This window comes from Cnephaeus nilssonii (assembly GCF_951640355.1).
Source record: "Cnephaeus nilssonii genome assembly, chromosome: 23".
NCBI lineage: Eukaryota > Metazoa > Chordata > Mammalia > Chiroptera > Vespertilionidae > Cnephaeus > Cnephaeus nilssonii.
The window spans coordinates 6372632-6444502 of NC_137094.1; the positions used below are offsets into that span (position 1 = coordinate 6372632).

At 44.5% G+C, this 71871-nt stretch overlaps 2 protein-coding genes across 2 annotated transcripts; one reads left to right on the forward strand and one right to left on the reverse strand.

Annotated features, from left to right (window-relative positions):
- Positions 1-3782: 3782 nt before the first annotated feature.
- ADSS2 (adenylosuccinate synthase 2) lies at positions 3783-39781 on the forward strand. Its single transcript, XM_079763619.1, has 13 exons — positions 3783-4069; positions 17002-17104; positions 18113-18181; positions 20527-20577; positions 26143-26209; positions 26480-26587; positions 27606-27687; positions 30301-30427; positions 31587-31741; positions 32964-33088; positions 34621-34718; positions 37204-37353; positions 38646-39781. The coding sequence occupies exons 1-13, from the start codon at positions 3887-3889 to the stop codon at positions 38696-38698; spliced, it is 1371 nt and encodes a 456-aa protein (XP_079619745.1). The 5' UTR covers positions 3783-3886; the 3' UTR covers positions 38699-39781.
- A 2027-nt stretch (positions 39782-41808) lies between these two features.
- On the reverse strand, positions 41809-56516 carry SPMIP3 (sperm microtubule inner protein 3; the record flags this gene model as incomplete). Its single annotated transcript, XM_079763758.1, has 5 exons — positions 41809-42020; positions 44560-44790; positions 46009-46018; positions 46535-46613; positions 56461-56516. The coding sequence occupies 5 exons, from the start codon at positions 56514-56516 to the stop codon at positions 41929-41931; spliced, it is 468 nt and encodes a 155-aa protein (XP_079619884.1). The 3' UTR covers positions 41809-41928.
- Between the last annotated feature and the right edge of the window lie 15355 nt (positions 56517-71871).

Sequence of the window (71871 nt, forward strand, 5' to 3'; positions counted from 1 at the left end):
GGTGGCCGGGGACTCGGAGGCGCTGGGATGGGGACCCCTGCTAAGGCCCCGGGAGCCCCGTCCTCCACTGGCGCCTCTACCTCCACAGAGCCGAGCCGCAGCAGCTCAGACAGGACAGCAGCAGCGCCACTCCCCCGGCGGACATGGCGCCCGGACGCTCCGCGCAACCGCGCCGCCTCGCGGGTCCCGCCCGCCCGCCGGCAAGTGCGCGTGCGCGTGCGCGTGCGCGTGCGCGTCAGCGACCCGGCGCCGGCAGGGGATGCTTCAGTGGGAAGCCTAAACCAGGGTGGGGAGAGGTCGGGAGGAGGAGGGGAGACGGGGAGAAAATGGGAGGAATCTGTCATACTACCAACAAGAACAAATAAAATAAAATCTAAGCCAGGTTTTAGGAAAGGCAGAGCCATGCTTTTTTTTTGGAGTGGAAGAGCAAAACCGCTTCGGAAAACCCGGGGGGAAGGAAGATAAAACTTTCCAGTCGGTGCATCTTTTAGACCCAACCTTCCTTGCCTGTTTGTAAGCATTGCATAACAAACACGCACCTGGCAGTGCATAACAGGTGCAGGCACACTCTATAAATGTCTTTTAAATGGAACAGAAATGAGCAGTGACAGGTGCTTATTGAGCACCCACTGTATGCCCAACGCTGTCTCGTGCACTTGAGTAAAAAATAAATTAAAAAAATAGAGCGTTCTGGTTTACAAAGGGGCTTGTAATCTTGTGGTAAAAACAAGACGAACACTGACATTTATCACGCAATAGTATAATTCACCTGTTTACTTGTCGGTAGACCAAATAATCTGCATCCTGCAGGGCTGCAATTGTATCTTTATGCCTCCTTACGTTAAGGTGACCAGATTTTAACATTGGTAAAGCGGGACACCATTGACCGGAGGGGGGGTGGGGTGTCTTTTTAAAAATATATATATTTTATTGATTTTTTACAGAGAGGAAGGGAGAGGGATAGAGAGTTAGAAACATCAATGAGAGAGAAACATCGATCAGCTGCCTCTTGCACACCTCCTACTGGGGATGTGCCCACAACCAAGGTACATGCCCTTGACCGGAATTGAACCTGGGACCCTTGAGTCCGCAGGCCGACGCTCTATCCACTGAGCCAAACCGGTTTCGGCCCAGGGGCGGGGGTGGGGGAGTTCTTGATTAAAAATTTGGTTTATATTGTAATCGCTTTTGGTTTTTTTAATAAAAGGAAATTCACTTCTTAGATCATCGTTGAATTTGCATCCTCTTTTCTTACTTATTATGTTAAAAATCTAAAAAAAATAATTTAAAATTATATTATAAATTATTATATACATATTGCTTAAAAACACAGTAAGCACGTACATAATTACATGAACATATTTTAATGTTAGTTTATAAATTAAATTAATTTGATTGTTATAAAGTAACTATATTTTAAAAATTATTTTAATCCTATATTTCTTTCTAAATAATAACAATACTAACTTGTATTATTTTTCCTCTGAATTTGCCGTAACGTAAGTTGTAAGTGTCACTTTCAAGGCCGGCGCTAGACATTTTGCCGCCACTATAAAATATAAATAATACGAGTACTGTCTGCTAAATTCAAGAAAATTTATGTATTTATGAAATAAATAAATAAGTTACTTACCTAAATTATCTGAATAGCTGATTTGTAATGACATCACTTGTTTAACTAGCTTACTAGCACGCAGTTCGATGTGTATCGTCTGAGAGACAGTTACAAAATGTTTTCGTCATTGCCAATCCCAAAAAATGCCATTGTTCATTAAGTCCAAACAATGGTGGTCGAATTCTAACAACTGATCAACAATGCGAACTTTGATAAGCAGTTCTCGATAATCAGTTCTCAACAATTATTTGTTATTATTAAAGTTTAACATTATAAAATTAACAAAAATAATATAAAACTTATATCCTGGCTAAATAGCCGCATGGCTGCTGAAAACTTTATATTCCCTTCCCATTCTCCCGCCGTTCCCTAGCTTGTCATGCATTCTTTCCAAAATCGGGACTTTTTTAAAACGCCGTGGGACGCGGGACAAATTGTTAAAAATCGGGACTGTCCCGCCAAAAGCGGGACGTCTGGTCACCTTACCTTACGTCGTTAGGGCCTCATGCCAGAGCAACTGTGGCCTTGAAACACTACCTAAACTTATTGTAGGTTCTCAGTGTTTACTGACTTAACAAATCTTAGAATAAAAATTATAAAATATGCTCTGGGAACCATTAGAGAATATGATTGCATACATATGATTTGGGACACACACACATATAATCTTTTAATTTATTTTATTTGGGAGACACTACATTTAATGTGATTCTATGCACACCTTTTCCCCAAAGCAACTTCATTTATTTATAAATATCTTTTTATTGATTTCAGAGAGGGAGAGGGAGAGAGAGAGAGATAGAAACATAAATGATGAGAAAGAATCATTGATCAGCTACCTCCTGCAAGCCCCACACTGAGGATCATTGAGCCCGCAACCCAGGCGTGTGTCCTAACCAGGAATCAAACCCTGACCTCCTGGTTCATAGGTCGATGCTCAACCCCTGAGCCACGCCTGCTGGGCACAGGCAACTTTATATCAGAATTCTATGTCATAGTTAATTTGTGTTGCAGGTGGAAGATAATCCGCAGGAGACATACTCTGGAATCTAGGGACACCTGAAACACTAATAGGAGTGGAATATACACAAAGGGGCTGGGCTGTGGACTCAGGCTGCTTAGATAGCAATTGAGCTCTCAGTAGAACAAGTTAACTTTTAAATCCTGTAAAATAAGGATAAGACAGTATTACCTACCTCGTAAGGTTGTAGGAATTAAAAGAGCTAAGTGCATCACAGTATCTGGCATATACTATCTGACATCGGTAATACACTCCTCCTCCCCGAGCCTGTGTTACTAAAGTGTAAAATGAGAAGGGCTAGGACCCTGCTTGATCCCCAGATTTTCAGGTCTAACATTCTCCACCTTACTGCTTTTCTTTTGAGTTGGCCCTATTCGCTCCCTGTTCCTATCTCTGTTCTTACCCCTAGTCCTTAATTTCCAATTCGAAAACTTTTCTTTCCCATTCCACCCCATTTGTATGATGAAATTCCGCCCTTTTTGTTCTGCACGCAATCTCATCCCTTAATAAAAACAAGTCATTAAAAAATAATTGGTTTCCCTCACTGTGCAACCCGCTTCAATGCCTGCCGCCTTCGGGCAGAAGTTCAAGGCCACAGTTGCTCTGGCATGAGGCACTGTGAGAGACTCAGGGGGTCGGGCGTGCCATAAATTAAAAAATATGAATAAATTAAAAAATAATTTAAAATTGAACGTTTTCAGAGACTGAAACCTATGCAAGGCAGGCACTCTGATACCAGACTACTACACTTCAGCTCGGAGCGTTGCATGCCGGGAGTTGTAGTCCGACGCTGGAGCACGCGCCTCCGTGCCCTCCAGTTTGAAAAGCTGGAGACAGCGAGGGGAGGCGGGGCGTTGAGGCTGGCGCGCGCTCTAAGCCCCGCCCCTGCCGCTTCCGTTCTCGGGTTTGCTGTGGGGGCGGGGGGGGGAATGGCGCGCCCGGCCCTGAAAGGGGCGTGGCTTCGGTTCCGGGTGGCGGCGGTTGCGGCCATCAGGGCCTCTCCCTCCAGGCGGGGCTGCCGCGGCCGGCCAGAGCGGGGCAGTCATGGTCCCCCCTTGAGCGGGCCGCGGCGGGGAGCGGGGTGGGGCCTGGCTGGAGGGGGCGGCCCGGCGGGGGCGGGGCCGGGGCCGGGGCGGGGCCGCCGCTGGCTGCCGCTTCCTCTGCATGTGGCTCCGGGCGGCAGAGCAGTTCCGTTCGCGCACTCCCCGCCGCCCGCCTCTCCCCCGGGCTCTCCTCGCGTCACCGGAGCCATGGCGTTGGCCGAGACCCACCCGGCAGCATCCTCCCTGCCCAACGGCGACTGCGGCCGCCCCAGGGCGCGGCCCGGAGGGAACCGGGTGACGGTGGTGCTCGGCGCGCAGTGGGGCGACGAAGGCAAAGGGAAGGTGGTGGATCTGCTGGCGCAGGACGCGGACATCGTGTGCCGCTGCCAGGTGAGGCGGCCGGGCTCCGAGACGGGGGGAAGCCGGGCCCGGGAGGTCGGGCCCAGAACCTGGATCCTCTCTCCAAAACCAGGTGTCACCTTGAGCTCCCCTCCTCTTGCTGTGAGCTGCGGGCGACCTGGAGAAATGGCGGGAGGTCAGAGACCCCTGACCTGGGGGGGGGGGGGGTCTTGGGTTGCGGGGTTTGGGGTGGCTCTGGAGGAAAATGCGGTTTGACGGGGGTGGGGGGGTGGGGAGCCGTCGAGAGATGCGCGATGCCAGGCGGGGGGAGCAGGTTTCGGGCTGGGGACCAGCTCTCAGCCCAGGACTGGGGGCCGGCGCGGGGATGGATGCGGGTTGGAGGAGCTGCCGCCCGAGGCCTGCTCCTGGCTCTCCCGGCGGAGGCACTGGCCGGCATCCTCCTTCCCATCACCCACCCACCCACCCACTCGGGAATCAGGTGGGAGTGGATTGTTCCGAAATGCCCCGGAATCCAGACCCACCATGGCCCCCACCTGCAGGGCCCCGAGCTAGCAGACCGTGGCCTCCTCGCGTCCACTTTGTTGACAGGGGAGCCGCCGCGGGGCTGTGGACGGGGTGATGGCCCCGTGGTTGGGCGCCGTCCTCTGGGTGTTAGTATGAAGGGGAGGTTGTTTTCACTTGTGGGTCCCCGAGGACGGAATCCCGGCTCTTTTCCGAGTGACGCAAGGAGATAACAGGATGTCAGCGCTGGTATTTAGAAATATTGACATCGTTACACTGACATTGAAAGTGAACTTTGGGGAAATAGAACGGTCCTAATGCACTTCCTCCTGAGAGACACGTGGTTTTCGGTGTCAGCTTTCTTCCTATTTGTCGTTTGCTCCGAAGCAGCCTAGAGGCTAAGGCCTTTGTGAAGGCTCCTGTTACTATTACCACTTTCAAAATTCGGGAGAGTTGAGCAATAGCCCATTTCAAAACAAATGGTAATTGTTATGTTTGAAGTCTGTTTCGTTCGCAGAATATTTCTTCCTCATGAACATACATGGCACAGTATGATGATGCCATGTTGTATATGTTCTGACAAGTTAGTAGGCCCCCTTCCTTGATTGGAAGCTCTCCACCGAAAATTGAATAAATACCATGTGAGCATGCAGAAACAAGGAAGGAAAAAGCTAAATACAATCATTCTAACTTATCTGGTGGTTTTTGTTTTGTTTTGTGTGTTTTTAAAAATATGTATTTTTATTGATTTCAGATAGGAAGGGAGAGAGAGATAGAAACATCAATGATGAGAGGGAATCATTGATCAGCTGCCTCCTGCATGCCCCCTACTGGGGATCCAGCCTGCAACCCCGGGAATCGAACCTGGGACCCTTTAGTCTGCAGGTTGACACTCTATCCCCTGAGCCAAACTAGCTAGGGCTGTTTTGTGTTGTTTTTTTTTTTTTGCATGCAGAAATCCACCCTGGCTGTTCCTCAGCTAAGATAGTTGCCCAGCTGGCTCTTAGTATTCTCGCTAGCACCACCATCACCTCTCCTTCCGTTCTGCTCCTCCAGCCCTCCGGCAACACATGTACCTTCTTACTAACACTCCCGAAGGTGTGTTGGCATTGAACTTCTGCCTCACGCTGCCTTGGAGTTGCTCCAGAGCCCAGCCTTCGCTTCCTTTTGTCTTCAGACCAGATCTGGCCATGCTGTTGGGAAAGAAGTATGGGGATACATACCTTGCTGGGTAGAAAGAGGGAGCCCGCCTGGCCTGTTTGCTCCTGCACGCACTCCTGGCCATCTTCCTATCTGGAAATAGTTGTGCTCAGGTTGAGCTACATTATGGAGCTGGAAAGAAGGTTTTGGGAGTGGTATCATTATAACCTTTATTAGAGAAGATCTCCCGTTTTAATAGTAGCATTAGTTTGTAGATGGGTTACGGTGAAAGTAGGCTTGAAGGAGGTCCTAGACCAGTCTGCTCTGCTGTCCTGGGAAGGTCTGGAGGGAAGTGATTGACAAGGAGCCAAGTGTGGCTTTCCAATGTGAGCTGCAGTCAGAGGAGAAACAGGTGAGCTGACTTGTTAGGCAGGCTTGCCTCACTTGTAAACTTTTGACTTACTACCTTCCTTCTATAAACCTCAAATCTTTATATTCTTACAGTGTCTTTTAAGAGCTCATATGTTGAGCTTGGATTGCCTTGTTTGATGATTCAAGTTTTGTGGATTGTTGAAAATATGTACTTTGTTAGAATTTAATATTTTTGTGTGTGATATTCATCCCATAAACTCAACTTTTGTACAGATTGTTTCTTCAGAAGAGGTATGTACATAATGTATCCATGTCTCAACAATGGAACCATAAAATAAGGAATTTCTTTCAATATAAAATACAGTTTGTAAAAGAAGAACTGGCCCAGCCAGTGTGGCTCAGTGGTTGAGCATTGATCTGTGAACCAGGTCATGGTTCAGTTCCCAGTCAGGGCACAAGCCTGGGTTGTGGGCTCCATCCCTAGTGGCGGGGTGTGCAGGAGGCAGCCCGTTCGTCAGTGATTCTCATCATTAATGTTTTTATCTCTCTCTCCTTTTCTGAAATCAATAAAAATATATTTTAAAAAAACTATGTTTTTCTTTTTGGAAAGAATAGATGCAAAGCCAGTGGCATTTTTATCACCATAGCACTTAAGGCCTGTATTTCAGATGCAGGATTTATAAGGAATTGTTTATAACTTGGTAGATACTCTTGATATATGCACCCCTATGTTCATTGCAGCATTACGCACAGTGGCCAGGGGTCCTTCCCTAGGTGTTGGGATAAAGAAGATGTGGTCCGTCTATACTGTGGAATACTACTCAGCCATAAGAAAAGATGAAATACTTCCATTTGTGACAACATGATGGACCTTGAGAATATTATGCTAAGTGAAATAAGTCAGAAAAAGCTAAGAACCATACGATTTCACTCAAATGTGGGACATCAAACTGAAACTCATAGGCAGACAGACAACAGCATGGTGATGACTGAGGGGGAGGGGTGGGGAGGTGGTAAAGGGTAAAGGGGGCCAAATACTAGTATATGGTGACAGAAGATGATTTGACTTTGGGTGGTAGGGGAAAAAGCTGAAAAGGGCAGAGATTGCGTCTACATGGAGCATATACACTGAGTGGCCAGATTATGATGATCTCTGAACGCATAATAATCTGGCCACTCAGTGTATATCCTTCCTATATAATAAAAGGCTAATATGCAAATTGTCCCTTCGACCAGCAGGCAGGCCCGCCAGCCGCCTATGTCCCCTCCCCCTGGCCAGACTGGCCGGACCCCACCCATACTGAGTGGCCAGATTATTATGTGTTCAGACATCATAATAATCTGGCCACTAAGTGTAGTCTAGTGCAGTGGTCACCAACTGGTGGTCCGTGGACCACTGGTGGTCCGTGAGGTCCGAAAGGTTGGCAACTGCTGGTCTAGTGGACAACTTACGGAAACCAGTATTGCCAGGGTGGGCATGGAGAAGGTTGCTACTGCAGGTTTTCCCAAGGGTCAAAGTAAGGGAATAGGACGGCCTCTTTCTGGCGGCACAAAAGTAGTTTTGTTAGGAAGCTTATTACCGCTGCTCCACCTAAGTAGACTATACCATAATTCCTTCATGTTGTGTAGAAACCACAGAGAAAATTTTAACTATTGTAGTTCATACCAGGCCTTAAGCAAGGGCTTGTTTATTGTTTTTGGAGAAAGCAAGCTTCGTAGTCCTGGATACATCATGTCCTGGACAGACATGACGTTGCCTGTGATCAGGATCAGCCGGAACATTTTTCCCTTTGTGTTTCCCCCCAGGGCTAAAAAGTTAATATAAAGGGAAAATATTAACTAAAATTAATTATAAAGGGACAGTGTATCCTGTCACTTGGTTATATAAAAAAGCTTGCCATAAACAAACACTCAATGGAAAAACTGTTAATTTGTAGCTAGAGGCTAGTAGGCTGAAGGCTCTGAAACCAGCTATTAAAAGGTGGTAACTGAGTAGAAAAGACATACCAGCAGCAAACAGACTTTCTCCTGGAAATACGCAGAACAATTGAAAAAGAGAACAACTTAAGTGTTATTGAGTGCCTTGACTGGCTACTGCTAAAATGACTTTCCCAAACCCCGGCCCATTATTTCGGAGATGGTAGAGAATTAGCATTTAAGGAAAACCATTCTTCCAGGTTTATAATTGCTATTTCTGTGTCTCCTATCAGGGTTGCCTTTTATACACATAGTTTATAGTATTTCCCAAGTACATAAGGGTATACCAGTTGTTGTTTTTGTATACTTGGTTAAAACTTGCTTTCTTGGATTACTGTGCCTTCCCTACTAGGATGTACTTTTCTCAAAAAGAAGACTTGTTTCCTGTTTGTTTTCTTCCAGGGCACCCAGTACTGTGTGAGGCAGAGAGGAAGTAAACACTCAACATTTGTTGGGTGACTGGATCACCCCAATCATTAGTTTCACCCTGTCCTGTAAATTATTATTATTATTTTTTTATTAAATATATATTTTATTGATTTTTTACAGAGAGGAAGAGAGAGGAATAGAGAGTTAGAAACATCGATGATAGAGAAACATCGATCAGCTGCCTTTTGCACATCCCCTACTGGGGATGTGCCCGCAACCAAGGTACATGCCCTTGACCGGAATCGAACCTGGGACCCTTGAGTCCGCAGGCGGACGCTCTATCCACTGAGCCAAACCGGTTTCGGCGTGTAAATTATTTTAACACTCCCTGGACAATCTCACTGACTATTAGAATGAGTTTAAGGTGGAATCACCAGCATTTTTTGGATGAACTTAGTATTTGAACAAGTATTTTTTTACATGGTACCATTATGTTCAAAGGCTTTAATAGTTTATATTAAAGTCTCCTCTCTTATATCAATGAGAAAATAGGTAACTGATACTTCTTTCTAGAGTATTTTCCTCAGCGTATACCAGTTGAATGCTGTGCAATTCTAGTAAATAGTTTTTCTCTGCTGAGGGCAGAAGACCTTCAAGTTTGGTCAATGTGGATGTTCTAAGTTGTTTGCTATTTAAGCCTATTTTAATATACCATCATGTCTACTTTAAAAAAATTAAACACACACACACACACACACACACACACACACACACATATCTTTATTGATTTCAGAGAGGAAAGGAGAGGGAGAGAGAGATAGAAACATCAGTGATGAGAGAGAATCACTGATTGGCTGCCTCCTGCACGTCCCCTACTGGGATCAAGCCCGAAACCCAGGCATGTGCCCTTGACTGGAATTGAACCCGGGACCCTTCAGTCCACAGGCTGAAGCTCTAGCCACTGAGCCAAACCAGCTAGGGCCATCTCTACTTTTAAGGCATAACATTTTAAATTGTATGGGATCATCTCAGTGGTGTCTAACCAATATTATTTGTTTTTTAAATTTTGGTGGGAATGGGTGGGTTACTTGGATAGTTTCAAGTATCTCTAGGAAAAACTGTTGCCTAGAACAAATCTAGAATGAACTGGTAAACTGATAGATACTTAATAGCTTACTCACTGTAACTGGATACAAAGGTAGTTGTATTACCCTTTGGGGACTATGTCAGATTTTGACACTAAATATTAGAGTGGATGTAATACAAACACTAAATATCAGTGTGGATTGTTAGAATTTATCAGTGGGAAAAGGGACATTGAGGTATTCAGTATTGCCTGGTCAAGGCAATTGAAAAGAACAGCAAATGGAGGACAGTTCCCATGACTATGCTGGCTTCAAGATGGGATGGTACTTTACATTGAACCAACCTTTAATTATATTTAATTCAGTGTGATACAATTCTCCTTTCAAAATTTTTAAAATGGGGTTTTTGTCTCTTATCAAACTTTTAAAAACCTTTTTAAAGGATTTTATTTGTGAGAGAAAACTTTTTTGATTGACACTTATATTCATAAATGGAATGAGTAGGTGAGTTTTTATCAAGCATTTACAAAGTTGCACGGCACCATTGGTTTAGGCAGTTGTTGGTTGTATGTCTGATCCTCCTACCCATGACCTTGATCATCTCTGACCCTGGTTCAGTAAGTGTTTAAATCAGTTTGGTACCTAGAGTCTCAAGCTTCTTAATTAGGATCTTAAGGTGCCTCTTTCCACTTTCATTGTGAGAAATGGTTTTATAATGGTAATTTAAGGCCTAGCATACAGGTACCTGCGAATTTTACCACGTGTGACATTTGCCTGTGTATGTAACTGTGAGGTGAAGGAGATAGCCGCAGCCTTTAAAAGATAATGAGCAGTGCACTTGGATGTCTTTGCTGAAAAGAAATTCAGATACCCTGTGTTTGTTTTCCTATCTAGTGTGTCTGGTTACTGTTGAATAGTTTAATTTGATCAACTTACTGGTAGTAACTTAATCTGCTCTACTTTGAAATCAAAAGCTAATTGCAATTATATGAATGTTTTCACAAAAGAGAAGTCATCCTTAGAATTACTTTGTTGCTGTGGGTTGACAAGTCTTTTAGCTTTGGCAACAGTGAAATGTTTAATCTGAAAGAGACACAGGTCTTACAGTTTTTACTAAGAAAGCAGCTCAGTGACTCGAAAGATGGTTGGGTTCCCAGGAAGCTTGAAGACTAGGCACGAAATAGGAACCTTTTTTTGGTTGCTGGAGTAGTTCAAAGGCATGGGGTTTGAGGCATTGCTGCTCTCTGTTATGATCCACAGTGGTTTATAGGACAAACTCTGACTTCTTTTTTTTATGTCCACTATTGGAGGCCCAATGCACAAAATTCGTGCAAGAGTAGGCCTTCCTTCCCTCCGGCAGGCACCTGGGACCAGTCTTCCCTCCCAGGCTTGACTTCATCCGGAAGGTCGTCTGGAAGGATGTCCGGTCTAATTAGCATATTACGCTTTTATTATTATAGATATATATTTTATAGTATATGTGCTGTCGAAGCAAGTACCAACATTGGATATATTTTATTGCCCTTTGGATTGCATGTTCCTTTTTAAAAAAATATTCTTTCAGTTTTATTTTGTATTGGTTTCAGGTGTACAGCTTAGTACTTAGATAATTGTATACATTACATAGTGTTACCCTTGATATTTCTAGTATTCCAACTGGCACCAGACATAGTGATTGCGGTATTGTTTGTTGACTGTGTTTCCTATACTTTACGCACATCCCCATGACTATTTTGTAACTACCAATTTGTGTTTCTTTTTTATTATTATTATTTTTTTAAATATATATTTTATTGATTTTTTTACAGAGAGGAAGGGAGAGGGATAGAGAGTTAGAAACATCAGTGAGAGAGATAGAGAGGAAGTCAGTTGGGGAGTGATTTGGGGAGGAGAAAGACCTAATAGCAAACTAATTTAAGGATTAGGAGGCACTTTTGCAGACTAAGGTTATTTCATTCCTTTCCAAACTTTTTTTTTTTTTTTTTTTTAAATCTCCCCTGGACCTTTGGAGCTTCTTAGTTAGAAACTTCACATAACAACACTTCTGGATCTCAACTTCTGTTCCGCAGTTGGGCTTGACAACCTCTGGTTCTTTGGAGCCATCAAAATTAATTCCAAAAACACTGTCTTCTGACTTCTGTAAGCTTCAAATCAAATGGGGAAGCAAAAGCATGGCTGGGGACAGTACAGAAAGCACCCCTGTATTCTGCAGTACCATGAGTTTTGTTCTGAACAGCATAAGTGTTAAAGTTTAGAAGTTAATCATTTTTATATGTATTTATCTTTAGTGAAAGATGCGAACTTAAAGAGCCAGCTGTCTACATACTCTGTCGAAATGAGTTTGTTTTGTCAGTCATTTGGATTTTTTGTTTGCAAACAATGGAAAGAGCCGGGTCTTAAGCAAAATGGGGTTTGTCTGAAAGAAGAGTGGGATGGCCCCGCCTCAGAGTAGCCCCAAAGGCAGCTCTGGGGTCAAAGGTCGGGACTGGCAGCCTTTCTCTTGAGGATGTGCCCTTAGGTGACTGGCGTCTCTAACTCCTAAGTGCCTTCTTCTCTACTCAAATCAAATGCCCAAGAGAGCGGAGCTGGATTGGCCCCGGCTGGGGTCAGGTTTCCCTGCTGGATCTAATGGCTCGGCCAGAGGGGTGATTTGCAAAGTAAGAGTAAAGGTGGGAAAAAGGGGGACTGAACCTCAGAGCCATTGAGGCCCTCCTTGTATAACAGTTAACTGAACATTTTCTGTGTTGTTTTTAAATTTAGTTAAATCATAGAAAACACAGCCTTGATTAAAAAAGTGTTTGTTAAATGCTACATGAGGGACTGGGATCATAGTGCTTTGGGAATTTAGCAAAGCAGCAAGAGATAGTTACAAGTAACTATTAGTATGAATATATGATTAAGTACTATATCTGGGGCTTGATTCACCACGTTTGGCTTGGGGAAATTTTGGAATGCGTAAGGAATACTGCATCTCTGTTAAAAACAGAACAAAAAATACTGATCTCCTATCATTTACATAGTATTATGTGGCCAGTGCTAATTAAGGAGAATCGTTAGACATGATTAAATGAATATATCCTTGCTACATATGCCGGTGCACACTTCATAGAGCTGCCCGTATAAGAAGCAGTTCCATCACAAACGTGGGAACGTACATGCAGTTCAGAGCAGCTGCCCTTGTAATTCTTGGTGGGCTTGTTACCTGATAATATATGTAGATTCCCTTGTCAGGAGCTCCTGTGAGCAGCTCACACTCAGCTCCTGTGTAGATCCCTTGTCAGGAGCTCCTGTGAGCAGCTCACACTCAGCTCCTGTGTAGATACCTTGTCAGGAGCTCCTGTGAGCAGCTCACACTCGGCTCCTGTGTAGATCCCTTGTCAGGAGCTCCTGTGAGCAGCTCACACTCAGCTCCTGTGTAGATACCTTGTCAGGAGCTCCTGTGAGCAGCTCACACTCGGCTCCTGTGTAGATACCTTGTCAGGAGCTCCTGTGAGCAGCTCACACTCGGCTCCTGTGTAGATACCTTGTCAGGAGCTCCTGTGAGCAGCTCACACTCGGCTCCTGTGTAGATACCTTGTCAGGAGCTCCTGTGAGCAGCTCACACTCAGCTCCTGTGTAGATACCTTGTCAGGAGCTCCTGTGAGCAGCTCACACTCAGCTCCTCTGAGCACCTTTTCTGCACAGCCTGTGCCTCATGCTTAGAAGCTACCACACCCACCGTCCCCATAGGGCTCTGTGACCACGGAGACTTATCTGACCAGCCCAACACTTTCTCCCCTAGCTCCTTACTAGGATAATCGGGTAAATGTAACCACATTTTCATACTCAAGCAGAATTTGAATGAGATTAAGACTCTATAGTTATTCTTAATAAGACATGGGTTATTGAAAACTGTTGGTTAATGTTTGAGTGAGCAAGCTGTTAATTAAAATGTGATTTCAAGCCGTGTGCAGCTGAACTTTTCCAGCCTAAACCGTCACCTGTAAACTTGGGAGAACTTAAAGAATTAAACCAGTTTATCCCTCTAAAGTCATCTGTCACACCAATCCCAACCTCCTCAAACACACATTTCAGCCATCATCTCTCCACTATGGTTGTTGCCATCAGTACTGCCTGTTTTTGTACAATATTATCTCAGAGAGTAGGTTTTGGTTGTGCAACAAGACCACTGTGCACCACCGAATTAGTCACTGTTTCACCAAATGATTGTATTAATATCTGTAAAAATGATTTGTGTAAAGTAGTAGGCTTACTTTTAAGGTCTACTCCAAAAATTATAGAGTAGTTTGTTTTTTATATGAAGCAAATGATAGGTTATTTAAAAAGCTAGTTTTAATTTAAATAATAATGCTTCATTGATTGTCTCAAAGTTACTAATACTTTATAACAATTTAGTAAGCATTTATTAAATTTAGTGATTTATAGTAATTTAGAATTAAATAATTGTAATAGCAAATTAGCATTTTTCTGGGCTCTAAAGAAAAACTGAACAGACCAATATGTCCTTTTGGTATGTAATACTTGTTTTAGGAGTCTTCTATCAGTATTGGTGATAAACTTACACAAGTGTGAAATAATAAAGTATGTACTGGGAAGTGTATTGTAACATTATTCAAAATGACAAAAGATTGCAAACAACCCGAATGCCTCTGTTATGAGACAAATTTAATGAATTATGTGTCCATATAAAAAGGAATACAGTACAGTGCAGCTGTTAAAAGAATGAGACTGCCGGGGTGATATCCAGCATTTAGAAAGGTTCAGGAATCTGGAGAAGGCGCTGCGGCGTAAATTAATAAAGAGACTAGAAATATAAATTTGTAATCCATGGGGGAGCCAGAGGAACTTAGCTGTAGGAACCAAGTTCCCTGAGTCTCTGGACCCCTCGCTCTTTATTAACACAAATTGCCCTAAGCTAAGCAGGTATACATATCAAAGGCTAAGGTTTAGTATACAGAGGCATTGTCAGTTTTGGGGGAACTGCGTTCAGCTGTTCAGGTGTTTGGCCAGCAGGAGGCAATAACATGTAGATTAAAATGCCCTCAGCTGTCTGGTAACAGGCAATAATATATGCAGATCTTCAGGTTGGGGAATTGCCTTCGGCCATTCCAGTAGGCAATAATATGTATTCAGCCCTGCTGAAGCCTCAAGGTTCCATCAACCTTTTGATGAAACTTCTTGCATTTATTACCTGCTGGAATTAGCCTCTAGCATGAGATAGTTCTGTTTGCAAAGTTATGGAATTAGCTCTAAGATTGCTCTAAAAAAAAGCAAGCTGCCCAGGTGTATATAGTTTGCTCACATTTGTAAACATGGAATAAAACAATCTTCTTCTATATATATAAAAGGCTAATATGCAAAGTGGTCCCTTGTGAGTTCGACAGGGAGAGCAGGAGTTTGATAGCTTGCTATGACATGCGCTGACCACCAGGGGGGCGGTGTGGAACATGGCGGGCCACCAGCGGCAGCAGCGGGGCGCTGAGGGAGTAAGGGAAGGAGGAGACGATGAGGCAGGGAGGGAAGAGGTGGGGGGAACTGCATGGTGGCGGTGCGTGGGCAACGAGGGAAGGAGGAGGTGGGGAACCTGATGGGCCCTGAACGCCAGCCAAGCGTAGGGACCCTACCTGTGCACGCATTTCGTGCACCGGGCCTCTAGTACGTAAATATGGTTGTATATGCAAAATTACCTCTGGGAGGACACAAAACCTGTGGTACCTGGTTGCCTTGTCCAGGGAACCAGGGCAGGGTCGGGTTGGAATACTGCTCATCCTCTGTGCCTTTGTATCCTATGCAGATGTTTCCTATTAAAAATAAATAGTAAGAAGTATTCACCTGTGCCCTTGGTGGTATCCAGTGCAGGAGGTATTGCTTAACACTCCTGCTTCTGTCTTCCTGTGTCTTGCCTCCCACCTGTCATCTTGTAGACTATAGGTCACCACTGTCAAGTCGTTTGTTTGTTTTTAAACATACATGACACACAGTAGCCTTCAAACAGGGATTCTTTGCTTTGTACAGTGCAAAACAGTGTAAATGGGCATTTGCTTTTTTTGAAGGACCATTTTTCTGAATTCATGATTGGTAAGGATTTAGTAAAATGTAAATAACATTCATTTTGGCAAAAATTGTCTTGCGATCAAGTTAGACTAGTCATTCTCTGGAGATACTATTTTGATGGGTATTTTTAAAAATGTCCCACGAAAATGTCAAACTTTTTGTTGCAAATATATTCCTAGTATGTGGTTTACTTTAGAATTAAAAAAAAATTGTATAGAAGTTTAAAACTAATTAATTGATTTGTGTTTTCTCCCATTTTTAAACTTAGAAATTAGAAAATGTATCTGGTCACTTAATATTGTCTGCTTTGTGCCTAATTTTTATCATTTGACTTCAAATTTTGCTTTAATTGTCTGTTTAGTCTTGAGCTTCACAGAGGGGAAATTTCACCCTGGGTTGGCAGTATGATTCCCAGCTTTAGAGAGTCTTTGACCTAGTGTATTGCGTTATCCAGAGATGAGTAGATCCCAGGGATCTGTTACTAACCAAACTCACAAGACTGATTTATAAATTTAAAAGTTTGAGTCTCAGGATAGCCAATATTTGAGGTAGTTACTTGGGAGATTTGCTAGTTGATAAGTCCATGTAAGAATACAAATGTCAGGTTAGGAAATTGTTTGACACTCTTAAGACCATGGGAATTATATGAATACTAGAGGCCTGGTGCACAAATTTTGTGCACTCGGAGGGGCAGGGGCTCCTCAGCCAGGCCTGTGCCCTCTCGGCAGTCCGGGAGCCCTCGGGGGATATCCGACTGACAGCTTAGGCCCGTTCCCCACAGTGAGTGGGCCTAAGCCTCAAGTGAGTGGGCCTAAGCCGTCAGTCGGACATCCTTAGTGCTGCTGGGAGGTGGGAGAGGCTCCCGCCACCACTGCTGTGCTTGCCAGCTGTGAGCCCGGCTTCTGGCTGAGCAGTGCTCCTCCTTTGGAAGTGCACTGACCACCAGGGGGCAGCTCCTGCATTGAGCATCTGCCCCCTGGTGGTCAGTGCATGTCATAGTGACCGGTCATTCTGCCGTTTGGTCGATTTGTATATTAGCCTTTTATTATATAGGATTTATATCAAGTGAGGCTAACTGGATGGATTACCCTTTTCTATTTTAGGGATTTTTATTTTGGAATATCATGGATAATTAATTAGATTACTACGTGTCCTACATAGTGAGTGCCCAAAACAATAAAAACGAATTGTCCCCTGTGGTCTTTTCTTTTCTTTTTAAATCTTTTTAGAGGGCATGTCTTACCATCTTCCAGAAACCTGAATTCTCCAGTTTTCAGAAGTGAGGAATGGAGAGAGGATAGTGAAACTATTATAAAGCCTCCAAAGAATTAGTATTTGTGACAAATGCTTGGGTTTCCTTAAGTGATAGTGACATTTTAGCAGGAAATCATTAATTACCTTTGGAAGGAGACATATTACTTGTCATATTTATTGTCAGGTTCAATTTCCCATCATATGTTTCAGGGAGGAAATAATGCCGGCCACACAGTTGTTGTAGATTCCGTGGAGTATGATTTTCATCTTTTACCCAGTGGAATAATTAATCCAAATGTTACTGCATTCATTGGTAAGTATAGAATGAATCCCTTGAGAATTTCCCCCCCTAATTCCTAATAGTGTTCATTTTTCATTATCAAACTGATTTCATCCTTCATTAATTAAATGATTAATCTTGACCTTGGTATCTTCCGGAACAGGGGTCTTCAAACTTTTTAAACAGGGGGCCAGTTCACTGTCCCTCAGACCGTTGGAAGGCCAGACTATAGTTTGAAAAAAACTATCAACAAATTCCTATGCACACTGCACATATCTTATTTTGAAGTAAAAAAACAAAATGGCAAAAACACCCGCATGTGTGTGGCCCGCGGGCCGTAGTTTGAGGACGCCTGTTCTGGAAATATACCTAATTTTGGCTATTTTACAATTCCTTTTAGATCTTTTAGCACTAATACTTTTTGAAATGATTGCTTTGCACTTAACTGTGTTCATTGGTAATCTTAATTCTATAAAGAACTACTAGGTCATGTGATCATTTTTTCAAACATGACACAATAAGGCAAACAAGTCTATGTTTTATAAATTGATTCTGAGCCCTTAGAACATATAGTGCAATCTGGTATGTTCTAGTTTTTTATTTTTAAAAATGCTAATTACAACCCACTAAATTGATGTTATTAACAGTAATAGTGTGATTCCCAATTTGAAAGACATTGATCTAGAGTCTACTGTGATTTGGTTTAATTTGCCTAAAGCTACATAACTAGTTTCTTTCAAAATAACAGTTTCACTTTGTTTCAAAGAAATTGTAAATTATATTGAGTGTAATTTTAGTGTTTTTTTATTCTGTGTTTATGTTCTTTTGTGTACTTACATTATACTACTGTCTAAAACTTGGAACCATTTCTGTGATAACACTTTGATAAATCAGAATGTCCTGTAAAGTCAAGTCCCTCAATGTCCTATGTTCTAGATAAAGGGTAATTGTAGATGTCTCTATTTTAATATCATTATGTATTTCTATATTAATAAAGTATAGATGTTTAAGGTTGGGATTAATTTGTTTGTTTTCCTTTAGGAAATGGTGTGGTAATTCATCTACCGGGATTATTTGAGGAAGCAGAAAAAAATGTTAAAAAAGGAAAAGGTATGAAAGAATGAGTCTGCCTTGTTTAGTAACCAGTTAGTATTATTATTATTTTTGGTAAAATTTTATTCGGATCTCATGCCAGCCACTTAACATTTATTTATTTTTATTTTTTATATTTTTAAAATATATTTTTGTTGATTTCAGAGAGGAAGGGAGAGGGAAAGAGGAGAGAGAGAAACATCAATGATGAGAGAGAATCACTGATTGGCTTCCTCCTGCACACCCCACACTGGGGCTTGAACCTGCAACCTGGGCATATGGCCTGACCAGGAATTGAACCGTGATCTCCTGGTTCATAGGTCAATGCTCAACCACTGAGCCATGCCGGCTAAGCCAGGCACTTCACATTTTTGTCTTATACTTTAAAATTGCAGGTTATTGAGGACAAGTTGTTTAATGTCAGTCGTTAAAATTTTATCAATTCTAATCCGTATTTAATCAAAAGACAAACATAATAAGGTCATTGTGTAAGTCTTGGTTATTTTACAAATTAAACTTTATCTTTAGGGAGCTAAAACTACTTACTGTATCTTGTTGGCAAAGCTCTAGGAAATTTATGAGTTCATCTTGTCGTTTATACTCAGGTTAGCATATCCTTCTGCACAAACCAGAGATGAGTTTAGGGCAGTGAGGGAGCCACCGAAGGGCACTGCGCACACTGCCGGCCTTGTTTCCTGACTTGGAGCTTCGTGGTTGCCACCACCCAGGGGTAAAGGATGGCTGTCAGGTCCCTCCCTCCAAATGAGAGAAATGCTCCTCTGTGCTATGGATCTGTCTATCTCCTTGAAAAAATCTTGATTTCCTGCCTTTCCTAATCCCTTTTGGACTTTTAGAAGTCAACTTGACTACCTTGCTAGGGTTTGAGGAATTTGGCAATGCAAATAATACACAATTGAGGGAAATCATTAGTGAGTTTCTCTTTCGCTTGGCTCGAATTTAAAATACCCAGTTCTACTACATCACTCCAGTTCATTGTTCAGGCTTAAAAGTAACAGTCTGTCCTCCAGTGTTTCAGACAACTCAGTCTGGCTCCGCAGAACCCTGTCTCGCTGCCCTCCCTGCGGTGTTAGCCTTTGTATTGGGGCCAGCTCTTTAATTGGCCAGCCTGAGGTTCCCGTGCTGCGCTCTGCTTGCCTCCGTCCTCTGAAAGCTTCGCCCTACTTTCTTTTCCCTCTGGCCTGTCTAATCCAGCTGAATCCACTGTACTGTGTTTCTTTGTAATACATGTTTTGTAATACTCCTTAAGCTAACTTCAGAGTGCATATTTTCCTGTCAAAACCAGCTGTAGCGGGGAAGGTTTCCTATTATGACTTATAGCACATTATCAAGAAGTCCTTCTCTCTAATCTATAAGGAATAATTTTAAAATATTATCAAAATGAACAATTTTTAATATCGAACATGAGTTTTGAAAATGTTGGGAGTATAGTGGCTTATCCTTAAAACGTAGATAGCTTACAAAGGTGTACTGTCCTTAAAAAATATATTTATTGCCCAGCCAATGTGGCTCAGTGGTGAGTGTCACTATGAACCAGGAAGTCACGGTTTGATTCCTGGTCAGGGCACATGCCTGGGTTGTAGGCTCGATCCCCAGTGTGGGTCGTGCAGGAGGCAATCGATCAATGGTTCTCTCTCATCCTTAATGTTTCTCTCTCTCTCTCTCTCTCTCTCTCTCTCTCTCTCTCTCTCTCTCCCTTCCTCTCTGAAATAAAAATGTTAAAAAATATTTATTTACCTTCATTTACCTACTCATTCAACCATTTTTTTGAACATTTATTGGATGACTGGCCCATGTTATGAAACCTCCTGGTCCCTGCTCGCAGGCATTCACAGTTGGATGGGGAGGTATATTTACAGCTCAGTGTACTAAGTAGAGTAATTGTAATACTTTGAAGGGATTAGTGAGAACATTTTATTATTTTGTTTAATCACATGTTTTATAATTGTCTTGGGAAAGGGTGCCATTCCCAAGATTAGCAACTCCCTTTACTTGAAATTCTCCCCCTATTCTACAACTACCTCCTCTTCCCCCAACTCCTACAATATGTCATTTTTTTACCATTTGCTGTTTGGGTTCCTAGAAGTGTTTTATGTGGATAGAGCTGGCTGTGTTTGGAGCTTTTATGAGCAAAACATTTAGAAAGAATGTGTGAATGAGTTTGTATATATAATGAATGACAGGTGAGAAAATTCTCGTTAAACATGTTTCCTATGCAGGAGAAAAGCTATGAAAGTGATTACTTCAGTGAAAAACACTTTTAAACACTGTTTCTAAAGAAATTAAGATGAAAGAATTTTTATACAAAATGTTCAGTTAAATGTATTTTCCCCCCTTCCTTGTAGGTCTGGAAGGCTGGGAAAAAAGGCTTATCATCTCTGACAGAGCTCATATTGGTAAGGGGGACGTAAGCATAATGCATTTATTTTTAACTATCGTTTTCCCAGAAACTTATCACACAAAAGCATTCTGTAACCAACTTTGTCTTTAATTGGGTGGTTTGTAATAATTGGGTTCCAAATACATAAAGTCTTATTAATTTTTTCTTCTTTTTTGTTTTTTATAAGGGTTAGGCTAAAATTTACCTGTTTCTGAAGGAAAAATTAGCTAGTCAAATGAATAATATAAGCAATATTTCACGAGACTGTCTAACTCTACAAAAAAATATGGCATATCAGAATATCGAGAGCATTTATTTCCACACATTAATACTCATGTAAAAGTACGTCTACCATCTGGCAAATCGAGTGACTCTTTGTGTCTCAAATGTAATAATGCTGCTTTTTAAATGATTCAGCCTTTATTCAGACTAGCCTTTTCTTCCATTACTTAGAGCAAACTGGATTCTAAAATTAATTCAGCCACCACCGATAAATTTGAGGTTTGTTTCCCTATCATCCTACTGCTGAAGTGATAGAATTGTTTATTAACGGTGACATGATTAAGAGATAATACCCAGGAAAGAGAAAGAAGAACTATAAGCCATGTAAGAAACTTATGAGTGATTGAACTCTTAAATTCTACCTAAATATGTAGTTCTCCTGAGGCAGTTGCTGCTCTAGTTTGAACATTGACCTTCATTTAAGAGGCAGCCCCATCAAAGTTCTTAGTATCAGCCAAGAAAGCAAATTAAAACCCTTTTGGACGGAAGCAATGAAGCTGTAAATCTGTCATTTTTGTTGGCTATCGTAAGCTTCTGGTTTAAAAAAATCATACTCTCAGCTGTCACTTATATAAAACATATTCTTTTGGTTATTAGCTTATCTTAGTAATTTTGTTTTATACTTTCATATGTCATCACTATAGTGCTTTAATATAGAAAGCAATGTAGTGTTATTAATATTTTTTTATACTGACAGTCTCTTAGGTAATGAAAAATGTATTTTTGTTCATTACTTTATACTATTTTTATCTGCTCACACTCACTCATTATTACCTTGTACGTATTCTGATATCATGAATATTTTATTACATCATCGTTAACTTCTTCCCGCTTCATGGGTTTTACGTTAGCGTTTTGTGTTCATTGCCTCTGTCCTGTGCACAAAGGGAGGTTCTGTGTTGGAAGATGGAAGCCACTGCTTATCTTCAGATCTTCCTCATGGTCCCCTGGCAGCTGCCTGTGGAATTCAGTGTCTGAACCTGGGCGCCACCATTTCGGATTGCACAATAGGATGATTCCTAGTGTGTGCCCTTTGAGTAAATTATAACCTTAACGTACGTAACCAGATAGTTCGGCCCTGGGTAGACATACAAGCATGCTGGTGATGTCACCGTGTGAGGAGTGACTTGTATCCCTGCCTGGATTCTCCTCCTTCCTTCCTCGTGACAAATGTTCTGGGTGTGTCACATGACAGTTTGTATCCTGGGGTGTACAGCGCATGGCTAAGCAAGTTACTTAACTACTTTAGACTACAAAAAACAAAGACAGTAGTAATGCAAAGGGACCAAAGGACCAGGATAATTAGAAAGTAATGTGGTTTAAATGTGAATTAATTTTATATTTTTATTATATTTCTTTAGTAATGATTTTTTCTTTTTTATAAATTTACGTCCTTAAAGGAAAGGTTTCCTGGTAGAGGAGGAAAGTTCAGACTAAAATTTAGATGTTAGTAATAATCTAACCTAATAATAGAGGAATATGCAAATTTGTCCGGATCAGCAGGCTGGGTTCCCACCCTCTGCTCAGGCAGCTGCAAGGCCCAGGGTAGGATAGGATATGATAGGAGTGTATAAGAAAGGAGAGGGGGAAGAAGGCAGGCCAGCATGCATACAGGCCAGGAGGAGAAACAGAAATACAGAAAGGGAACAAGAAAAAGACAAGGGAATGGAAAAGGGAAGAAAACTGCACATGGAAGGGGGTGGTGACCACGGGAGGGCAGAGCAGGTGCATCTGGTGAGGGGCAGGGTGCAGGAGGCACAGAGTGGGGAGCCCTGCCCAGATGCAGGAGGAGGGTGTTGGAGGCCGTTGGCAGGGAGACACCCACAGGTCCAGGACGAAGTGGAGGACAGTCCAAGGCCTTCTGGGTGGAGCCGCTCCTGCTTTGCAGCAGCAGTGCCTGGGCCATATGGGCCTCAGCCACCCTTGCTGGGCCAGGCATCCCAGGCAAGGAATGGGAGCAGGACAGTGGCGGGGAGGCCAGGGAAGGGAGGGCAGTGATCACCTACCTGACCAGGGCTGAGCCCAGGGCTTGGGGTTAACACCTCCCCCACCCCACAAAAGAAGCTTTAAGAAGGGAGGGAGGGAGTAAAGAACTTTATAAAGGAGTCAATGCAGAGCAGAGTTAAAGAAGGAAAGAGGATGTATGAGTGAATTGTAGGAGCTATAATGAAAATTAAGTATAGTTGTGTACTGGGGACAGAATTTAAAAGTAGGAGTCAGACAAGAAAAAAGATAAATGATAGTGAATAATTAGGCAGGTAGATAGATATTAAAACAGTGGAAGTAAGTAGAGAAGAATGTGGATGAGAAAGAGGGAGGAAATAAAAGTTTTAAAGGGGACCCAGTAGAAGCTTAAAAGGAGAATGGGAATAAGGAAGAAATGGGGGAGCGAGTAAAGCAGGTCAGAGGGAGGAAGTGAAGAAAAAAATTAAGGTGGGAAGGAAGGAAAAGGAGAGGGAGAGCAGGGGTAAAGATAAAGGAAAGAAGGAATGTAGGGAGGGAGGGAAAGTAGGAGAAAGATGGGAAGAAGGATGATGGAACAGAAGTATGAAATGAGGAGGAAAGAAAAGTTTATAAATGATGAGTCAGTAGGAAAAAGTGTTACATAAAGGAGAGAGAAAAATTGTGTGAGAGGGAGAAGCCAATAAGGAAGTCAAATACAATTGTATGTGAAGGGGATAAGATTTTTTTAAAAAGTCAATAGGGGTGACCAGCAGGTGAGGGCAGTTAGGGGTGACCAGGCTGGCAGGGCAGGGCAGTTAGGGGGATCAGATAGGCAGGTGAGCGGTTAGGAGCCAGAAGTACCGGATCGGGCCTAAACTAGCAGTTGGACATCTCCCGAGGGCTCCCAGATTGGAGAGGGTGCAGGTCGGGCTGAGGGACACCCCCCTTGCACAAATTTTGTGCACTGGGCCTCTAGTATGTGTAATAATACAGGGTGGGGCAAAGTAGGTTTACAGTTGTCCGTATGGAAAATAATACAATAATAGATAATAATACAGGAATAAACTACGTGTTTCGTGTACTCACAACTGTAAACCTTCTTTTGCCCCACCCTGTATATGTATTCTTTAACATGTGTTATTTTAGCCTGTCTGCTGTGGCTTAACCCTTTGCACTCGCTTGCTTTTTTCTCGATTCCTTTATTCTAATGCTAACGGTGTCGAGTCACACTTGACATCTGAGTGCAAAAGGTTAGTGGTTGAATGTCGACTTAAGAACCAGGAGGTTATGGCTCGATTCCCAGTCAGGGCACAGGACTGGGTTTTGTGCTTGATCCCCAGTGGGGGGCATGCAGGAGGCAGCCACTCAATGATTCTCTCTCATCATTGATGTTTCTGTCTCCCTCTCCCTCTCCCTTCCTCTCTGAAATCAATAAAAATGTATTAAAAATAATAAATAAATTGCTCACTTTATTTTTTGTTTTCTTTTGTAATTCTTTTATTATAGTTAGTATATGATATTATATTGTTTCAGATGTACACATAGTGATTCAACATCTTTATAACTTATGAAGTGATCACCATGACAAATCTAATAACCCTCTGTCACCGTATAGTTATTACAATACTAGAGGCCCAGTGCATGAAATTCATGCACTCAGGGGTCCCTCTCCCAGTCTGGGAGCACTCAGGGGATGTCCTCAGTGCTGCCACGGAGGCAGGAGAGGCTCCCGTCACCACCACTGCACTCGCCGGGCTTCTGGCTGATCGTCACTCCCCTGTGGGAGCGCACTGACCACCAGGGGGCAGCTCCTGCATTGAGCGTCTGCCCCCTGGTGGTCAGTGCATGTCATAGCAACCAGTTGTTCTGCCATTCGGATGATTTGCATATTACCCTTTTATTATATAAGATTGTGACTATATTCTCTATGCAGTACATCATGTCCCTGTGACTTCCTTTTATAACTGGAAATTTGCACCTCCTAATCTCCGTTACCTTTTCACCTATCCCCTCTGCCAGCCATCAGTTTGGTCTCTGTGTATATGAGTCTCTTTCTGTTTTGTTTGGCTTGCTTGCTTGTTTTGACCTTCAGATTCCACATATAAATGCAGTCATATGATATTTATCTTTCACTGCCTGACTTATTTCACTTAGAATAATACACTCTAGGTCCAGTCATGTTGTTGCATTTGGTAAGATTTTATTCTTTTTTATGGCTGAGTCATATTCCATTGCATACATATACCACATCCTCTTTATCCATTCATCTGTTGATAGGCACCTAGGTTGCTTCTGTATCTTCGCTGTTATAAATAATGCTTCAATGAACATAGGGTGCATATATCATTTTGAATTAGTATTTTTGATTTTTTCAGATAAATGCCCAGAAGTAGAATTGCTGGGTCATATGGTAGTTCTGTGTTTAATTTTTTGAGGAAGCTTTGTACTGATTTTCATAGTGGCTGCACCAATTTACATTCCCTCCAGCTGGGCAGGTCCCCTTATCTCCACATCCTCACCAGCACTTGGTATTTGTTGTCTTTTTGATGATAGTCATTCTAACAGGTGTGAGGTGATAGCTCCTGTGGCTTTGATTTGCATTTTCCTGATGATTAGTGATGCTAAACATCTTTTCATATGTCTATTGGCCACTTGTGTCTTCTTTAGAGAAATATCTATTCAGGTCTTCTGCCCAGTGTTTAATCAGATTGTTTATTTTTCTGCTGTTGAGTTGTAGGAGTTCTTTATGTATTTTTCTTTTATTTGCTTTTAAAAAAATTTTTAGCCTCTATATATTTTAGATGTTAAACCTTTATCAGATATATCATTTTTTCAGCAATAGAAAACCATTGAATTGTTTGTGTCTTGGAAAGCTAGCTTTGGCTACATAAAAATTTTGAATTAGCGGTGTCCCAGAGGAAATAGGCACACTCACTAAGAGGCCACAGTTTTGGTGAAAGATGAGGGAGGATTGGGACTAGTGAGGGAGAGGGAGATGTCAAAATAATCCCTAGATTTCTGGAGTCCAGAGCTTGAAGAAAAGAAGATACCTTAGTAAACGGAGCTTCATAGAATTATTGGGTAGGGTGTTCCAAAATAACCCTCTTCATTGTTTAAATCGTATAGATGGCAATAAATAGGGATGGACGATCAGACATATTTTTATATTAACATACCCGCTGGCGTTGGAACCTTCACTCCCACCATTATTGTTGCTTCTTAAAATGGACCTCATTTCTCATAATGAAGTTCGACTGAAGGGATTTATAGCTTCGGTCATTTAAAATACAATATGGTTTGCTTTCCTGTGTCATCTTTGTTTCAACAAAACTGCTCTTGTTTTGTTTCCCTGCAGTGTTTGATTTTCATCAAGCAGCTGATGGCATCCAGGAACAGCAGAGACAAGAACAAGCAGGAAAGAAGTATGGGTTTTTTTTCTTTGTTTTTTTGTTTTTGGTGTAGTTGAAGCATATCCACACCCTTATGCTTAAATTCTAGGCCAACCGTGCAGGTTCCCTTTAAGCTTTTATATAATATAAATGTAGGTTGGAGAAAAATAGTTTAGATTTCAGAGAAAATCAATAGGGTAGTGAAAAGAAACTTACAGGAAACAGCATAAACAGAAAACAGTCCGTCTGGCCATAAGAATTGCCTCTTGTCTAACTTAAAGCTTGTTTTGGTTTATTTTGAAGTTTGGGTACCACCAAAAAGGGCATTGGCCCAGTTTATTCTTCCAAAGCTGCTCGGAGTGGACTCAGGATGTGCGACCTCGTTTCTGATTTCGATGGCTTCTCTGAGAGGTAACTGACTCGTGTTTCACAATGCAAAGAGCAAATGGAATGTGAGAATTTTTAAAACTCAGATTGCAGACTGGTAAAATCAGTATTCTACTTGACTAGTGGTTGGCATGTTTGTTTTATTTAGAGTATTAAAGTTATTTTTATGCATTTTCATTGGTCCTTAATTTCAAATGAACTTTATAAAAAGTAACATGATGCTATCATAGCAGCACTCCCAAGAAGACAAAAGCAAAATTATGTTTAAGGAAAGCCAGATGGTGATTCCGTGATGGGGGGTTAGTTGGTTGCATTTAATGATAGGTGACATCAAAGGCATCATGGGTTCTATCCATTTCCAGACAGTGGTTTGTCTGCACTGTCAATGCACCTCCACCGGGGATATTAGAGGCTGATTGATAATGTCTGCCTCCATCTCTTTTAAAAGCGTCATGTAGACCATCCCTTTTGTTTTTTTTTTGTTTTTTTTATTATTTTTTATTTATTTATTTATTTATTTTATTTATTTATTTTATTTATTTACTTTAAAAAATATTTTTATTGATTTCAGAGAGGGAGAAAAAGATAGAAACATCAGTGATGAGAGAGAAACATTGATTGGCTGCCTCCTGCATGACCCCCGCTGGGGATCGAGCCCACAACCTGGGCATGTGCCCTAACCAGGAATTGAACCTTGACCTCCTGATTCATAGGTCGATGCTCAACCGCTCAGCCACACTGGCTGGGACATCGCTTTTGTTTTAAACACAGTATAATGTAATTAATTCAGATATAAGTCTTATAGTTATAGATTTCAGTTATTTTCCCCCTACATATACCTAAACTTGAGTGAAAAATATTTTGAGTGTATCATTTATTCATAATGACTAATTTCCTTTATTAGATTTTATTTTTCAGAACGTAACTTCATTTTGGGGATTAATTTGTTAGATCACTCATCGACAGAAACCATTTGAATAAAATGATATTACTCAGAATATTTGAAAGAGAGCTAATGTCTTCATTTTTCTTTATTTCTCAGGTTCAAAGTTCTGGCAAACCAGTACAAATCTATATACCCCACTTTGGAAATAGACATCGAAGGTGAATTACAAAAACTCAAGGTAATGCTTTCTGACCTTTTTAATGTCCTTTTAAAAACCTGTTTGCCAAATTGGCATCTAGAGCTTTCATTCATTCAGGCTTTGTGTTAGGAACTGGAAATATAAGGATGAAGAATACATGGAGACTTAGAAGTTATACATAAAATAGTTTATAGTGTAGTAAGTGCCACACAGGTATGTGTGAAGTATTATAGATAAGAACTGGGAAAGCAAAGTGTTTGACCTTTTTAAATCTAAAAGCATGCAGGCCTAAAAGGAGTGGTATGTTTGAATAACTTCATATGACATGAAACAAAATATTGAGTGGGGAGCAGGGAATAGGAGTAAACTACCTGAAAATAAAGTTAAACAGGTAGGAACCAAATCGTAGGTCTTTTTTTTTTTTTTTAAATATATTTTTATTGATTTCAGAGAGGAAGGGAGAGGGATAGAGAGATAGAAACATCAATGATGAGAGAGAATCATTGATTGGCTGCCTTCTGCACACCCCCTATTGGGGGGATCGAGCCCACAACCCCAGCATGTGCCCTTGGCCAGAATTGAACCTGGGACCCTTGAGTCCACAGGCCGACACTCTATCTACTGAGCAAAACCAGCTAAGGCCCAAATCGTAGGTCTTATATTGGTCTTATGTGGCTTTGGCCAAGGACTTAAACAGGAGATAAGCTTTTATTTTGGAGATAATGAAAAACTACTGAATAATTTTGCGCTGAATAAAGACGATTTCTATTATATAAAATCACTCATAGCAATGTGGAGGCTAATGAACAAAGGGACAAGTGAGACAGCTTTGGAAGCTAACAGCTCATTTAGAAGTGATAACAGACAGCGACAGTCTCTTCAGAGACAAATAAGGTAATTGGCCAACGATTAGGCCCAGTTGGCAGCTATGAGTTGTCCGTGGTGCCTGAATTAGTCAGTAGTCAAGTCTCCTATCTGCTCCACCCTCCATTCCTCCACCATTTTTGGTGAATTTCAAGCTGCTTCCCATGTATCTGACTGCTATTCCTTCTCTTCTATAATTAAGTATAAATATCCATTCCAGAACTGGATAGAAGCTTGCCAACTTCATGTGCCATTCTAAAACGGTTGCAGACCTTAGATCTCTCCCCTTACTAAAGTCCTAAAAAATAAAAGACCTCCAAGGAGCAATCTAAATTGGATTTCAGTGTATTGATGGTTGCTTACACTAGATCGCCATTTTCTTTTCATTCTGCCATGCAACAATTGTTTTAACACGTTAAGCACCCAGCCTGTTTTGTCTTCCGAACGGAAAGAATAGTGTCAGTCACCGGTGACTGACATGATGCTTATGTATTATTAGCAACTTGGAAATATTTATGTACTAAAGTATGGATATGGCTTTTCAGTTCTATTTTATACACGTTCCATGTGAATGAAAAGTAGATGAATAATAATGAACAGAATTGGGTAAGGAGGTTCTTCATAGGTAATATATGTTGAACCAGGTCTTTAAGGAACAAGGGATGTGATGATGGATTGGTCATTTTAGGCATTAAAAAAAGGACTAAAACAGGAATAAGCATGAGATTGGAGACTAGAGCCAAGAGGGGACCATGGTTTCATCAGTGGGTAGAGCACACTTTGGTGAATTCATGAATGGAAGTTGGAACTTCCATACTAGTCTGGCGAAATGTTTAAACATAATTGAAACTAGGTTTTATTGCAGTTATGCTTTATACCATAGGCAGTGGGGCAACTCTTGTTTATACTACATTTTTAATTGAATTCTAAAATTAAGCAGTATTATTCATGTAAATATGTTTTGAGCAAGTTTTATAATGCTCACGTGTAAAATAGTACTGGATATTGTCTACTAGTAATACCACTGAGATATTGTACTGTAATGGAATCCAATGGAAGAAGAACATTAGCAATCAATTATTGATGTTCGCATGCTTGGCAGTGTCACTGGTGGCCCTCACCACATTTTGAGAATCACATTTTGAGATGCAAGTTTTAAAACTCATGGTTACATGGCTTACAGATTATTAAATACTTCACACAATATAAAATCGTAATGTAATACACTCAGTTGTTTTCATTTTCCTGAAAGCTGGTTTATGAAGTGTGAGTACTTGGCTGCTCGGAGGCTGTCACCTTATTTGCAGTGAGGTTAGCCTTTGAATGCCATTGTATCTCTGCTGCTGTTGAGCTAGTGTCTCTCTCCTGGTCCTGGGAGTCAGCATGAGAGACCAGAGGTAACCCCAGTGCTGCGGTAGGGTGGGCACCATCACCTGCCCCTTTCTGCTTGGCCTTTGTCAGGTTCCACTGTCGTCAAGTCAAGGAATTAAAAAAAAAAAATAGATTTTATTGCTTTTTTACAGAGAGGGGAGAGGGATAGAGAGTTAGAAACATCGATGAGAGAGAAACATTGATCAGTTGTCTCCTGCACACCCCCCACTGGGGATGTGCCTGCAACCAAGGTACATGCCCTTGACCGGAATCGAACCTGGTACCCTTCAGTCCGCAGGCCGACGCTCTATCCACTGAGCCAAACCGGTTAGGGCAAGTCAAGGAATTTTGACTCGGATTGGTTATATTGTAAATTTATTAGTGTACATTGAAATTGGTTTTTGTCTTTGTATATAGGGTTATATGGAAAGAATTAAACCAATGGTGAGAGACGGAGTGTATTTTCTCTATGAGGCCCTCCATGGACCGCCAAAGAAAATCTTGGTAGAAGGTGCGAATGCAGCACTTCTGGATATCGATTTTGGTAAGTGAGCTATGACTTAGGGGGAGCAAGACTGAGCCCTAAAGTGCTTAAGATATAAATAATTCATGTTAGCATTAAGGGGTTTTAAAACAAGGCTGTTAGCTTGTATACATGTTCAGGAGTGGTGGAAGTTTATCATCTTATGCTAGTCTTTTTTTTTTTAAGGATTATTGTGGAAAACACAATACATAGATTAAGTTTTGTTGTTTATTAGAAAAGTCAAATTAATATTTGGGTCAGTAAGTTTGAAATTCTGTAAACTGAATTTATTATTTGGTTCATGGTTCAATTCCAGACCTCACTTCCGTAGGACTGTATGATGATCAAATAAATGCTTTGAAGCCGTGGTCGGCAAACTGCGGCTCACGAGCCACATGCGGCCCCTTGAGTGTGGCTCTTCCACAAAATACCACGGCCTGGGCGAGTCTATTTTGAAGAAGTGGCGTTAGAAGAAGTTTACGTTTAAAAAATTTGGCTCTCAAAAGAAATTTCAATCGTTGTACTGTTGATATTTGGCTCTGTTGACTAATGAGCTTGCCGGCCACTGGCCTATCCAATCTGGAAAGAAAACAGATTGTCTAATTAGCATAGTGAATAATTTTAAGTATGAAGAGGATCTTGGGTTTGGGGCATACCACTCTTCGCTTACTCTTGTCATTTCTGGGATTATTCCTGGACTAGACATCAAAAGGTAGGAAAATGCTAAAATACCATACAGTTTTTCTACTGTTGTCACTGCAGGTTGCTGCTGTACCCTATTTAATAAAGGGAGTAAAATAAATTTGTTTTAAACTAAAAGGCGAGTGTCCAAGTATATCGATTATAAGTCTACATGGCAGATTAACACCAGGGTTTTGGCATTACATTATTTAGCAGTCCATTAGGTGAGTATCTACCCTCCAGAGCTGAGTAAGCGCAAGTATCACAGAGCCACTCCAGTGTACGCGCTGCAGGCAAAGCTCTGACCACCTATGCTTTTATCTCATTACAGACAGAAGGAATCAGGACCAAAACACTGAGGCTTTGGGAGGGTGGTTACAGTTAGATTCAAGTCTGTCAAAGACCTAGACTATAATCCAGTGCAGAATCTTCATAGTAATTCTGTTTTAAAAGAATTTGTATGTATGTGTGTATATTTAATATTTGTTTCTGTTTTTAGGAACTTACCCTTTTGTGACCTCCTCAAACTGTACAGTTGGAGGTGTTTGTACTGGATTGGGTATGCCCCCTCAAAATGTTGGAGAAGTGTATGGGGTTGTGAAAGCTTACACAACTAGAGTTGGTATCGGTGCCTTTCCTACAGAGCAAGACAACGTAAGCCTTTTTCTCAGGGAATCTAATTCGAAAGTTTTAAAAGAAAAATTCATGCTTTTTTTCCCTTAATGAATTCTTATTTTCCATGCATTTCACTTAATTTGCAAGACTGATTAGAGCAACATTATAAAAAATGTATGCACACATTTATCGTTAGTGGCAGCACAAAAGGAGGGATTGGAGGGTACTTAAAGGTCATTGTCATTGCAAGGCTGAAGGAAGGCGGGTTTATGAAGGGCATTGAGATAGTGGAGGCAGAAGAAGTTGTTAAAAATGACAACTGCCTTTCACCAAAAGCTCATTAGGAAACAAGGGTGAGGAAAGTGATCTCTGGACATTGTCTCCTCATAGCCAACACTTGCATGGGGGTGACCTGGGACAGGCACTGTGTAAGTGCTCTATACCTATAAGCTCTTTGGACCCTCATAATACCTCCTTCCCCATTGTACACAGTAGGAAACTGGCTTTAAACAGAAAGGTGTAAATTATGGAATAGAGAGATCAGATGGGAAAGGTAGGTTGTAGGAAGTGTAACTTAGATCTTTGAGCATTGTTTTCAACCTTAATTCTCTTCAAAAGAGCATTGTGACATCAACAAGTACTTACTAGATGCAAGTTTGCCTTATGGTTTTCAGGAAAATCATCAAGCTATAGTTGTTCTTTGGACAATTGGCTTGTTGTTTTAAAATATATTTTTATTGATTTCAGAGAGGAAGGGAGAGGGAGAGAGAGATAGAAACATCAATGATGAGAGAGAATCATTGATGGGCTGCCTCCTGCAAGCCCCCCATTGGGGATCGAGCCTACAACCCAGGCATGTGCCCTTGACCGGAATCAAATCCCGGACCCTTCAGTCTGCAGGCTGACGCTCTATCCACTAAGCCAAACCAGCTAGGGCTTGGCTTGTTTTAATATACCAATGCAGCATTTATATTTTTTGTATATTAACCTAAATTTTGGGAAGTGATCTATATGACATCATAAAAAAATATTGGTTTTAAAATAAGGTGAAAAATGAAGCCAAAATTGGATCTATTCCAAATAATGCCTCCTTCACATAAAATCCATCATCTCTGTAGAATTCTGTCTTCAACTTAGTTATTTTCTGGAAGATATTTATCTCAAAGAGACTCTAACTTGTTGTTATCTGATCTTAAGTATAATTGTTCTAGATCGACAGCATTGGTGTCCTAATTATAAAGTTCTATTTTCTGTCCCCTAGGAAATCGGTGAATTATTACAGACACAGGGTGGAGAGGTTGGTGTGACTACTGGAAGGAAAAGAAGATGTGGCTGGTTGGATCTCGTTTTGCTTAAATATGCTCATATGATTAACGGATTTACTGCGTGAGTTTTCTTAGAAACATTTATTTCAGGAAATAATAGGATAATTCATGACCACAGGTTAAATTTTCGAAATGCAAACTTGAGGCAGTACTCCAATACAAAAAATTCTCTCTTTAACCTCTGAAATTTTAGTTCAAGGTAGAAGTGGACCAACATATAGGAGAAGGGAAGCAAGAGAGGGACCCCAGGTGATCTTCCTAGACGTCCAAGGTTGGAAGGAAAGAATCATAATACTCTTACATTCGTATGAGTATGGAGGGAAGTGCAGGTGGGTAGGTGAGTAGATAGATAAGGAGTGCAAGGGTGGAGTATGTATACATAGGTGAGGACATACAACAGTGATTTTGTGCATGGGCTTGATTGAAGTCTGACTTTTGGATTTAAACCTCAGATCTGTGCATTGTGCTGTGTGACCTTGGGCACGTTATTCCTTCTGTGCCTTTTTTATTTTTCTTTTCTTTTTTTTATATTTTATTGATTTCTTTACAGAGAGGAAGGGAGAGAGATAGAGTTAGATGAGAGAGAAACATCGATCAGCTGCCTCCTGCACACCCCCTACTGGGGATGTGCCCACAACCAAGGTACATGTCCTTGACTGGAATCGAACCTGGGACCCTTCAGTCCGAAGGCTGATGCTCTATCCACTGAGCCAAACCGGCCAGGGCCTGTTTTTCTTTTTAATCATCTAGATAATAGTATTGCTTGCCCAAACCTAGTGTTGTATCTAATTTCCACAAATTTCCCCTTAAAGCTCTGTTTTCCAGTCATTTTTTGGGGAGATGTTGATGTATCACGAAGAGTCCTTGATGTGTTTTCCTCAGTCTCTGACAGGATCTGACCGGAAGGGTGGAGGGGACTGCACCCAGAGTGAGGGGATGAGGGTTGCTGGCACAGGTGTGAATGTGCATGCATCTTGTGGTCAGCCCTGTGGAACAGTGAGATCCGCTGTCCCACGGCCACAGAATGTGTCCCGGACCCCAGGCTGCCGGCCCACAAATATGTGTTGATCATAAGAAAGTTAAACAAGAGGGTGTGGGTGAATCAGTGAAAATCTGTTTTCATTATTAGAAGAGTAACTTACTAGTAGATTAATTAATTCATTTTTTTATTGTGAGGCGAATTTATCAGTATGTTGTCCTGTTGTGTTTTATGTGTATCATGCTTTAAAACAAATTCCTAATCAGTTTTCAGAATTGCTTTGGAGCTTTTAGCTTTTTTTTAAAAAAATATGTTTTTATTGATTTCAGAGAGGAAGAGAGAGATAGAAACATCAGTGATGGAAAAATCATTGATTGGCTGCCTTTTGCATATTTCTTTCACTCTGGGGATCGAGCCTGCAACCTGGGCATGTGACCTGACTGGGAATCAAACCCTGACCTTCTGGTTCTTGGGTGGACGCTCAGCCACTGAGCCACGCTGGCTGGGTGGAGCTTTTTAGCTTTGTATGAATTTTCCTTTACTCCCTCATCATGTTAGATGTTAGAGCCTTTAAGAATTTGCTGTTTTAACATTGTCTTTTCTTCCAAAATTAGGTTGGCACTTACCAAATTGGATATTTTGGACATGTTTACAGAAATTAAAGTTGGAGTTGCTTACAAGTTAGATGGTGAAATTATACCTCATTTCCCAGGTATTTTTTTTAGGCTGTGTATAAAGAATATTTTTAGGTGAATATATTAGAGCAATTTCATAAAGCTTTTCTGTATGATTTATGATATATAGCCACATGGTTATTATGTCCTTGTGAACAGTGCAAGTATATTCACTTAGTATTGGCATTTGTTGCATAGTTGCTATGCATTTGGGTGCTGGATTGCTGCAAGCAAAATAAAACATAGGAATGAAGAAACATGTTATTTCTGAGCCCAGCTATGCTACCCCTGAATCTCACCTTTCTTAATCGATGTAGGCATTCCTCCATCCCTTGCGAAATGTGGGGTAGGAGAAAAGAGCCCTGCTTGTCAGGATAGGCAGGTCCTTACTACTTTAAGCCACCTTGTCCTTCAAGCCACACAAAGGATTTTCTCTAACCGCTAATCTGTGTCTAAAGTGGATGGATGTAGGGAGACTTTCTACGTGAGGAAAGGTGTTTTCTCAGATATACCTTTAGTTAAATGATTTCCTCAGTTACTCAGGAAGCTCTGGAAATGTTTCCAGCTTCCGGAAGTAGGAACTGGTAATTTGTTTAGCCATCCTGTAAGACTGGGGATATGCTAAACGAAGGAATATTGACTAGCTCAGTGAAGCTTGGTGGGCTGTAGGTTTTGTGACTTGCTAATGGCCATTCAGTGGGAATTGAGGCTAGCTGCAAGTTCTTTGAAACGTGTGACGTCATTGTCTTATCAGTCCGACCTCTGTGCCATCTACAGTTTGGTTTCTCTAGGCTATTTTTTCCCTTGATTCTGAATCACTGTTTCTATGTCTGAATATATTTAAGAGACTCAGATTCTGTTATCTTCCTCTGAAGCGTATTGGCTCTTGTTTTAGGGTACAATTAAATTACTGGCTGAACATCTTGAACTTATTTAGCCTGGTTTTATGCTTTGTTAGTGCAGTTATGTGAAGAGCCCAAGAAGTAGTAGGCCATTCTGCAGGCCACCAGCAAATCTAGGGATTCAGGGTTTTTCCGTGCATCCGCTCAGGTGTCCCATCCAAAGTCTCAGGTCCCACTTTCCCCCAAACAAGGGCCCTGGCCTTGTCACAGCAGGTTGGCTGGATTGGAGAACTCACCTTTCTCTGGAGCTCTGCTGTCTGTGTGACCGAGGCCCGAGCCTGAGCCTCAGCTCTCCTGCCCTCTGCTGTAGGAGATGAGATTCTCTTTAGAATCTGCTGCCGGAGGTCCTGCCTTTCACACTTGCCTGAAGCTGATGAAAGACTGAATCTTTCATTGTCTTTCTCCAGTTCATGAATGGCGTTCATCGAGAGCCATCCGATCCACTGTTCCCATGTGCTTATTTCTCAGTGCTTCAGATATTGCCAGCGCTGTACTTTGCACCAGCAGGGCATCCCCAGTCACCTCCTATGAACGTTTTAATAACTGCAACATGCCAGAGACTATCCGTGCTCTGCCCGACACCACTGATGGGCCTCCCTGCCAGCCAGCTGGCCATGATCCAGCTCCAGGACCCCGTTTTAGAGCCTTCTTCCTCACTCCACTCCTGGCACCAACTGTCTTACCTTGCATTCCTTGGGAAACAGACTTGATATAGAGATTTGCGTGCGGGTGGTTTATTCATAAGTGCTCTGAGCAACAGTGTCTGGGAGAGAGTGAGAGAAGCAGGCTTAGGCAGAGGGAGAAGTTGAACTGCAAAGTAGCTACATAAAAAGCCCTCAGCTGGTCCCATGGATGACCCTTCAGAGTTGTCCCAAATTAAGGTAAGTGGCCTGGTCCTGGACATCCTCGCACAGGAAGCCATTGGGAAGCGGGCTGCTCCAGACAGGCAGCTCGCTTTGGTGGAGGGCATCCCAGGGGCCATCCTGACCAGGCGCTGTGCGCAGGCAGTACCCCCACAGCTGAGGGGATGCCTGTGTCCGTCCTGCAGGGGCAATCTGAACATGGGTCGGCATCCCCGTACGGTCTCTGGTCGAAAGAGCTGGTCTGGCTTTAGTCCATTTTCAGCTTCTCCTAGGCCAGTGGTCGGCAAACTGCGGCTCACGAGCCACATGCAGCTTGCAAGCCGCGGTTTGCCGCTCTGTTGACTAATGAGTTTGCCGACCACTGTCCTAGGGGATGCAGAGACAGTAGTTTGGTGAGAGTGAAGGAGGTTCCGCCTAAGCTTTGGCACACAGTCACAGAAGCAGGAGATTTCCCAGGTGAGAACAAGGGTAGCCTTCTCTCCGGGAGCCTGCAGACATTCCACAGATCATGGTGCTGAAACCAATAATCCATCTGCTTACAGTGCATAATCCTGTGTTGCTATAGAAATATGTTTGATTATAAAACTCCACCCCAGGTGCATCGTTTTTCCTTTCTAAACTCTGAAAATTTCTAATTGCAAAACGCATCTGGCTTCAAAGATTTTAATAAGAGATTGTGAAACTATGAGATAGCAAAAAGTTGTTGGACAATAGGCAGTGTACAGCATGAACTAATATACTTGCTCTTTAACTTGCAGCAAACCAAGAGATCTTAAATAAAGTTGAAGTTCAATATAAGACTCTTCCAGGATGGAACACAGACATATCAAATGCAAGGACGTTTAAAGAGCTGCCTGTTAACGCACAAAATTACGTTCGATTTATTGAAGATGAGCTTCAGATTCCAGGTAAATAGAAACAGTTTATGAACAACTGTCTTTGCTTTCTCTCCTTTTGACTGGACTGTCTACCTTTGAAATAGGATAAAAGATTATTATTCATAGAGCACTTGTGATTTGCATAGATGCCCAGGAAGAAATTAAATAATTTTATTCTTTAGAGTTAATATAATCATCTTTCTCTATCCTTCATGTGCCTGAAGATAATAGATTCCTCTCACCATTTTTGACCCTGTCTTAATTCTGTTAGTCTGCTTTTCACCCTATGACATTGATTCTTGTTTCCTTCTCCCTCTTAAATCACCTCCTTTTGTGTCTTCATTACCACCAAAAATAGTGTGTGATTTTTTTTCATTTGGAGTTAGCCCACCATTGAGAATTGGAGGAGTTTCCTGACTAGACATTAGAAAATAATAGGTACAGAAGATAGGAACTCTAGTTTGAAAAAATGTAAGAGAAGAATAAAGAATAAAAAAATGTCAGCTGGCCAGAGGATTAGGCATAACCAGGTTATGGCTGTGACTAGCTGTGTGAAGTCTTTGTTTTAACACATTGCTTTTTCCCTTTTATTTGCACTGATGAGGATCTGAGAGACAGAAAGTGAAGTGGGAGGGAGGTATCCTCCGTATAATCTATTCTGATTTTTCATCTCAAACATGAATTATGTTTTCCATATTGCTACCTGCCCCTTCTAGATTGTCAAATTCAGTCATCTCACCCTTTAGTCAACATTGTTTGAAATATAAACAATGAATTTAACAATGATTCTGTAAAATTCATAAGATTTGCCCAGGAGGTGCAAATGATTAGAGATGCCCAATGGCTGGTACAGTAGGCAATTCCTAAGGCTGTGCAAGTTAACACAGTGTTCTCTTCCGGAAAGTTCTACTTTTATGAGATATAAAAGGCACTGTGACACTTCAGTATCATCTTAGCATCATCCATTCATCAAAGGGGCTTATCTTGTCTAGTTATTAGGAACTTAATCAAAGGTTCTTTAGGTCTCTGCTGGTTTGGGCCAATATTTTTTATCCTAATTATTAGGAATTGAGGAATTGTAAACATTGTGCATTAAAACAGGAACTGGTAAAGCAAACTACTCTGTGCTGGATCTCACCTGCACATTCTAATGGTTTAGAAATTGGCACCATCTGCTACAGAATAGAACTAAAGGGAACGAAAGGCACCTAGGGCAAAGTTATGTGGTGACAATGAGAAAAGGCGGGGGGAGTCTCTTATCCCAAAGATTCAACATTATAAACTAATTAATACAATTCTTCTACTTTATTTTCCTCTCTCAGTTAAGTGGATTGGTGTGGGGAAGTCCAGAGAGTCTATGATTCAACTCTTCTAAGGATTTCCAATTACACAAGAAACACTCCTTGAGAAGGGGGCAAAGGACTTTCTTAACTATGTCATTATGATCTACAAACTTCAAGAATAAAGACATTGACGTGCGTTGTAAGCCCTATAGTTGTTTCCAGTCTTTAAGATGGATGGCTGGTGTGGAGGTAAGCTTCGGCATATTCCAGTGTCAACTTCCTTGGCTGGCACAATTGCCGAAATCATCTGTTGCTCCTGCTGCTCATGGTGCCACATTTTCTTTCATGTTTAGTAATAGTATAATCCATGTTGTTTGAAACCCAAAATAGAATGACTTTCAATGTAGTTTTTCTTTATTATCGTCCTTGTGTGTTCATAGGTTTTACCTCTATTAAATGGTAAGAACAATTAATGCAGTTTTGCACAAATATTTTTACATTCTGATTTTTCAGTTCTGTCATTGTAACCTTTGCTGTTAGAAAAAAGGATAAGAGAGGAGTTCTGTAAACTTTTGTAATGCTATGAATTCTGTTTAAATTGTGAACTGTTTATTTTCTGCTAAGACCATTGCGAATTTGAGCTTTGGCGGGGGGAGGGTGATATATTCATGGGTCCTTTAATTTGTACAGAACACAAAACTTATTTCTCTCTATAAATTATTTAATACATTGAACAAATGTTCAAAGAGATAAGGTGTTCGCTAATACAGTACTTTTAATGTTAAAAAAATAGTCATTAAAAGATCTATTGTGATATTTGGTGAATATTTTCTTTAATATCAGATATTAAATCTGAAATGAATTGGTTTCCTGTTTTATCTTACCATTATTTTTAAATCTGTGCATTGTTTTTTCAACATTGTGCCTGCCAGTATGCCTACAAAATCATCTGTGAGTGTCCAAATGAACCCAAATTGTTGGTCATGCCTTTATTTCTCTTTTCTTGGGAAAAAAATAAAAAATAAAAAAGAGGTGTTATTTTAACAATTAGGCTTAACATATTGTGTTGTAGATTATCCTTCAGTGAACTATCTTGAATGTTAAATTAGGTGCCACTTAAATTTATTTTATTATTCCATCAATAGCTGATTAAAAAGAACCAGATATTTCTAGTATACTTGTATTGTGTTTTTGTTCCGGCAAGAGAAGTAGTGGTAATACTAGTGTATATAAGAAGGAGCTTTATCCCTGCTGTGTGGGGGGATAAGGTGGGGAAAGAGCAAGAACAGAATCTTTGAAAACATTTAAATACATTTTATCTTCACCACATTTATTTTTTATTAATACTTAGTTTAAGAAAAATATTAAAATAAGATCAGCCTTGTTGGATTTAATAAAAAGGATAGTACAGGTGATCTTACAAAGCCCACTACTGATCAGTAATGATCTTTATATAAAATAATAATTTATACTTGGTACATAATAACTAATGTTTACTTATTTTAATGGAAGTTGACTTGGCTTTTATTTCTTCTTGCTTTTTCATCTTCCTACTTGGATTTTAAATTAGATTAGCTGCCCAGAGATGTAAGCTCCATTAGAAGCAAGCATGTTTTTTGTTTGTTTAAATATATTTTTATTGATTTCAGAGAGGACAGGAGAAGGAGAGATAGAAATAACAAATATGAGAATCATTGATCGGCTGCCTCCTGCACGGAATAGAGCCCGCAACCCGGGCATGTGCCCTGACTGGGAGTCAAACCGTGACCACCTGGTCCACAGGACAACACTCAACCACTGAGCCACACCGGCTGGGCAGAAGTAAGCATGTTAAAGTCCACATTCTTATCTGGCTGCAAACATTGCTGTATTGAAACATTTTCAGCAATGGTCCAGAAGCAGATGGAAATAACCCATTCTTTGAGCGAGGAGTGTACTAAATTTTTACCCAAAAAGTGTAACTCATTTTTTTTTTTTTTCCAAATCCAGTGACCCTTGGTTGGCTCTTTACAACTAAGACTGAGACAATGCAAAGCTATATGAATCTGTTCTTGGGGGAAGCTTTTGACTGGTAGACTTCACTTAGGGGTATTGAGTTGGGAACCAACTAGTATGATGGGGAGTCTCAGGGGCTAGAAGGTAGGAGTCGTTTCTTTGGGATTTAATTGCTTAGAGAAGAACCTCTAGCTTTTGGCCTAGGGACTTGATGCCTAGTTGTCAACTTTCTCCCAAGGATAGGAGTGGTAACTCTTATTTTAAACACTAGAGGCCTGATGCACAAAATTCATGCAAGAGTAGATCTTCCTTCCCCCAGCTGCCGGCACCGGCTTCCCTCTGGCACCCAGGACGTGGGCTTCCCTCGCAGCCCCTGCTTTGTCCAGAAGGTCGTCTGGAAGGACATCCGGTCTAATTAGCATATTTTGCTTTTATTATTATATATATGTTTATTGATTTCAAAGAGGAAGGGAGAGGGAGAGAAAGATAGAAACATCAATGATGAGAGAGAATCATTGGCTGCCTCCTGCACGCCCCCTACTGGGGATCGAGCCTGCAACCGGGACATTTGCCCTTGGCTGGAGTGGAACCTGAGGTCCTCAGTCCACAGGCCGACGCTCTATCTACTGAGCCAAACCGGCTAGGGCAGGAGTGGTAACTCTGTACACATATTTTCAGTAAGTTCTCTCCCCCTCTTCTCCCCTCGTCTCACGTCTCACTCCAGTCCTGTGCCTTACCTGGGTTTCTGCATCCCGAGCACCTCCAGGGCCTCCCTCCTTGGCCACATCCCCAGTTCTTTTTTCGCTCTCTCAGTGATGCAGTTATCGAGTGGATGCGATTATGTTCCTACCTGGCCCCACGTAGAACCACTGGACTAAATGTAAGACAGCTTACCAGCACCAGCCACAAGACTGGTAGTGGGGCTGGGTGTTGATTCCTTTGCCCTGGGATGACCAACTTAATCTGGAAAGAACTTGCAACATGTGAATATTTTAGGATTCTAACCATTGGAAACACACGGAAATTAAAAGTAGTTCTGCCCGGCCAGCGTGGCTCAGTGGTTGAGCTTCAGCCTATAAACCAGGAGGTCACGGTTCAATTCCCGATCAGGGCACCTGCCCAGGGGGCGTGCAGGAGGCCGTCAATCAATGATTCTCTCTCATCATTGGTGTTTCTCTCTCTCCTCTCCTTTCCTCTCTGAAATCAATAAAAATGTATTAAAAAGAAAAAGTAGGTCTGTTATGGTTTTAGTCTAAAAGAGTCACCTAAAAACGCCAAATATTGTTGTTTTCAAACGCCATAGCCATTTTGGTTTAAAGCTTTTATTTCAGCGCCACCTCTCTTCACGACAGTAGAACTCTGGCAGTGAGTTGATTGGTCGACGATTCGATGAAACTGTGCCTAATTTCCGGTCCCAATCTGGAATTTAAAACAAATTATTTACTTTAGGACTACTCACTCCTAAATTTTAACTCACTGTCATTTCAACAGCAATTGTATACAATAACAAAACTTATGGGATTTAGACAAAGGAATATGTTTAAAAGCTATGTGAAAAAGGACTTAGTCAAAGGGTTATTTTTATTTTATTTTTTAATATACTTTTATTGATTTCAGAGATGAAAGGAGAAGGGAGAGAAAGATAGAAACATCAATGAGAGAGAATCACTGATCGGCTGCCTCCTGCACGCCCCCCTTTTGGGGATTGAGCCGGCAACCCAGGCATGTGCCCTTGACCGGAATCGAACCAGCGTCTGCAGGCTGACGTTCTATCCACTGAGCCAAACCAGCTATGGCCAAAGGATTATTTATGTGGCTTAATAATAAATATATGCCCACAGTGAATGCTATCAGTTCATAATACTGAGTTATACAAAAATGTAATGAAAATAAATCACAAATTTGCATTTTGACTTCCTAATTCTAGATTTCCCCCAAACCTTTTAAACTTTCCATTATAAATGGGCCACTTTCTTTGTATCAAACTGCGAAGACAGCAATCATTGCATCTACGCTCAATGAATCAAAGACCAGAGTGTGGCTGAGTGTCGTCTGAGTGTCGTCGACCTGTGAACCAAGAGGTTACTGGTTCGATTCCCAGTCAGGGCACATACCGGGTTGCAGGCTCAATCCCCAGTAGGGGGCGTGCAGGAGGCAGCCGATAGATGTTTGTCTCTCATCAGTGTTGCTATCTCACTCTCACTCTGCCTTCCTCTCTCTCTAAAAATCAATAAAAAAACATTAAAAAAAAAAAGTTGAAACGATACTTCATATGTACAGTGCTATGCTCTGGATTAGGTGTTTTGCTTACATTAACACATATTCACAGTAACCCTCAAAGGCCCACTGATACTACCATCATCTCAAATAGATTAATTAATGTGCCCAAATTTACAGGACTTGGAAGAGAAGTACCCTATTTGACCCAGGATTATCAGGCCGATAAGTCCCTAAATCTTTTCACACTTCTATTCCACCTCCCATAGCACTTCAACGACATTTAAACAAACAAACATTTCTTGCTATTAAGAACAAATAACATTTCATTAGCCCAGAGAGTACAACTAGAATTGCCATCCCTGGAGGATTTTTAAAATCTAATTTAAGTGTGATCCTGTATGTAATTCGTAACCATTTCACTTCTCAAGGCTTGCTATGGAGTTGAACAGCAACTCTTGACCTTGAAGATTACCAAGTATTCCAGGGACATATATCAAAGTAGTTTAGAAGCGGGAGCCTTAGAGATCCTCATTGTAGAAGTTACAGTGGAGCTGAATTATACACAGTCAGCCAGGCAAATCCAACAGTAAATGTTCTCAGGACACACGACAAACTTCTGGGGGCTTCCTGGTGACATTCCATTTAGTGAATATATATGCCCACAGTGAATGCTATCCAACCTGAAATACTAGCATCTGATACAGATCTGGGGGTGGAAGGAACATGGGAAATGATTTTTTAAAATGTTCACACCATTTGACAAAGTGATATTACAGTTCGTATGGATTGGAGTGGTGCTTTCTTTGAAAGTCATCATCCTACCTAATAATAGACAAATATGCAAATTGACCACACCTTTGCTATGCCCAAGCCACGCCCACCAGCCAAGCCACGCCCAGGGTGAGTATGCAAATTACCCCACCAAGATGGCGGTTAATTTGCATATCAAGACAGCGTAGAAAGAAGCCAAGAGCTGCAGAAGGGAGCAAAGCTGCGGAGAAGCAAGCAAGCGGGGCGGAGGAGAAGGGAGGAGCGCAGGCGGGGCGGGGGGAGAAAGAAGGAGAGCAGGCAGGTTGGCAGAGAATGGAGGAAAGCAGGTGGGCTGGCGGAGAAGGCGGGGCAGAGGAGAAGGGAGGAAAGCAGGCGGGATGGGATAGAGTGTAGCAGGAAGCCCTATTGCAGGAATCTTCCTGCAATGGGAACGCTAGTTGAAAAATAAAATGAAGCTGAGCTGGTGTGGTTCAGTGGTTGAACATCAACTCATGAACCAAGAGGTCACTGGTTCAATTCCCAATCAGGGCACATGCCTGGGTTGCAGTCCCTAGTAGGGGGCCTGCAGGAGACAGCAGATCAATGATTCTCTCTCATCCTTGATGTTTCTATCTCTCTTTCCTTCTCCCTGCCTCTCTGAAATCAATAAAAAAATATATATATATTGAGAATGAGTAGAGTTCCACAACAATATGTGAGGAGTGATCAGACTTGAGCTGCCTCCTCTCAAGGACATTTGGATATCTTCATTCCTGAAGTCTCTACAGGGAGCTAGGAAAGGAGGAAGATGCCCTTGGTCCGACCTCACCATTCTTCCTGCACCGGGACACACACCTCCCCCTCCCCCTTCTCCTCTCCCCAACTTGGCTGGTCCCAGACGTGCTGAGACGGCAAGCCCGTGGGAGTTGTTCCTCTGCGGCCCAGGCGGGGTTGGTCTCAGAGAGTAAGAGCAGTTGGCTTGACTTACCAATCGTGTAAAATGGCAGAGAATAGTCTTTTTGGTACGCGGTTTCTTTGTACCATGGTTCGGCAGGCTTGGAGTGTCTTCGAAAACAAATATATCGGATGAGAGTTTGTTGGTCTAGTTGAGGCTGACACTGATGTTTCCCCTCGGGTGGCATGGCCAAGTCTATGAGAGATCTAAATGAAAATAGTAACAGCTTGCTGAACACCCAGTCGGAGAAAAGCGTTCCATTTTCTCATCAGCTGAAATCCATTCCCTGGAAGTAGCCAGGAGGCCACCAAGACAGTGTTGGCCAGACTTCATCGATCAAGGCCAGCCCTAGCCAAGCTCTCAGCAGATGGCTCAGGGGTTCCAGTCCCCTTTCCCTCCCTTTGCAGCCCTCTCCCAGTTTCGGGTCACAGAAGGCAACCTGCTTCTCTTTTCCTTTGTATTCTTAAAATATATATATATTATTTCAGAGAAGAAGGGAGAGGGAGAGAGGGATAGAAACATCAATGATGAGAGACAATCATTGATTGGCCACTTCCTGCACGACCCACACTGGGGATGGCGTCTGCAACCTGGGCGTGTGCCCTAAACAGAAATTGAACCATGACCTCCTGGTTCATAGCTCGATGCTCGACCACTGAGCCACACTAGTTAGGCTTCCTTCTTATTCTTATTCTTATCTAGAAACTTAATAAAATAATTGATTGACATTTGCACTAGGTTTCCCCCTTGGTTTTTCAGAGTCAAGTATGTATTTGAGTTGGAGCCAAGGGCTTTGAACTGGGAATCAGAAAATGTGGATAGATTCCAGTCTCAGCTTTTATGCTAACCAACTGCACTTCAAGCAAGACAGGCCCCTTCTCTGGGCTGCATCCTCCTCGTCTAATTGGGTCGGATTGACCTCTAAAACTACTTCTGGTGCCATCTATTCAGTCCAGACTCTGTGCTGCTGTATGGATGCCAGGGTGCCCTTGTCTGTGCATGGAGGATAACCAGGAGTTGATTATATCAAAGGCAATTAAGAGAAAAAGAGAAATTTGTAAAATATGCCAGATGACCTCAGAGTAATAGCAATCATATTTTCAGTGCCTACTATGCCCTGGGATTTTATATCAATTATTTTGCTTAACAGATAAGAAAATAGACTCGGAGATGCAATGAAAATTGCCCAAGATCAAACATTTCATAAAGTTACTCAAATTGCTGCTTTTAACTCCCATGGTTTCCAGCCTCTACAAACTAGAACGCAACATCAAAGTACCTTTTTTGTTGTTATTAAAATTATATCCACAGAGGCAGAAACCATTCGGGTCAAATTTGTAATTTTACTGAGAAGGGAACAGACTCAGGAAAAGTTAAATTATTTGACTAAGTTGAAACTCTAAACTCATGGTGATTACATTTCTTAGATAATTTAGTAAAGATCCTTATTTATTGCTGACTATAAAAGTAATATATGCTCACTAGAGAAAATCTGGAAAATAAAATATAAAACACAAACACCATTCATCTCACCACTCATAAATAACTGTTGTTAACAGTTTGGTGTATTTCCTTCTAAACGTTTTCTATTCATCAAATAATAATTATTATTATTGTTCTCATACTCATTTTTGTTATTACAAAACTAGAGGCCCATTGCACGAAGATTCGTGCAAGAATAGGCCTTCCTTCCCCTGGCTTCACTCCCGGCCGCCCAGGAGCCTGCAAGTCCTCGCTCCCGGCCAGAGTGCCGCTTCTGTGGCTCCCTCCATCCCCCCACCCTCCCCCTCATAGCACCCTCCCCTTCGCACCTGCGTATGCAAATTAACTCTCCATAGTTGTTGGATTAATTTGCATACTCACTCCTGATTGGCTGTTGGGCATTGCAGAGGTATGGTCAATTCGCATATTTCTCTTTTATTCGTGTAGATGTGATTCCTGTTTAAGAAAATGTGTCATTCTAACTTTAGTGTAATTGTTAGGTGTCTCACCTGGGACAGCTCCTTACAGTGGAAACAACATGGATTCGTGCCAGCTGCCCAGGGAGGTAGCCAAGGACATCCTTTCCTTGATGAGCAATGAGTGGGCTGGTGGAGAAAGTGAGGGGTGAGAAAAAGGCAATTACTACGATCAGTTCTTTAGAGAGGAATGCCAGCTGTGATGTAATTCAAGAAGATATTCAGTCTTTGCCTCTATTTCCTGGCACAGAACTTCTTGGACTCCTCCTCCCCCAACTTTTAATTAATTAGTTAATTATTTTTTATTTCAAGACTGTATTTTAATTACAGTTGACATTAAATATTATGTTGGTTTCAGGTGCATAGCATATAATTCATAAAGTGATCCCCCCGATAAGTCTAGTACCCACCTGGCACCACACATAATTATTGAAATATTATTGACTACCTTCCCAGTGCTATACCCACTTGGACTTTCTTGATGGGAGTGTCTTTTTTACCCAGTTTTCAGGTTCAGGTTTCAGGAATCATAAGGAAATATTTGACGTGTCAGTTTCAAAATATCAGGAAAAAAATGCAATGGTATTTAAAACCAGTGGGGCAAATGTTGATCATAGTTGAAAAGTGGGAATTAGAAAATGGGGGTTTCTTATATGATCTTCTCTACTTAAAATAAATAAATACACACACACACACACACACACACACACATATATATATGTGTGTGTGTGTGTGTGTGTGTGTGTGTGTGTATTTCAGAGAGGAAGGCAGAGGGAGAGGGAGAGAGAGATAGAGATAGAAACATCAATGATGAGAGATGCACACCCCACACTGGGAATCAAGCCTGCAACCTGGGCATGTGCCCTGACTGGGAATTTAGCTGTGACCTCCTAGTTCATAGGTTACGCTCAACCACTGAGCCATGCAGGCCGAGCTTATTTTCTCTATTTTTGATATATTTACAAACTTGCACAACAAGTTTTTAAAAAACTGGTAAGTATATAGGGGCTACAAATTAAGAAGCACTGTGATGGTCTTGTAAGTCTGGGAGGGTTGGGTTGGGAGGAAGGTTTGAAGCACAAACGGGAATGAATGAGGTGGAGAATGGCAGGAAGTGCTTCCGGGGCATGAAGGTGAGACAGGTGTGTGCAGCTGAAATGCAGTGGCATCGGGGGAGAGGAGGCTGCAGAGTAGTGGTGCCCAAACAGACCTTATATTTTGAAATTTGTCTCATTTTAGAATGAATTACTTTTCCTTTTAGATTATAGCCTGGGCAAGGGGCCTGTGGTGGTTTGCAGGCTGGCCACGCCTGCCAGCGACCCAAGCAGAGGCCTGGTATCTGGGATTTATTTATCTTCTATAATTGAAACTTTGTAGCCTTCAGTGGAGGCCAGGGCAGGCCAGGAACTTGGCTTCCTTCATCGCCGCAGAAACCCGAGCCTCCTGCTTGCCCCGTGGCCACAGCCATTTTTGTTGGGATTTATTTATCTTCTATAATTGAAACTTTGTAGTCTTGAGCGGAGGCCTGGGCCGGCCAGGGTGTGCAGGAAGCTTGGATTCCTCCATTGCCGGGGAAACCCAAGCTTCCTGCTCGCTCTGTGGCCGCAGCCATCTTGGTTGGGTTAATTTGCTTAATTGCTCCTGATTGGCTGGTGGGCATGGCTTGTGGGTGTAGCCAAGGTACGGTCGATTTGCATATTACTCTTTTATTAGATAGGATTGGTTTCAGAGAGGGAGAGAGAGTTTGAGGCATCAATGATGAGAGAGAATCATTGATTGGCTGCCTCTTGTACGCCCCACACTGGGGATCAAACCCGAAACCCTGGGCATGTGCCCTGACCAGGCATTGAACCGTGACCTCTTGGTTCATAGGTCGATGCTTAACCACTGAGCCACACTAGCCAGGCTATAATACACTTTTTGTTTTAGAAAGTTTTTTGCTGGTGGCGGTGGAAAACAAATTTGAGGACAATCTGACTAGGAGTAGAAAGGCTGGTTAGGAGGAGATTTTAGTGGTTTATGTGGGGCATGGTGAAGCTCTGAGCAATGTGTTGAAAAGGGATGGCGAGGAGAGGATGGAGTGGGGATACGTTAGGAGAGAGGATTGAGGTAAAAGATGGGAGCTGTCCAAGGCCAGTCTTAGGGTTCAGGCATTGGGAAGATGCTGCCATTCCCTGGGAGAGGGGACACAGGACGATGGCCATTGTTGGATGACTATAGCGTTTGTGAGGTGTACAGTCTTTTAGGACCTTCCACAGATTCTGAGTGCTCAGTAGGCGCTGTAAGAATTCCAGGGAGGAGTCAGTAGAAAGTAGTTCATGGTTTTGCATGAAGTAGCTCTCCAATAGGTGCTGGTGATCAATGGAAACTTAAGCCATATACCTCCCGTCCAAACATCACTTAGGGAATGTACGTAACCTACTCTGCACACCCTGCTAGGTTCTAGCTGACTTGTGGGAGACCCTTTCATGTCCCGCGTGATTCAGGGTTCCGGTTCAGGGTTCCGGTTTCTGGAGAAGGGCCGCACGCAAATTAAAAGAGACTAGAAGAAAATTAGTTTGGCGATATGGGGGGCCAGGCGGTAGTCCAACTCTAGTGGGAGAACTACTACTAGGCTCTGGCCTTGCTAGGCCTTTTATTGAGACTAGGGGATACACCCATTACCCTTAAGCAGGTTTGGGATACACCCATAGCCCTTAGGCAGGTAATAAGTGGATTATCATACCAGTAAGGATTTACATGATTACAAGATGGGGAAGTTGCCTCAGTTACCACTGTCTCAATTAGATAGGGAGTGGTTTGGCTCTGACCTTTCAGAGCTTCAAGGTTGACCAGCCTTTTTCTTTCTTTCTTTTTTTATTTTATTTTATATTTTATTGATTTTTTACAGAGAGGAAAGGAGAAGGACAGAGAGCTAGAAACATCGATGAGAGAGAAACATCGACCAGCTGCCTCCTGCACACCCCCTACCGGGGATGTGCCCGCAACCAATGTACATGCCCTTGACCGGAACTGAACCCGGGACCCCTCAGTCCGCAGACCGACGCTCCATCCACTGAGCCAAACCAGTTTCGGCAAGACCAGCCTTTTTCTATTAGTGAGACAATGGTGGGTTCTTGTCCTCAAAATGCTCTTCATGTGCCAAAACAGTGGTCTGAATAAAGGCCAATGGGTAGGGTTTGGGCAGGTGTCCAGGGTTTGGGGAGGCAAATAGGATGGGGAAGAGATTCCAGGTGAGGCAACTTTAGAAGTCAAGACTTGGACAGAGTTGGGGGTCAGAGTGGGGCATGTGGGGACCGGTGGGGTCCCCGCTTCCTACCTGGTATGAAAGGCAAGCTCTGTGAGCAGGGCGGGCCTGTCTGTCTGTCTGTGCAAACAGGACCTCGGGGAGCTCTGATTTTCAGAGAAACCACAGGCTGTCTGGGCCTGCCCAGCGGTGGGTAATATGACCGAGGCCCGGATGGTAACTAACAGCGGCGACTGAGTCACAAGGAGAGAGAGGAGTTGGCACAATACTGGGAACTAATGACGTTTCTGAGTGCCCGGGATAGGAGCCCTGGCTTCTGTTGGCGCCATCCAGGTCTGAATGATTCCCCAGGGCCATGTGCCAGTGTATTAGACGCCAATGGAGCTGCGGAGCGGCACTGGCTTCTCACGGCGGCTGTGCTGTGTGCCGGGCTGTGCTCTGACCATGGACTCTTCTCCCCTCGCTGAGCGAAGGTGGCAGCCCAACTGTTTGGGGAAGGAGCCCTCCACCAGCACCAGCTATTGAGCTTGTGGGGGGGCCCCTGGGCAGGTTTTGGCCCAGGAACGGACAGTGGGGACGTGTGTAAGGTGGGCGTAGGAGGGTGGGGGCTGAAGATGGGACACTTTGCCTCTAACTCCTTGGTTAGACTTTCCAACCTCTCCTATGTGGCCTTCAAACAGGAGAAAGCTCCCAACGAAGAGGCTAAGACATCGGTTTTTGGAAGAGAATTGCTACCTCCTACAGGAAAATGCCTTTGCCTGGCTGTCAGCACCTGGCCTCTCCCAGGGTGGGTGGGTGGGTGTGGGGCAAACCGATGGATGGCTGCAAAGCACATGTCAGCTTTCCCCGCCCGGCTCGGCTCACACCCCCTCGGTTTCGGCCTTTGCTCTCCTCGGATGGGGCAGGAGTCCGCTGTGTCCGATGCATTATTTACAGTCCGGGACAGCTCAGCTCTCTGAGGCCACGCGTTCAGTTCAGACAAGAGCAGGCCTGTCCCCTGGGAGGGTGACTGTAACCACAGACACCATTCGATATGCCCCGGGGAGTCCGGGAGTGTCTGTCCCCGAGGGGGCTGCGGCTGCGACTGCAATTCTCTGTTGTGTCTGCCTCCTGCTGCCCGAAGTGTCTGTGCAGAGATGATCTCATCCAGTTCTCACGGTCACCTTGCCAGGTAAATATTTACACCTGGTTGTGCAAGAGGAGACTGAGGCTCAGAGAGTGGACTTTCTAAATATTACCCGCTAGCAACTGCCAGAGCCTTGAGTCAAACCCAGTTCTCCAAACTCCATGTTGCATCCAGAATCATCTATATGTATGCATGATTACTTTTTTCAGAAGAGTTTAGCGTTTTTTAAAAATAAGATATTTTACATTCTCTTACTTGTACTGTCTTTGTTTTTGTTTTGTTTTTTGTTAATCCTCACCTGATATTTTCCCATTGATTTTTAGGGAGAATGGAATAGAGAGGGAGAGACAGAGAGAGAAACATTGATATGAGAGAGACACATTGATTGGTTGCCTCCTGCACACTCCCCGACCAGGGCCGGGGATCAAACTTGCAACCAAAGTACATGCCCTTGACTGGAATCGAACCCAGGACCCATCAGTCCCTGGGCCAACGCTCTATCCGCTGAGTCATGACTCCCTGACTGATGGGAAGGCAGGAAGTAGACGTCATAGACCAAAGAAATAGGAAAAGAAAGAAGACATGGCAGTGTTAGCTGGAAGCTGCTGCAATTCAATGAAAGAACACTTATGCGCTTGTTGAATGCAGTAGAACACATGCTCCGTGTGTCTGCAGTGTGCTAGGGATAGAGCGGTGATAAATAAAAATCTTTCCACTCAAGAGTTTATCATCTGGAAGGAAAGCCGTATCCAGGCAACCAATGAACCAGGAGCCTGAGACTCGGGGGCAGTAAGTCACTCAGTCAGGACACGAGATGAAGGCCACCATGCTGGGGCCTCATCCCTGAGACAACTGTCCCCACGCATCTCCTCGAGGAAGAGGGAGCTTCAGGTTCCCCATCAGTCACGTGGGGGTGATACGATCACCTCCACCAACGATGACATGAGAGTCGATGAGACATCTGTGACTGTCCTGTTGACGCAGATACCCCACCTGTTAGGTGTTGCGCTGACCCCAGAGCGGCCCTTGACCCCTCAGAGACAGCTGCCAACCAGAGTTTGTAAAATGCTGACACCGATTCTTTTTTCTGTTACCCTCTGCACCATCCTGAGTGTCTTCCACCGGAAGTGATCTTTTCAGGGGCAGCCGGGCTCTACAAACCATGGCAATTCCCAGCCCTGCCCCCGAGTAACGGGTCTGGATCTGGGGGTCGGCACAAGTTAACATTTGCATCTACGATAGTTCTTACTACGCAAGTTCTGCGCGGTCACAGCTACTTGTGAGCCATTTCCCATTTCATTTTATTAGGTGCTCCTACTGGCTGGAAATTCAGTCTTGCCTAGCACAGGGTTGGGCATTGAAGGATGGATTGGATAAAAGCTTGAGCCAAAGGATCGGCAGAAGGGCGGGTCTTCTCCAGGCCCTGCCAGTCACCACGAAACCAAACCACAGATAAATGACAGAATCATTTTTTTTTTTTCTCAACGAAGAATGGATTCATTCATTTTCATTTTTTTCAGCCAATGTGCATAGGACCTACCACGTGTGCCAATCAGCTGGGCAGAGGTGACGATGGTGGGCTGTAGGGAGAGGCAAACGAGCCACCCTACGGAGCTAACCAGATGTAATAGAGTGCGGGGATCTGTGGCGAGCTGGCATGGCCATGGCATACTCAGCCCCAGGACGCCTTGTGCCATGCCAGCTCAGCCAGGTTCGGTGAGCCTGAGAGGGGGCGGTGAAGGATTGAGAAAAGACAGACAAGAGAATAAAAGCTGGGTCTCGGTGGGACGCTGTCCTCTCTGATGGAGAGCTAGCGACAGCACCCTGGACTACAAGCCGTGTCTTTTTTTTATAGCCAGATGCCACGAGGCAAAGTAAGGGCGTGGTCAAGATGTTTACAACATTCTCATGCGTTTCAATCCTACTCAATTACATGCACCTGAACAGGCACGTGAGGCCACGTGTTGGGACCATAGGTTCAAGCTTACAACTCCAGCTGTTGGCTATAATTGTGCTGGGAGGGCTCTGCCCTCCAAGCTGGGACTTGCACGTGGCCATGAGAGGACTGTGCCCTCTCATTAGTCCGAGGCTTGAACCTGTCCAAACACTAGCCGCTCTCCACAGGGATTAAGAGCACAGATGTTGGAGCCAGGCCAGTGGGTTCAAATCCCACCTCTGCCAATCACTTACTAGCTGTGGGATCTTGGGATGTTACTTAACCACTCTGCCTCAGTTGTACCTCCTGAACTGTACTTCAAAGTTGCTGTGAAGGTTAAACACAGTGGTTGCCACAGGATAAGAGTTGCACGAGTGTTAACTTATTCCAGTGGGTGAGACCAAGAAGAAAAAAATAAGTTGTGATAAGGGCCACAAGGCCATGTGTCCAAAAAAGGTGTGAGATGGAGTAAAACAGAGGTGGAGCCCGGCCGGTGTGGCTTAGCGGTTGAGCATTGACCTATGAACCAGGAGGTCACGGTCTGATTCGGTCAGGGCACATGCCTGGGTTGCAGGCTCCATTTCCAGTAGAAGGCATGCAGGAGGCAGCCGATCAATGATTCTCATCACTGATGCTTCTCTCTCTCTCTCCCTCTCCCTTCCTTTCTGAAATCAATACTAATAATAATAAATAACAGAGCTGGAGAGGTGGACAGAAGACCTTCTCTAGCCAGGGTGGTTAAGGAATCGCTCTCTGAGCAGCTGACAAGGAGCTAAGCAGGGTGGTGACAGGAGGCTAGTTAAGACAGGGCAGGCAGGGTCAGGGAGGGAGCGATCCAGGGAGAAGGGACGTGTCCAAAAGCCCCGAGGAATGAAGGAGTGTGGCCTGTTGAAGGGATGGAAGAAGACAATGGGGCTTTGTAGATGGGCCAGGCCAGTTCACGTAGGCTTCATGGGTCCTGGCAACGAGTTTGGATTTTATGCAAAATGCAATCATCACAGGGCTTTATGCAAAGGGGGGTGGCTTTGGTCCAATTTATATTTCATGAAGCTCGCTCCTGAGAATGGGGTGTAGGACAACAAGAGTGGTGGTTGGTGTAGATGAGCAAGGGAGAGGCCATGGTGGTCCGGACCCAGGTTGGCAGTGGAGATGGTGAGTCACTGCCATGGGAGATGTATCCTGGAGGCAGGATTGAGCTTGCTGGTGGATTGGACCCACGATTGTTGCCAAGGCAGAAAACAGACAGCCCCGCTCCACAGTGAATACTGAAGGTGGGCGGTGGGGGGTGGGCGGGGCACCCAGTGTAGCTCAGACAGGCGCCTCCTGGTGGGGCTCTGATGGATGAACACAGAGAACGGAACCCAGCCAGCCTTGCGACTTCAGTGCCTGTCACACCGCGTTCCACCCAAACCCTCAGGCTGCCCACGGCTGGCTCAGGTCAGGCCCAGTGACTGAGTTAGTTCCGCTGAGCCCCAGGCAGCAGCCACAAAGGGAAGTTTGTTTCCATTTTTCCCCAGGAGATGAGACCACAGTTAAATAGGCCCAACCGTGGACAAAACAGATGTCAAACACACAGAGAGGCCAAACATTTGTGGGGAGACAGAAACCAGGAGCCACTGGAACCACCCTGCTTCCTCCTCTCGGGGTTTCAGGGAGCGAGAGGCAGGCTCTGGATTTTCTCTGAAAGGGCTCTCAAAATACCTAGGAACCAAGATCCCTCCCGCCCCCCTTCTTCCTTTGATAATTTCTAGAAGCAAAAGAACTTACCTTTGTTGACTAAATATTGTTAAAATTAACTAAATACTAGAATGAACACAAAGTTTGCTCAAAACCACCAAGTCACTGGGGCTGCAGGAGGCTGACCCCAAAGTCACTTGCTGTATGAGGTTCCTATCCCAATTTTATCCTATCTAATAAAAGAGTAATATGCAAATTGTCCACACCTCCGCTACACCCACAAGCCATGCCCACCAGCCAATCAGGAGTGAGTATGCAAATTAACCCAACCAAGATGGCTGCGGCCACGGAGTGAGCAGGAGGCTTTGGTTTCTCTGGCAATGGAGGAAGCCAAGCTTTCCGCACACCCTGGATGGCCCAGGCCTCCACTTAAGGCTACAAAGTTTCAATTATAGAAGATAAATAAATCCCAACAAAAATGGCAGCAGCCACGGAGCTGGAGAGAGCAGGAGGCTTGGGTTTCCCCGGCGATGGAGGAAGCCAAGCTTTCCGCCCGCCCTGGCCTGCCCTAGCCTCCGCTCAAGGCTACAAAGTTTCAATTATAGAAGATAAATAAATCCCAGATACCAGGGCCTCTGCTTGGGTCGCCGGCGGGTGTGGCTGCCTGCAAACCACCACAGGCCCCTCGCCCAGGCCGCCCCACACCCCAAGGGAACCCCCACCCTGATCTGGGACACCCTTCAAGGCAAACCAGCTGGTCCCCACCTGTGCACAAAGCCTCTATCCTATCTAATAAAAGAGTAATATGCAAATTGACCATCACTCCAACACACAAGATGGCTTCCCCCATGTGGACACAAGATGGCTGCCACAAGATGGCCAGCAGGAGAGGGACCAGGTCTGCAAGGGAGGGCAGTTGTGGGTGATCAGGCCAGCAGGGGAGGGCAGTTGGGAGGGACCAGGCCTGCAAGGGAGGGCAGTTGGGGGCAATCAGGCCTGCAGGGGAGGGCAGTTAGGGGTGACCAGGCTGGCAGAGGAGGGAAATTGGGGGCGACCAGGCCTGCAGGGAAGGGCAGTTGTGGGGGACCCAGGCCTGCAGGGGAGAGCACTTGGGGGGGGGGGGGGAAGACCAGGCCTGTAGGGGAGGGCAGTTAGGGGTGACCAGGCCTGCAGGGGATGGCAGTTAGGGGTGACCAGGCCTGCAGGGGACGGCAGTTAGGGGCAATCAGGTTGGCATGGGAGCAGTTAGGCATCAATCAGGCTGGCAGGGGAGTGGTTAGGGTGTGATCAGGCTGGCAGGCAGAAGCAGTTAAGGGCAATCAGGAAGGCAGGCAGGTGAGCAGTTGGGAGCCAGCAGTCGTGGCTTAAACGGGCACTCGGACAGCTCTCGAGGGGTCCCATATTGGAGAGCGTGCAGGCTGGGCTGAGGGACACCCCCCACCCCGCCCGGTACATGAATTTCGTGCACTGGGCCTCTAGTAGTTTATAAATCTCTGCAGGTCCCATGGCGAGTGGGGAAGGGTGGGCGGGGTGAGAATTTACAGATTGTTGTACAATCTCTCTCAGCAAGATGAGCTTAGCCCAATGAGACATGTCAATGAGACTTGTTATTCCTAGGCCGCGGATGAACTTGGAGGAAGAGTGATACTCGGCCCTAGTTTCCGTCTGTGCGGTCACCTCCCGCGTAGCAGAAGCACAGGGGTGGTTGGTGTGATTCCAAGCGGAGGAAAGGGGTCCCCCAGTCTTCTTGCTAAAGCCTTTCCCAAGCAAAAGCCAACGCCCTTCAATCTTTGGGGGATTCGGAGTTGCCTGCTTGCTTGGGTTCTGCCACGAATGTGGGAGTTTTTAGTTTTTGTTTTGTTTTTAACAACTAAACCCAAAGAAACTTCATTAGAGCCGCCTGGCAGCAGCTGTCTGCCAATCGCAGAGCAGCAGGTGACCGGGTCCGATTCCCCAGGCGCCTGCCTGTCTGCCTCTGGAAGGAGGTTACCTGGGTGGGATCACTGGGTGGCGGTCAACAAATTCCCGTAGCCGGATGGCAGTCATGATGAATGGGATTCTGAAAGAAAAAAAAAATTGAAGAATGTTCCCATGGCAAGTGTATGTACATTTCCAGGTGAGAGCCATCTGGTACTACCAAGTCCTTCTTAAAAGTAGAGATCACCGGCTGGCGTGGCTCAGGGGTTGAGCATTGACCTATGAACCAGGAGGTCAGGGTTCGATTTCTGGTCAGGGCACATGCATGGGTTGCGGGCTCAATCCCCAGTAGGGGGCGTGCAGGAGGCATCCAATTCATGGTTCTCTCTCATTATTGGTGTTTCTATCTCTCTCTCCCTCTCCCTTCCTCTCTCTCTAAATATCAATTATATCTATCTAGATATCTAGATATAGATATAGATATAGATATAGATATAGATATAGATATAGATATAGATATAGATATAAATATAGATATAGATAGATAGATAGATAGAAGTGATCTTCGGCCCAACACTTTAGGGAAGGAAATAGACTCAAAAAGGAGCACAAAGACATGGAAGTGTAAACTAATGCATGCAGATATGCTTTTTTATTTTAAAACTAGAGGCCCAGCGCACGATTCAATCGTGCGGGTAGGGTCCCTAGGCCTAGCCTCCTGCGATCAGGGCCATCTTCTGCCTGTTCGCCAGTCCCCAGGCCCAATGCTGCCTCCGCCGCCACCACTGAGCTGCCAGGCTGTTGGGATCACCAGCTCATCCCCAGCCGCTGCCGCTGCTGCTGGGGCTTGAGGCGCTGACGAAGGGGAGCACGGCAGGGGATCCGGGTGCAGACAACCGGCTCCCCGCCTCCGATGGCAGTGGAGCTGGGTGTCCAGGGTGTCCGAGGCAGCCCCCCTCAGCGGCCGCCAATCCAGCCGTTGAGAGGCAGGGGCGCGGGGGGGGGGGGGGGGGCGGAAGTCCCGCGCCTCTCAATGGCCGGATATGCCACCCCGAGTCCCGCCCCCCAGCCTCCCACCGCCCAATCGTGGGCGTAGCGGAGTGATGGTTATTTGCATATTGCCTTTTTATTATGAAGGATATAGTTTTATCCATTTCAGAGAGGAAGAGAGAGAGAGAGAGAGAAATCAATGATAAGAGAGAATCATTGATCGGCTGCCTCCTGCACGCCTCCTACTGGGGATGGAGCCAACAACCGGGCATGTGCCCTTGACTGGAATTGAACCCGGGACCCTTCAGTCCACCGGTCGATGCTCTATCCACTGAGCCAAACCAGCTAGGGCGCTTTTCTTTCTTTCTTTTTTTTTTTTTTTTAAATGTATTATATTGATTTTTTAGGGAGAGGGATAGAGAGTTAGAAACATCGATGAGAGAGAAACATCGATCAGCTGCCTCCTGCACAACCCCTACTGGGGATGTGCCCGCAACCAAGGTACATGCCCTTGACCGGAATCGAACCTGGGACCCTTCAGTCCGCAGGCCGACGCTCTATCCACTGAGCCAAACCGGTCAGGGCTAGGGGGCTTTTCTTTAAAAACAAAAAATACTGTGCCAGTTGGGCACTTAGCTGTCTTCCCACCCTTGTTAGGGTGCCTGCCTGCTGCACCAGCTTTCAGGCTGAGCACTACATTTCCCAGACTCCCTTGCAACTGGAGTGCTGATATGAAGCAGATTCCTCCAATCAGTGCAGAGAAGGTGTGGGGGTGGGGTGCTTGCTCAGAATTGTGACCCATCAACTGGGTCCTCTTAGGGTTCAGACAGCAGCCAGGCTGACTGGAGGACTGCTCTCTGGCAATTGTTCCCAACTGCCTTTGAGCACCTGTGTTGTGAGAGGACGTTTAGAAAAGGGTCTTCCGTCTTTTATTGCTTCTGTTTTCTCAGGAAAGGTTGGGTACCCACCTCTTCCTCCCCTTCCACCCTCCCCGCAACCCTACTATGAAAATGCTTTTCCCTTCTCCCTCGTCTAGTCTAAATTCTGCCACTTCTTCAGGGCCTGATTCAAGGCCTCTGTTCTGATTTCCAAATGGCCCAGTGCCCGGCTCTGAATTCCCAGAGCCCTTGATGAATTCTATTATGCATTTTGGTTCTGAGATCTTTCCTCATTGGTTTATTAATTCATTTACAAAGCCTGTCGTTTAAGAAACTATTTAGTGAGTGACAACTTGGCCCGGGCGTGGACAAGGCTCTAGAGATTCTTCAAAGAAGAAGACATGAGTTTCGTACGGTGCCTTGCCTCTCCAGCTGCAACGGAAACTTCTAGATGCCGGAACCATATTGTTTTGGTGGCCAGTATCTCCACTCTCATTGCCCTCCTACCTCACTGTCATTGGTGAGAAGTGTTTCCCACCCAAGGAAGTGCTCTATGCAGCCTTTGGAATGAATGGATAAATGAAAAAACAACAACAACAACAAAAAACACGATCAGTCAGTCAACTCAGTAACCTAGTAACTCAGTTAACAGTTTTTAAGCTTTGTTCTTCTGGCATCATAGAGTCAGATACCTTAATGTAGGTATACCCCATTTCTAAGAGGAAAAAAAAAAGTTGAGCTAGAACCATTCAAATAATTCAAAGTTGAGTATGAATGTTCACTTTGTAAAAGGATTCTTGTCTTTCGGAAAGGTTTGCCACAAAGTGTCTGTAAATCGTGAGCTCCAGGCTCTAGAACATTCAACATGCAACCAGCTATTCAGTAATGCAACTACGAAGTGGGAGGAGAGAGGTGCGTGCGGTGACAGTCATACCGATGTTACCTGCTTGGGCTGCAGTAGTTGAAGACCTTCTTGCTTTAAAGAGGGGTCCTCTGAGGACAGCGGCTATTTCGGCTGCCTCCGGGTATTGGATGGACAGCTAGGGCACCCTGCAGAGTTAGGGGACTTGATCCCTTTACATCACTCAAAAGCTATTGTGATGCTCTCTGAGTTGGACAGTTTTGCTAGGTAACGCCTTTCAGGTCGTGGGCTTAAAGCAAGTAGGTGTCTTTTGATCTCAGTGAAAGGCCAGCTGGACATGAAAGGGTGAAAAGGAGTGTGGAAAGGAACACCACGTGGGCAAACAGCCCAGGTTGTTTAACCACCAGTATGTTCCTTTCTAGAAAGATCATCCCAAGGACCACACAAGGTCAGCGAGCTGGGTGGAGCTGTATTGGCAAGTTCTGCCCTTTGTGAGTTGGAATTGAGGAGGTAGGGCTGGCACGAGGGACAGATGAATTCAGCTCTGCTGGGTCCGAGACGAGAGTAGGCCTCCTCCTGCTGCTACTAAAGGCATCAAAGGAAGCTTTTCATTGGTTAAACCAATAAGCTTCAGCCAATCCCTGTGTGGAGCATCGCCGTAGCACTACTCTATAGCGTAGCAAGTCATAACCTTTGAAGACCAGAATGGCAAATATGTTCATTTATCACCCAACGCAAAACCAAAATACAACATTGGTATTATACGCAGCAGGCTGGCCTGGATACAGGCTGGCCTCTCAGTTAAACAGTGTCTGCAGCTATGAAGTATTTCCATAAGTTTCAGGTGGTGGTTAGGAGCCAGCAGGGGCTGGGCTGGGGCTCCCACTGGGAGACTAACCTACGTGGAACAACACCAAATAGTTTAAGACCAGAGTCTTGGTGACAGCATTTAGTTGAAAGTGGGACAAATTTAAATATCGGAACAGAAGCAACTTACTGGGCTCACAGTAGTAGAAGTGATAAATGGTTCTCATTTGTTGGCTAACTACCTTGTATCGCTAGATCGTGTTAGCTATTCGACATGTACCATCTTACATCCCAACCACAACCATCAAGGGTAAACACCTCCATTTGACATGAGGGCTAAGAGAGGCTAAGGACCCTGCAAGTCCTTCAGACCTAGGATTTGAATCCAGCTCTGTCTGACATGGAAGCCCAGGTGAAAGACATTTTAGTTAAAATGTGTTAATTTTTAATTTTTAAGAATAAAAACCCACATTCTCCAAGAAGAAAGACAAACAAACAGAAAATTCCCATGTTCCTGCAATGATACCTGGCAATACAAAAAGTACAAAGGGAAAGCGAATACCAATATCACTGGTCAGAGATGATCATTGTCCACAATTGGGAGCATCAGTTTAGATGTCATTCTGAACATTAACAGTTTGACGTTAAGTGGTAGGTAGCCTTATAAACGTAAATAATTTTAGAAAACTGGGATCATACATAACATCTATATATATAAAAGCCTAAGCGACCGTCCGACCAGTAGCTATGACGTGCAATGACCACCAGGGGCAGATGCTCAATGCAGGAGCTGCCGAGTGACAGCAACTTTGCAGAGTGCCCTCTTGCACTCCAGGACTCCTTGGGGGATGTCAGATTGCCAGTTTTGGCCCGATCCCTGAAGGCCAGGCCGGGGACCCACACCTGCTGGAGGGACCCCGCTCACTCTGCAGACGGCCTTTGAGCCCCAGCGCTGCCCCAGGTGTGGCTGGCCAGGGAGGGACTACAGGAGGTTGGCTCCAGGACGTGTCCGGCCTGTCTTGCTCAGTCCAGCCTCACCGGCCACCTAATTAATTTCCTTTCAATGTGCACGAATCTGTGCACCAGGCCTCTAGTATATATAAAATATAATATAAAAATATAACAAGGAAATTGAAAAACATTTATCTTAAGAATCAACCCAAAAGTTAGGGTGATTAATCTACACATTATAGGAGATTGTGTGGATTAGTTATTATAAATTCCTCTACACAATAGGAACTGCTTTTGCATAAAAATATTAATTGATATAAATTTCTTCAAGCTTATTGACCTCTAATGCATAGTTCCATTCTTGGGCTTTAAATTGTCCTCCAAATTTCCCCCCTGGGTTCTGCAAGTAGCAAGCTCATGTTTCCTTCTAGAAGAGTGTTGGTGGGGCTCTCCTGTAATATTTGCAGACAAATGTTCAAGGACAACCTGCCAGGTGCCTATAGCTGCACTGGCTGCTGGGAGCGAGGAAGACCTAGGAGGCTCGGAGTCAAGCACAGGCCAGAGCTGTAGCCTCTGCACCTGGGCCACACAGTCGGGCAATAAAACCTCCCACGCAAGGGTCATTCACATCAGGATTGTAGGAGACAGTACCCACCACAGCACTTTATTAGTCTGCAAAGTTATTTATAATTCTCTAGGACAGGACAGACCTCGGGAGCTATGTAGACGAGATGTCTCGCTCTGACTCATTGACATGAATCTGCCCACAGGCCATTGCCTAGGGAAACTTTTCCCAGACATTTTATTTAGAAAAATTTCAAACTCACAGAAAAGTGGAAAGAATAACACAATGGACATCCATGTGCCTTTTATCTAGTTTGGCCAGCGTTTAATATTTTTATTTTTCTGAGTCATTTGAAAATTGACATCATGACAACCCTAAACATGTCTGCATGTGTCTCCTAAGAATGAGGATAGCCGAAACCGGTTTGGCTCAGTGGATAGAGCGTCGGCCTGCGGACTCAAGGGTCCCAGGTTCGATTCCGGTCAAGGGCATGTACCTTGGTTGCGGGCACATCCCAGTAGGGGGTGTGCAAGAGGCAGCTGATCGATGTTTCTTTCTCATTGATGTTTCTAACTCTATCCCTCTCTCTTCCTCTCTGTAAAAAATCAATAAAATATATTTAAAAAAAAAAAAAAGAATGAGGATATTTTCCTACTAAGTATGTTGTCTCACCTAAGAAAAGTAACACTAATTCTACAAAACCATTTCATATACAGTCTAAAGTGACCCAAAGTGAATTTTTAAAACTGATCTTTAAAAAACAATCTGGGACCACTGGTTCCTAATCGCTCACCTGCCTGCTGCCCTGATCTCCCTAACTAATCTCCCCTGCCAGCCTGATCCCCCTAATTGCTCTCCCCTGCCGGCCTGATCACCCCTAACTGCCTCTGCCTCAGCCCTGCCACCATGGCTTGGTCCGAAAGGACATCCGGAAGATCGTCCGGAAGTTGTTCGGTCTAATTAGCATATTACCCTTTTATTAGTATAGATTATGTTATACTATAATATATTATTTTATATATTATATTATCCTACCTAATAATAGAGAAACATGTAAATTGACCGTACCTCTGCTACGCCCACAGCCAATCAGAGAGAGTATGAAAATTAACCCAACAAAGATGGCGGTTAATTTGCATACATACCTGGGTCCTGGGAACCTCCTTGGCACCCAGGTCACTTCCAGCTGGCCATCAGGCGGAGGCTTTAGGCTTGGGAAGGGGCTGAGCCTGGGATTGGAGGGAAGGGGAAAAAAATCAATGGAAACATATCCTCAGGTGAGGATAAAAAGAAAAATAAAGAAAGAAATGTCATATCCTATGAAAGACACATCTTGAAAATCCCTAAAGAAAGTTGTCATTTTTTCATGGTGAAGGGACTGGAGTCTGTGTTGATGAAAATCCCTTGGTGGCTGCGGTGACTGGCAGTGGCTGCAGCAGTGGAGTGATGGGGCTGGCGCCTTCCTCTGATCAGCCTGGTTGCCTCCCGCAAAGAGAGGCCAGACTGTGGCTTAGGTCCCCTCCCAATGGGGAGCGGGCCTAAGCCATCAGTAGGACATTCCCTGAGGTCTCCCAGTATGTGAGAGGGGGCAGGCTGGGTTGAGGGACCCCTTCCCTGTGCACGAATTTTGTGCACCGAGCCTCTAGTATTAATTATATTATATTAAACTATATTATATTATGCTATACTATATTATTTTATATATTATATTAATTCCATTCCATTCCATTCCTTTATATTATTCGTGCCCAGTGAGGGCTGCACTAGTGGCTGCGGGCTGGCAGCCAGGCCCATGTTGGTCACATCTGCACGTGGCAATGTCCCTAATTCTGGCCAAGCACATGCAACTGCAAGTGTTCCCTGCGTCTCTGGGAAATATCATTAAAGAAAGAGGCCTGAGCTTCCCCTCCCTGCTGGGGAGACACGCAGATAAGATACTGGGGTTTGAGCAGTTCTGGGGCCCTGGGGTGGACGCCACGCCTTAGCGGGGAGAATGGTAAGTTGGGGGAAGCCGGCTCCTTCGTGACTACTTGCCTCTGGACTTTGTTCCAGTAAAAGCGCAGTGAGCTTGGATCTGCGTCAGCTGCCTCTGCAAGCCAAACCCACACACGTGCCGAGCAGGACAAGGTCTACCTTTTTTTAAAAAGACATATTTTAAAAATATTTTTATTGATTTCAGAGAGGAAGGGAAAGGGAGAGATAGAAACATCAATGATGAGAGAGAATCACTGACTGGCTGCCTCCTGCACATCCCACACTGGGGATCGGGCCCGCAACCCGGGCATGTGCCCTGACCGAGAATCGAACCAGGACCTCCTGGTTCATAGGTTGATGCTCAACCACTGAGCCACACCGACCGGGTTCCAGGTCTACCTTTTTCAAGGGAAATCTTGCTTTTACATAGGACTTCCCCCCCCCATGCACTTCCCTTCATTCATTCATTCATTCATTCACTCATTCATTCATTTGTTGGGAAAAAATGTTAAGTATTGTATACCAATTCACCTTCACCTCTTACTTAGGAGAGGACAGGAATCGGAGTACAAAAACAGTGGCAACAGAGAGAGAGTCAGATGTCATTGTTACTAACATCCTTTTTTTTTTATTCCCAAGCCTGGTGTGTGGCCTCTGGGAGGCAAGGATTGACTAATCACGGGGCTGTCACAATCAGAGTTGACAGTCCTGCTTTTGGCGCTAATAATAGCCGCGGTAGGATATGAGCGTTTGTACGGATCCATTGTGGAAACTTGTTTTGTTTCTCTTCCCTTTCCTTGCAGCACATACGGCACGGCAGGCAAGTGCAGACATTTCCCCTGGCCTCCCAGGAGGCTTTGAGAATTCGGCCCAGTTTTTCTGATGGGCCCCGCGGGAGCCAGAGTGTAGCTCTCCACGTGGACTCTGACTCTTTGACACAGTGCCCTGGGAGCACTGGGAAGTGCAAGGCCCTGCAGAACATTGCCTGAGATGGGCACCTAGAGCGTGGACCATTATCAAAATTAAATTTATGGCAAATTAAAAAAACCCAACAAAGAATTATTTATGCACGTTTGGGAACAAGGGTCACACTTGCTAAGTCACTTTCCGTTGTTGAGCTCTTACCGGCAGCCTGCCATGCTGCTAAAGCTCCTTATAAGATTACTAAAGGCCCGGTGCATGACATTCATGCACGGGGGAGCAGGGCGGGGGGTGGGGGGGGTCCCTTCAGCCCGGCCTTCGCCCTCTCACCGTCCGGGACCCCTTGGGGGATGTCTGTCTGCCGGCTTAGGCCCCGGCAGGAGGACATCCCCTGAGGGGTCCTTAGTGCTGCCGTGGAGGCAAGAGAGGCTCTCACCACCACCGCTGTGCTCGCCAACTGTGAGCCCAGCTTCTGGCTGCGTGGTGCTCCCCCTGTGGGAGTGCACTGACCACCAGGGGGCCGCTCCTGTGTTGAGCGTCTGCCCCCTGGTGGTCAGTGCGCATCATAGTGACCGAAATTCTGCCATTCAGTCAATTTGCATATTAGCCTTTTATTATATAGGATTTGTCTTCATTTCACAATCTTGTGAGGAGGGTGGTACAGAATCCCCTTTGCAATGGAAGCAAATGAGGCCCGAAAACATGCAGTAACTTGCCTATTGTTTACACGAGCGAAAAAAGGTAAAGGGAGACTCTGAACCCGGTCTGTGTGGCCCCAAAGCTCTCGCTTTGAACCATCATTTTTCTTGGCCTCCGTGGAGGTCCTTGGGGCACATCGGGAAGGCTGAGGTCAGAGACCTGGGCTGGCACGCAGTCTGTAGGACCCTGACTTTGGGTGTGTTTACACTTTGGCTTCTGTTTCCTTGTCTGACAGCATGATGCCCCGCCCCCCCTCCAGTCCCCTTCCCGCCCCGGGGCCCATCAGCAGCAGAAATCATTGCCCCAGGACCCAGGTCTCCTGGTTCTGTGGCTTCCCATTTTTTTTCATCTCCTGGGACGACTGATTAATGTGGAGAAAATTCCTGGGAGGAGTTTATTGGCCAGAACAGGTGACGTTGGGGCGGTCCCAGAAAGACAGGGGCCTGCAGGTAACTCAGGGTTCCTTTCTCATCCACCTCCCTGGACACAGCCCTTGGTCCCGGAAATTGGGTGACGAAGCGCTTGCGAGGGGCGCCCAGGCTGAGATTGCCAGAGGAAACCAAACAATTCTTATTTACCAAACTGTCAAAATCCTATCATTGCAATTAAGGGGATAGGCAATTAACTGTGTCTTAATTACAGCAGCTGCCACTTCGTGTGAATGCTGTAATTTACAGAGAGAATGGGAGGAGGCTTTAAATTAATGTGTGTCTTTAAACAACGAAAAACAGCGATGGGATCTGAAGAAAACTGTCGCCAGTGGTCGCTGAGCCCCCCCCTCCAAACCCCCCCCGCCCCCCCCCCCCGGAAAGAGAGAGGCTTGCAGCACGCCGGGATGTCCTTCGTCTTTGTTGCCTGGTGACTGACATTATTATAGTCTATTTTATATAACAACGCAATCGAGTGATTTCAATAGCGATATCATCTGTGAAGCCCTCTGGACGGGCCAGCTCAGTGTTTTTTGTTTTGTTTTAAATTCATCTTTACAACCAAGATATTGAAACCATCCGTCCAGACTCCTGGACAAAGAAACCAGCCTTTACATTCAGGATTGTAAAGGATTTTGCATCGGTACAACCACTCTTTGAGATAAGCTTTACGACCCCTCCTTCCAGACGAGGAAACCAAGGCTCAGAGAGGCCAAGAAGCTTGCTCAGGGTCACAGAGCAAGCCCCGAAGTGGCCAAGCCCAACGTCAAGGCCAGATGTGACTTCCAGAGTTCCCCTTTTCCCAGAGGCTGGTTGGCAACGTGAGGTCAAGGCACCGCAGCGAGAACCCCGCACAAGGGAGAGGACAGAGCCGTGGCAAGTCCAAGGTGAGCAGCGCTTAGAAGTCATTGGGTGTCAGGCAGCGTGGCTGGCAGGTCAGGGGCCGGACCCAGACTGTGCGTCAGTCCCTGGGAGGCCCAGGGTTGAGTGTTAAGAATATAGAGCTTTCGCCGAAACCGGTTTGGCTCAGTGGATAGAGCGTTGGCCTGCGGACTGAAAGGTCCCAGGTTCGATTCCCGTCAAGGGCATATACCTTGGTTGTGGGCACATCCCCGGTGGGGGGTGTGCAGGAGGCAGCTGGTCGATGTTTCTCGCTCATCGATGTTTCTAGCTCTCTGTCCCTCTCCTTTCCCCTCTGTAAAAAAATCAATAAAAAAAAAAAAAAAAAGAATATAGAGCTTTCAAGCCAGCTGACCACGCTTCAGACCTCTGCTTTCCCGTTTGCTAAACACTTGCTGATCTTGGGAAATGCCTTTATTTGTCTCTGAGCTTCAGTAGCTTCCATGTTGTTCATCTGTGTACTGGGGACTAGATCACCCTTGCACAACTGCTGTGAGGATATAAAGGGATAACCTTGAAGCTACTCAGGAAATGTTAGCTCCTCCCTCCTTTTCCCCAGAAGGGGACTGGGCGGGGCCTCAGGTACAGGAGGCATTGGGGGTGGGGGTGTTTCTGGGTGGTTACCAGGCAAAGAAAACACCCAGGGGCCTAGGACAGCAAGTGGACCACGCGTTGGGGGAAGGGGAGTCCACCTTAGGACCCAAGTGGATGCCCAGTTAGCATCGCCAGGGACTGACCAATGCCAAATAACAAGTACCACAGACTTCGGGTTGAGTCCCAAAGAGTAGAGTTTGAGGCTGATGGAGATCAGAATACATCCTAGCATTTGTGCATGACACCAAATGGCTTAGCTGGGAGGTGGATGCTGAGCTATAGGGCTGGGCAAGGTGACCATATCAGAGAGCCAGCTGTGTGGCCCTGGGCCCAGGCTTTCTGTTAGCAAGTCCCCCACTTAGTCCTTGAACTCTGCTCTGGAAGACTGCAGAGAGACGGGGAGTGTTGTTGAAGAGAGGATTAGATGAAGGGTGTGGCTCTGGATCTACGAGCACCCCACCTTCTGTTGGTTCATTTGGGACAATCTCTTCTCTGTGTCATTGAACTTTGATCTCTTTTCTGGAAAGACATCAGTGTTTTCAATCCTATCTAATAATAGAGTAACATGTAAATTACCATCACTCCGCTACGCCCATGATTGGGCGGCGGGAGGCTGGGGGGCGGGACTCAGGGTGGCCTATCCGGCCATTGAGAGGCACGGATCCGCTGCCACTGAGGGGGGCTACCCTGCTGTTGAGAGGCACAGGGGGTGGGAGTCCCGCCCCCTGCGCCTCTCAACGGCCTGATCCGCGGCCGCTGAGGGGGCCTGCTGCGGACACCCAGCTGCGTCTCTCAACGGCAGGGTAACCCCCCTCAGCGGCCGTGGACCATCAAAAGTGGGGGAGCTGGGTGCCTGTCCGTTGGTGCCGGAGCAGACAGGCACCCAGCTCCCCCACGAAAAGCAAAAGCGTGTAGGGGACCCTACACGTGCATGATTCAATCATGCACTGGGCCTCTAGTACAATATAATAATTTAGAGGTAAAAATTGCATAAAAAATAAAGTTGATGCCCCTAAGTACCGCCATAAGAGAATTGAAAATAGGCTGAGCGTTACCCGGTGATCTCTGTGGTACAGACAGGAGCCTCTCTGACCTGCTGGCTTTGGGCCCTGATGCTGTGCTGCCTTCGCTTGCCCTCTCCCCTCCCCTCCCTGGCCCAAAGTCTGCATCCAGGATGGTAAGCACCAGGATGCTAATGTACTCTGAGGTCTGGGCGGTCTCTCCCAGAGGAATGAGCACTTGAAGCTTCTCTATTTGTAACCAACATCATTATAGAGGCACCGCTCATCTAACCGCCAGGAAGTGCTTAGCCAGGAGACCACGATGCTCTGTCTCAGAGAGTTGCTAGAAATTTCCGAGAAGGGGAGGTCAGAGGGCAAAAGAGCACAAGGTGGTGGTGACACAGAAGATGAGCAAGACAGAAGTATGGGTCTGGGGGATCATCTGGGTGACCCCATCTGTCTTAATAACTGGTTTTCTTATTCACCCGTCCCAGGAAATTGCCAACACAGGGAAGGCAGGTGCTGCATCTTGTTAATCTCCATATACACTGAGTGGCCAGATTATTATGATCTCTGAACGCATAATAATCTGGCCACTCAGTATATATATATGTATATATATATTAGAGGCCCAGTGCATGAATTCATGCATGGGTGGGGTCCAGCCAGCCTTGCCAGGGGGAGGGGACATGGGCGGTTGGCCGGCCTGCCTGCTGGTCGAACTCCTGGTCGAGGGGACAATTTGCATATTAGCCTTTTACTATATAGGATATACACTGAGTGGCCAGATGATTATGTGTTCAGAGATCATAATAAACTGGCCATTCAGTGTATACAGACTGAGCACAGAAGCAACCAAAGTTCACGGGCTCCGTCCAGGTGGAATTACCATTGGGCAGACTTTAGTGTCCCTGGCCATCATGCTGTCATTTCAGCCACCCGAACCCACCAGGAACTCTCCCTTGCTCTCACAAACCACCAAAGGGAGAGCTGGATGAACCTTGGAGACTGCTTAAGACCAAGTAAGGTTGGCGTATCCATTCAGAACATCCTCCTGGAACACCTACTGTGTGCCTGGTGCTAGTTGCTGAGTACCTGGAGACTGCAAGATAGGCTGCAGGCAGATCTAGAGCACAACTTCGGTTCTCTAGACCATTAGTCTTTTGCTTTTTCATATCTCACGACAAGGTTGGTGACTATCGTCAGGGTCCTATCTAAGCTGTTTTATAAAAAGAATTAAAGGAAATTTTCAGGACAGAAATACCATGCCTGCCTATGGTGAGTGAAGAGGCTAGAACGAGACCAAGAGAGGAAAGAGAAGAAGGTTTGAAAAGAGTTAAGGAATCTTGGAAATCCCTTTCTAAGGAGTCAGAAAACTCAGATGCCTCAAACGAGGAGCCAGGCAAATAAGCAGAAGTGGGTGGAAGTGGTCAGCAGACTGTCAGGGGGCTGTCCTGCAGATGTGGGAGGGTGTCTAAACCCCTGCAGAGGGCCAGCTGCTACGGTAACAGTGGGGAATTGCAGCCCACCCCACCACTGTTTTGACACTGTTTCTGTAAATGCTGACTCGGACTAATATGCAGCTTGTAGGTAAACAGCAGGTTTGTATAAGAATCCTAGGGAATGACTTCAGAAGCTACAGGCTCCAACCTTTAGTCATCCCAGTTCTGGGAGATTTGCTGACCTTCAACCATAGAACCAGGATGATGTTGAACCAGGATGACGAAGACCAGGATGACACACACCAAACCATCACCTGACCAGTTTCAAGGTCCTCATTGGCATGGGATGTGCTGACCTGCACACAGAGACCTTTTCAACCCCAACCCCATCGCCTTGATTTCTTTGTTCTGCTCTCCCTCTCCCTCCTTATACAAAACTCTGCCTGCACTGAGATGGGGAGATGGGCTTTGCCATAGGAGTCCCCCATCTCCTCAGGTTACTGGCACCGGAATAAACCTCTTTCCTGTTTCACTAGCATCTGTCTCACAAGTTTGGGTTTTGTGGGGGCAGGCAGCCGGATTTGGGTTCCCGTTGTTACACTACTCAGCTCTAACTTATTGTTGCTTTTATAGGGAAATGGGCCCAGTGTTGCCAGATCTTCTGTTTTTTTTTTGTGTTTTTTTTTTTCTTCCCAAGAGAAAACGATTTTTAATGGGAATCCTCCTGACTTGCAGTGCACTGATTCTGCCTTTCCTGCAGAGTTCTTCTTTGTTTTCAGAAAGGTCCCCAAGTGAATTATTCACAAGGATGTAATTGAAAATTTTAATTTAGTGGTAGAATTCCACCAGCAGAATCCTATTCCAAGGAGTCATTAGGGAGGCTTTCAAGAACTCAAGCTATGTCTGGGAAAGCCCACCTGGCTGAGGCTCACAGTCACATGAGTAGCATTGCCCTCTCCTGCTCTTTTCTCCGGAGGGCCCCCACGTTGTCTCCAAGGGAGTGAAAAAGTATCCAAGAAAATGATACCTTTTCACAGGAAAGAAAACTGCAGCTGATTCAGATCCATCTCTCAGCCTCTGGAGACCGGCACTCCCAGCTAATCCCCAGGGCTCTGGGGCTAGGGTGTGGTGGGAGGGTCCTTCCTGCCCCGGGAGACATGATCCCAGCGAACAGGTGTGGCCCTCATCGCTCCAGCAGAAGAACATATACAGCGAACAGCAGGACACGGGCTAATTCTGATGGCGGAGATCTGAGTAGGCAAATGTGGCACGTGATATAGATTGATTTCCCACTGGCGGTGAGTGGGGGAGGTTTCTCCAGTTCAAGGACACAGCAGAGACACGGAGGCGAGGAAGTTCAAGCCGTGTGCCAGCGTTAGGTGTGTGGTAGGGCGACTGTAACCAAGGACCCCAAAGGGAGTGTCTTAGGCAGCAGCCATTTATGGTTTCCTAGTTCTGGAGGCTCGAAGTCCAAGGTCAAGGAGTGGCAGGGTTGGTTCTGAACGCTGTGCTTGAGGACCTGTTCCAGGCCTCTCTTCCCTCTTCGGGTGGTTTGCTGGACGTCTGTGTGTTCTTTAGCTTGGACAAGCATCGACCCCTCTGTCTCCATCTTCACAAGGTGTCCTCCCTGCGTCTCTCCAGTGCCTTCTCTCAGTGCTTGTGTCTCTTATCCAATTTTCCTTTTTTAAAAAATATATTTTATTGATTTTTTATAGAGAGGAAGGGAGAGGGATAGAGAGTTAGAAACATCGATGAGAGAGAAACACCGATCAGCTGCCTTCTGCACACCTCCTACTGGGGATGTGCCCGCAACCAAGGTACGTGCCCTAGACCGGAATCGAACCTGGGACCCTTCAGTCCACAGACCGACGCTCTATCCACTGAGCCAAACTGGTTTCGGCCCTTATTTTTTTTTTATATAGGAACACCAGTCATATAGATGAGGGGTTCACCCTGCTGACCTCCCCTTAATTTAAGCAATGACATCTAAAATGACCCCATTCCAAATAAGGTCACAATCTGAAATCCCGGGGGCTAGGACTTTAACATACAAATCGGGGGCAGGGGAGGGGCACCATTGAACCCATAAGAACTAGGAGGCAGGTCGTATAGAGTGGCCTGTTTAGGGGAGGGCAGAGGGAAGTGAGGCCAGAGACAACCTGGGGCGAGGCTGTCAATAAAATATTAATAATTAATAATCATGGCATGCATTGGTTGAGCAGTTTTTAAAATGGATCTTTATTTGTTGAAAGTATTACAGATGTTCCCTCCCCTCATATTGGCCCCCTCCTGAAGAGCTGTTTTATTCCGGACACTATTCTCCGTATTTCACATAGGCTATGGAATCCTTACCATTTTTATAGACGTGGAGATTGAGGTACAGGGAACATACCTCCTTCAATTTCCTAAAATCCCTCCAAAACGGATTTATTTAAAAGAGAAAGGAGGAGCCCTAGCCGGTTTGGCTCAGTG

Coding starts and splice junctions, on each gene's coding strand:
- ADSS2 (XM_079763619.1), top strand. CDS start 3,887: ATGGCGTTGGCCGAGACCCACCCGGCAGCATCCTCCCTGCCCAACGGC. Junction 17,105..18,112: donor AAATGTTACTGCATTCATTG/GTAAGTATAGAA, acceptor GTTTTCCTTTAG/GAAATGGTGTGGTAATTCAT. Junction 30,428..31,586: donor ACTTCTGGATATCGATTTTG/GTAAGTGAGCTA, acceptor TTCTGTTTTTAG/GAACTTACCCTTTTGTGACC.